The 72,089-nt window shown below is 43.6% G+C and overlaps 1 long non-coding RNA gene and 1 pseudogene across 1 annotated transcript; one reads left to right on the top strand and one right to left on the bottom strand.

Annotated features, from left to right (window-relative positions):
* The first annotated feature begins 42,607 nt into the window (after positions 1-42,607).
* LOC122115095 lies at positions 42,608-44,442 on the top strand (annotated as a pseudogene).
* A 7,381-nt stretch (positions 44,443-51,823) lies between these two features.
* LOC122115098 lies at positions 51,824-56,655 on the bottom strand. Its single transcript, XR_006148705.1, has 3 exons — positions 56,646-56,655; positions 53,052-53,054; positions 51,824-52,260 (listed from the first exon to the last, which is right to left on the bottom strand). It is a non-coding gene; the product is annotated as an uncharacterized LOC122115098 (long non-coding RNA).
* Between the last annotated feature and the right edge of the window lie 15,434 nt (positions 56,656-72,089).

Genomic DNA, 72,089 nt, shown 5'->3' with positions numbered 1-72,089 from the left:
CCAACCCAGATGCCCCTCAGTAGATGAATGGATCAAGAAAATGTGGTATATGTACACAATGGAATTCTATGCCTCCATCAGAAAGAATGACATTGCCCCATTTGTTAGGAAATGGAAAAACTTGGAAAAAATTATATTAAGTGAAGTAAGCCAGGCCCAAAGAAACGTAGGTCCCATGGTTTCCCTTATTTGTAATATCTAGTATATGTATGAGTCAAGCGGGAAAGGTCAGATAATGCGATGTCAGGAAAACTAACCCTTAGATGTGTATTTTAATGTTTTTTTCTCTCATGCATGTGTTTCTAACACATTTATAAGATTATCTCTTTGTTGCTTTGTATGTCCCTCCCCCACAGTATAACCCCTGCTTTCACTATATTTGATGTCAGTATAACTTGTGGAGGAGATGGGGAAAAACCAGTTGTTTAAGGATACAGGTGGACCTGTTGCAACAATGAGAAGTACAAGTTGTCATGTCCAAAACGAGCTTTACAACGTTGGTGCGGGGGGGGGGGAGAAGGATTGGGATTAGGGGGGGAGGGGGGAGGCTATGAAGGGATGTGAAGGGTAAACAAAGGAGGAGGCTGCAATGCTTGGTAAGAAATGTACGCATTATCCTGCCCATGTAACTGTAACTCCTCTGCACAGTATGTTCACAAATAAAATTAAGTTAAAAAAAAAGAGTTTCCTCCCTCAAAATAATTCATAACTTCCCCCCCTAATAAACCTCCAATACATTACCTTGTTCTCATCTCCAATAAATGCCCTTATAGCAGTTCCGTCTTTTACATACTGTTTTGTTGGTATGGGTTTAGGGTTATCTATGGCTAGTGTTTAGGAGAAAATAAAATGAGGTTAGCTTTTCCTGACTGCCCCTATTGTCTCTATAAGGAATAGATGGCCCTACTCTTGAATCCTCTTTCTCTACCAGTAAAGGTGGAGAAGATGGATCCTACCTTAGCATATTGCCAACTGCATGACAGGCTATGCTGCAATTCTTCCATCTATTAATTGTTCCTGTCCTATAAGTGGTAGAGAAATCTTTCTCTGTACTGAGGACCAAAGGTTGATAAGTTTTGTGAAACCACTGGTTTACTCCTTTCTTTTTTGTTCTGTTTCCCTTTCAATATATTTTAATGTGAAAATACCATACATAGGGGTTACACTTACATGATCAAGGTAATAAGTAAACTTCTTAACAAGCATTGTTGCCTCCTCCTTTGTTTCTCCTTACCATCCCATCCCTTATTCCCCCACACACACCACCCAGTGCCAAAGTTGTAAAGTTCGATTTTCGACATAACGTCTTGAACAATGGGTCCATCTGTATCTCTATTTAAACAATTTGTTTTTTTCCTTTCCCTACCCAAATTATACCAACATCAAATACAATGAAAACAGGGGTTATACCATGGGCAAGGGACATACAAAGCAACAAAGAAATCATCTTATAAATATGTTAGAAACAATAGCAAGAAAGAAAAACCATTTCTTAACACAACTGGGCAGTAACAGGTAATGACTCTGTCGGGGAGTGTTTGATGGCGTTGCTCCAGGTGGTAGGTAGAGTCAAAAAGAGGAGGTGGTACTCCTAAGGGATCATTTGTTTTAGGAGCATTCTTTGATCTTGCAGTGGATATCTCCCTACTGCTAGCAACCCAAGAGATGTGTCCCCCCGCCCTGGATATTTCTTCACTATGCTTAGACCAAATAACATTGTTTAGAATATGAAAAGAAAATTCAGGCTGTTCAGTGTCAGAATGCCACACAGGGTAAGATAAAGGTGACTGTGTGAAAGATGTCTCAGAGTGACAATCATGAAGTAAGGAAAACAACCCTGTAACAAAAATCTGAGTACCATGGGCACATTCTTCTCAGATCAGTATGATCCTCCAGCCTTTCTTCAAGGTTGATGAGAGTGCTAGAGGGCTTAATGATCTCATAGTGACTGAACTGTACTATATATGAGACTCTCTGAGCATTGAACAACTACAGGGAAGTCATCAGGCACAAAATTCCTGTCTTTAGGGAAAGTCTTCCATCCATACTTGAGGACGATGTATCTAGTGTGTACAAGTTCACCTGTCAGGATGAAGTTGTCATCCTTGATCTAAGCTTGGTAGAGCTAGAGTGGATCACTTTTAGGTCATCCGCATGATGCAAAAATGAGTCCTCATATACACATCCCACTAAAGTTACAGATTTTAGAGAACTTACTAGGGTCTTGCACAGAATATTTTCACTGTTCAAATCTGTGCATATACACATGATAAAAGAAGTTGGGTACATAGAATGTAACCTCTTATACTGGGATAGTCTGAAAACTAAGTGTTTCCTACAGTGCACTTATATATTTTCTAGAAAAAAAAAAAAAAACATTGTGCCTTCTTAGCATCAAAATGAATCTGAAAATGGGGCCGAGAAGGTGGTTTAGTGGTAGAGTGCTTTCCTAGCATGCATGAAGCCCTTGGGTTCCATTTCTCAGCATTAAATAAACAGAAAATACCAGAAGTGGCTCTGTGGCTCAAGTGGACAGGACTCAGGACTTGAGTTCATGCCCCAGGACTGGAAAAAACAAATGAATCTGGCCCTGCACTGGTGGCTCACACCTGTAATACTAGCTACTCAGGAGGCTGAGATCTGAGGATCCCAGTTCAAAGCCAGCCCGGGCAGGAAAGGCCATGAAACTTTTAACTCCAATAAACCACCAGAAAACCAGAAGTGGTGCTGTGGCTCAAGTGGTAGAGAGCTACCCTTGAGCTGAAGAGGTGAGGGACAGCACTCAGGCCTAGGTTCAAGCCATATGACCAACCAAAAAGTAAATAAAATAAATATATTCATAAGCAAATAAATCTGAACAGAAGACAGTTATGATGACCTTTACTACATGTTTCCATCTCTTTGTCCAAGGTTATGCCTTAGAGACTATGGTATTTCCATCTTAGAGATGCAGTAAGAATGCAGACTGTGGGGAGCTTCTGGGGATGAACAGTGGAAATTCAGTGTACAATTCTGATTATGCATGGATGTATGATGAACATTTTCATCTCTTCATACTATGTTAGGATCCTTTACCATTATTCCTGTTTACTTGCCATTCTCTAGTACTTATCAGCAGAAATGTTCATCCAAATGACATAAAGCAAAGTTACATTTACTCTATCGTTCCAGCACATGCCCAAATTGCCAATTTTTCATGTTGACATTGATCAAAGTCCCATTTTTTTACCTTTGTGTGATTTGGCATTTTTCCATTCCCTAGTCTAGCCACTAACCTATGTCCCTCACCTTCAAAATGCAGTACCCATCATTTTAAAACTTAAAAATAATTTGAACACTTAAAAGTCTCCAATCAGGCATGCTGATGCATATCTATAACCCCAGGTTATCAGGAGACAGAGATTGCAAATACAGAAGTTTGATGACAGCCATGAAAAAGTGACACTCCATCGTAAACAAGTTAAGCCTGCTGATCCATACTTGTAAACCCAGTGGCATGGAAGTTGTAGGTAAAAATACTATAAGACAAAGCTAAACCTAGGCAAAAATGAAAAACCCTATTTGAAAAATCAAAAAAGTGAAAAAAAGCTGGAGACATGTTAGAGAAAATGCCTAACATGTGTGAGGACTGGGTTTTATATCGAGAAATAAACATTAAAAACACTAATGTTCTACAACTAAACACTGACAATTGTAGGGGAGAGCAGTTTAAAGCCAAGGTTTTTGTTTTGTTTTGCCTTGTTTTTGTTTGTGTGTTTTGCTGTTGGTTTCAGGGCTTTTGTTGGATGTTGGAGCCAACATTTTCATAACCAGCTAAGAAAGCATACCTATTCATAAACAGATGAAAAATCATATCTAGATCTGCATTTTGGAAAAATGATTGATTGACCAAGAGAAGCTGATGACCATTCATACGGGTAGCATACAACTAAACCGCAGCACCACACACTTGATTCACCTCAATTCACAGCTCAATTCTGTGTTTATGGGCCTAGGTTTTTCCACAAAACACAGGAAATGAAGCTTCTTAGTCATGGTCTCTAGATTTTCTTTTCCTCATGTTATCTCATTTCCTCATAAGGTCTCTTCTAGTCTAAGACAGAAGCCGATAGGATTGGGGAGGCATTCCCCCCTAGAATTCCTAACAATCACATGCCTAAGACCAGATAAGCCACATGAACATCCCTGAAACATAATCCATAATCCAGAAATTGCCCCATATTCATCTAGAACAAAGTAAATTCCTTCAGAGTCTACAAGGGTGTAACATTCTTAATAATATCAAAATCAAATGATATTCACAGTCATTTACTTAAAACAGCCTATTTTCCTATAGCCTATATACATTCTCTTATGTGCTTTAAATGATCTGTAGGTTACTTGTACCTAATATAATGTAAGCATTATGTTAAATGCCTTATACAGTATTATTTAAAGGGATCATGCAAGCAAAAAGGTTTAAAAATGCCAGCAAAGTTGCAATTATCTTTTCTGAATAATTTTGAATTACATTTTTTGAACCCAGAGATATGGAAGCCACTAAGACAAAAGAAAAATTGCATGAAAATGAAAGTAATTTGAAGGGATAATTCGGTCTAATAATAAATTTAAGTTAGGGCTGGGAAAGTAGTTCAATGATAGGCCACTAGCTAGCATATATGAGGTCCTGGGTTTGAGATGGAACATAAGAAAGAAAAAGGCAAGACAAAGGCAAGGGAAGGGGAAAGGAAAAGGTGGGAGCAGTGCCAAGAATAAAAGCAAACTCAAAAAGAAATTCAAGGCATAGGCAAGGCAAAGGACAGAAAGTCTAGGACTAGGAAAGGGAGAAGGAAAAGGAAAAGAAAAGGAAAAGAAGGGAAGAGAAGGGAAAAGGGGGAGGTGGAAGGGGAAGGGGAAAAGAAAAAGGGGAAAGAGGAAAGGGAAAGGGGAAGTGGAAGGGAAAGGGAAAAGGAGGTGTCATAATATTGATAAGATGAAAGCTTCCGAGCTAATAAAAAGATCCACCATGCATCCATGTTCTGACAGATAATGATACGAGTAAATGCAATTGAACCATAGGGTGCCCTTTACTTGGTTGAGCATTATATCTGGCTGCATCTGGCCAGATGATAACAAATGAGATGATCATCAAAATGAGTGGACTCAATTAAGAAGATGGCCATTCCTAATGTGAATGAATATCAGCTAGTTCCTACACAACAGAATTTTTTAAAGAAGATTGAGGAAAGGAGAAATTCCTTTTATTCTTCCTGTGTACTGGAGCTCTGACATCAATCTACTTCTGCTCTCACATCAAAACTTGCACAACATGCATCTCACTTTTCAGATCAGCTTTCTTGAAACTTGATTTCTCAAGGCTTTTCTGCCATCAAGCTACATAATTTGTGGTTCTCAATCTTCTGCTTCTCTTTAACAATTCAGAATAGTATCTTTTTTGTAACCTGACTCTTCTGATTATCAGAGTCAACAGGATGGACTTTTCCAATCAGTCTTTAAGCTTTCTTTTAATTCCAACTGGATTTCTGTAAAAGCCCACATTGAGAACTTAGGTTGACGCCCATTTTCAGATTGTCTTAAATGCCTACACGTTACCATTAATTTTTCATGGGAACATGAAGATTAACCATTTACCTCTCCAAACACTGCAGTCTGTATTGATTGTGTGCCTGTGTATCCACTGTATAAAAAGCTTCTGGTTCCAAATACAAAATCTTTCTTATCACATCCTACCTAAGGTTTAACTGTAGTTGCTGTTTTAAAACATTTGTAGGTGTCAATCTCTTTCTCTATGAAATGAAGATAGCTGATATCCCTATCAGAGACTAATGGTAAAGATTACTTAAAGAAACAGTACCAATGATCTAAAACTAGATTGGGGTAATCTTGTCTTGTCAAAAAATAATCACTCCAATCCCTCCCAAGAAGACAGCACAAATCTAATTTAAAGCATTCAAAATTACAAGTGTCCAAAAACACCTATCACCTTACCTTACCAAGTCTTCTGGAGTGCTGACTGGTACTCCAGGTTTGTGGTTTTCCATAGCATGGTCTGCTCAAAGTTGGTAATGCAAGAGGACTGTTAGAAAAAAGATTTTATCAAAATAAATGAGAAAAATGCACATGATAACTTTAATCTAATACATACATTAATATGCTAGATTCTAAACAAGTCTCAATAGACAGGTGCATGAAACAAGTATTATGTGCACTTATTTGAAAGTGTGTCACCTTCTTGTGCAAAACTTTTATACTCTCAAGACACATACATTGGTAACTTCATTTGGTCCTAATCATCTCAGCCCACTCCCCTCTCTTTCATAATAGTCCATAATTTGGGAATTTGATTGAGAAGTGCATTCAAGGCTATCAAAGATTAGACTGACCTTGCTTATGATATGCCACACAGGCTAAACAGAGAAGTCAGCTCTATGAACAGGTTATCAGAATAAGGCTTGGTTAATGCACTAAATTATTGAAGATCATATATCCTGCCTTTCCAGTGAACACAGCTTCTCCTAATCTAAGGACCCTGGGAAAAAGGACAGGACCGGATTTCAGGGTCAGGGAGAAAGTCCATGAGTAGAGAAGGATACTACATAAACCTCGCATTGCCTCAAAATTGGGCAGGTAAGACTCATGATTGTGTGCCAGAGTACACACCTGTACACTGAAGGGTGAAGGTGGGAGAAGAGTCTGATCACTCCTGTTCTTTACAACTCTGCAGACTCATGGTGAAGGTAACAGGAAGATATTGTTTTAATTGGCTTTATCATTGTTTGAAAATCCCAAAAATAGCTAAGTGTAGTAGTGTAAGCTGTAATCTCAGCTACTTGGCAGGCAGAGATCAGGAGCATTACACTTCAAGGCCAGCCAGAGTAAAATGTTCGTGAGTCTTCATTTCTCACAGTAAAAGCTTAGAAGGGAGGCCCATGTCTGTCATGCAGATATGTGGGGATCATAAAGAAGACTGTAGGCCAGGCCAGCCTCCACAAAAACACAAGATCCTATCTCAAAACAAACTGAAGCAACATTAGACCCAAGACTAAAGTACCTGACTCAGAATATGCCTACCAACACAGTGCTCTGAATTCAAATCACAGAGCAACAAAGCAACCACACAACAAACCAAACCTAAAAATTGAAAAACAAAAACCAGAAATACTTTAAAGATCTTCATATATTCTGACTTGCTCCTAGATGGACGATAGCTTTGCCCCAGCCTTGATTCAGTCATTAAACCTCAGTGGACACAGGGGCAGTAGACCACACCTGGAATCCTTCCTATTCAGAAGGTGGAGATCAAAAGGACAGTAATTCAAGGCCAGTCAAAAATTCACAAGCCCTCACCTCAAGAAAAACTGGTGTGGTGGCACATGCCTGTTGTTCCAGTTATGGAGGATGTATAAACAAGAGTACAGAGGTCCAAGAATAACCCTACAACCCTATTCAGAAAATAAAGCAAAAGGGTTGGGAGGCCCTACCTCCATAAGTAGGGCACCTAATTACCTACCTAGTGCAAGACACTAGGTTCAACCCCCCAGGATTGCCCCTGCCCTGCAAAATAAGAAAAGAAAAGAAAACAGCTTAAAATGGACTTACTCTGCTTCATGGAAACCAATCTCAAAAAGTAGGGAGGATTGAACATTCTAAGGATGCCTATAGAACTTAGTGCACTTTGTGGGTCTGGTCTACAGTGGAGGAAATAAACTTAGCACCTTTTTACTAGTCACACCTAAAACTGCTACTACTGAAGCAAGCAGTTGGTATCATATGCATAACTTCCTAGGTTTGATTCCTAGCACAAAGGGAAGAAAAGGACACAGAGGGCAGAAATTGATACAAGAGGGCAGAGAAGTGTAGAAGAGGGGAAGGAAGAAGGGAGGCAAACATTTATGTAGTATTTGAAAATATGAAATCTACAATATAAAGTAGAAAAACAGACTGCAAATAAAGTGATTTTGATTTGTATAAAACAGGAGAGTGCTGGAATGTGGCTTAGTGGTATAGGCTTGCCAAGCATGAATGAAGCCTTAGGTTCTATTCCTCAGTACCATATAAAAGGCCAGAAGTGGCACTGTGGCTCAAGTGATAGAGCACCAGCTGTGAGAAAAAAGGCTCAGGGATAGTGCCCAGGCCCTGATATCAAGCCCCAGGACTGGCAAACAAAACAAAATAACACACACACACAACACACACACACACACACACACACACACACACACACACACACACACACACACACACTATAGAAAAGGGAAAAACAGAGACTTTAGCTCAAGACAGTGGCTCCAGGACCAAATATTCGTAGTAGCAATAAGGCAGGAGTAAAGGCTTTCCTGATCTCTGAGGTTTACCCCTGAAGACAAAATATAAAAAGGACCTCACATCAAAAGCCTTCAGAAGTTGCAAAATAGATGAGTGAACAGCAGTGACATGGCAAGTTAGATCCCTGAACAGGAATGAACAACTCAAGAAGCTGTTCTAACACAAAGTCTGGGAAATGAGGCAACCTCTATGATGTACAGGATGTGGTATCAGCCTGGATCAATTATTCAACAGCTGTCCAGTGGCATTGAACAGGCAGAACATTGAGGTCTGATGATACCTTTCTTGGGAGCAAACTCTGATTTTATTGTAAATAAATCTATTCAGGTAATCTAATTCATTTCAGTTTATTTTTGGTAGGGAAAGCATGAGTACTCCACAAAAGACATCCTCCTTCCCTCCCAGAGAACAACACCTGCAACAGAACCTTCCCTCTAACCAAGAAGAATGCATGGTTGAAAGCAGTTAAATCCAAAATGCAAGCAGATATGACCAAGTAAACAGGTCTCAAGAAACAAAGGATCTCCGCTCAATTCGTCGTATCATTTCTAAATGACTCCATGTTCTTGACCATATATATACATATATATATATATATATATATATATATATATATATATATATATATGCAAATCTGAGGGTAGCTAGGAGGAAGACACAAAATCAGAGTGAAACAGGAAAATATACAGCAGAGGGGCCCATCATCTGCAATGGACATTGATGAAAATAAACTAAGCAACTTAAGGGCAGCCATGGGAGGGAGCGAAGGAGAAAGAAAGAGGGAACAGCTTACACTAAGCAAAAAGAAAGAAATGTACATATTACCCAATGTGGAAGAAATAGTTGTATTGTCAAAACTCATAGAATTCAAACATTATAGACCATGATAACGACCATTTGCCTTGTGAAGTTTAAAATGTGTTTGTGACTTTAATTATCACTATTTCACAATACTGTGAAATTTGTGAAATATATGAAATCACTTAATCTCAATAAAGGCATTTCCAACATCTAATGAGTATCACTGCTGAATTAGTTCACCCTTTCTCTCATCGTTTCTGTAGTTCCCCTTCCCCTCCACCAATCAGATAAACTTTCATACAAGACAAAATGTACAGATATCAAAAACAGAGGCAAAAGGTGTGGGGGGAACCAGAAAAACACAAGAATTGCAAAAAGTAAAATAAAGAGCTTCTTGTTTCTACTTCTTGGAGTTCACTTCTATAAGCTGTTTATTTCATCTCAAGTAAAATGTCTGATATGACTTAAAAATAAGAATAAAAAAGCCAGGAGTGGTGGCACAAACCTATAACCTCAGCAAATAGGAGCACTATGAATTAAAAGCAAACCTGGGCAATACAGTGGATGGTAATGCCTTATCTCAAAAATTCAAGAACAAGCTTGAAAACTCCATGCCAAGTGAAAGAGCCATACTGTTATATGTTTATACCCATTTAAGATGGAGTAGCAAGTCACAGAGACAGAAAGCAGAGCAGTGGCTACAAGGGGCTGAGGGGAAAAGGAATGATGAATGCCTTTCCTGGTTAACCTGCCTAACCTGGTTAACAACAGTCCCTGTGTACAATCTTCTGGATACACTGAATGCTGCTAAAGCATACATATTGAAACTATTCATTTCATAGAAGATAAATTACATTTCAATAGTAACACTCAAGAAAATGAAAAGGCAAACCACAGACTGGCTGGCACTGTTGCCATTAGAAATTTCTTAATGAAAGACTTGTCTCTGAAAGGAAGATAGTGGAAAAATCAACACCAATAAAGATAACAACTCAATAAAAGTATGCAGAGCACCGAGAACCGACAATTCATTTAAGAAATGAGACAAATAAAATGCCTTTTGCAGGAGAAACTTACACACTGTCCAGGAAGCATGCCCTCCAATGACAATCCAGCTGTGCTAGTCCCCTAGTAAGTCTACCTACAGAAGGGCTCCTCTGGATGTCCCAGTGGGACAGACGCCTTAGAGGCAGAGTTGCATCTCTGACCACTTCAGGTGAACCTTAGCAAAATGGAGTGTGGAAACAGCGTAGATGATCCTAGTACCTAGACAAGTCCAGGCAAGGGACCAAGGGCCTGAAAGATCCTCAGAAAAGCACAAAGCCAGAAGCTGTGAGCCAGAACAGGTCTACTTATGATGTCCTGAGAGCAAGACAATCCATAGAGGCACAGTGAAAGTTGAACAAAAGAAGTTAGTTTACACTATTTACACCAGAAAGGGGTCCTGAGTCTACCTTGTCCTCGGCTAGATACCCAGAACCAAGAGCCACCTCAACCACCAAACCTCCAAGCCTCCAGTGGGCAGCCCCAACCCTCCGACCTTTATTAGTTGCTCTGCAAAACACCAATTAGTAAGTCTGCAAACCTCCAAACCTCAGACCTCCAAAGCTCCAAACCTCTGAACCTCCAAAGGGGAAGGCTTTTCCCTTCCTCCTCCACTGCAGGCCTCTCCATTCTCCACAGGCCTGCCCTGCTCTGCTCTAGAAGGTGCCTTTCCACAAGCCTCTCTAGAGTGAGGTCCCAAATGGCCTCCAGAAAAGGCCCTAAATGACCTCCAGAGGAGGCCCCAAATGGCCTCCACAGGCCCGCCTTGCTGTGTTGCAACAAGCTTTCCCCTACTCCCTCCTCTACTCCCTTCAAAACTCAGTGTTTTCCCTTACACTCCTCCCCTCAGGACTCCAGGTCTGCTCCAGACTCCTCCCGTTGGGACTCCCAATCTGCTCCGGACTGCTCTCCTCAGTACTCCTGGTATCGTCAAGTCTCTGTCTGCACTGGACTCCCCTCCCCCAGAACTCCTGGTCTCCTCCCTATGGACTGTTTACCCCCTAAGTTCCCATGACCTCAGAGCACTCAGCCTATATATACCCAAATAGGCTGCTGCCTTCCCCCACTAATGGTTTCAAGCCACCATTCATGCTGGTCCCCCAAGCTGCCCCCTGTCCAATCCCAATAGGCAGCTCGCCATGTGAGCTTCCACACCCTCTTTCGGTGGCCTGACATGCGCCTTTCAGATGCATGTCCCTCCTGCAGCACCAGGTGGGGCAGTGACGTCAGCGTCTCAATGTCCAGCTCTGTCCAGTGGCCAGGTGTGCCAAGCGCGGGTGTGCAAAGATCAGTCTGTGAGGCCCCAGTCTGTAGAGCAGTGATGCTTGCCTCTTGATGCCTGCCCCCTCCAGCAGGCTTGACCAGGGGTTGCGCTGACTATCAGGCCCCTGCTGACTATCAGGGCCCATGGGTTATAACACTCTCGGGGTCCACCAGGCAGAGGGGCAGGTCCAACTGGGGCTGGGTCCCTGGACAGTGCAGGACCAGGGTCTGTGGCCTGAATGGCCAGTGTAAAGACCTAGACAAGGCTCAGATGAGGCCTCGGGACAAGCAGGACACCCTGACCCCTTTCTGAATGGCCTTGGGGCCCAGGGTGAAGGCATCCAGGACAGACTAGCTCTGTGCTGAGGCCAGGCTACATCCAGGATTCAGGGGCACAGAGACCAGCGGGCTTCCAAGTTCTGAGGGTGTGGAGGCCAAAAGAGGCAGTAGCAACGGTGCCCATCCCTGCAGGGCAGTCCCAGTCCTTCCCAAAATACTCCAGGGGTCCCCAGGATGCTCCAGGGATCCCAAGATGGTCCAGGGCTCCTCCCCAATGGCCCGGCTGTTGGGGGGTGGGACCAGGCTCAGGCCGCTCCCCTCCAACCTCTGCTGCTGCCATGCAGTAGCCATGACACCTCCCGCCTCTCATGAAGCCCCAGAAAATCTCTAGTGGCATTGTGGATCAAAAGGTAGAGTGCTCACCTGGAGCAGAAAAGCTCAGGGACAGTTCCCAGGCCCTGGGTTTAAGCCCCACAGCTAGCAGGAAACAAGGCAGGTGGGGGGGGGGGGGAGTGGTAAAAACAGGCAGTGTGACTATTGTTAAACATAAAAAAGGACACTTGAAGGCACGTGCCAGGATGGAGTATGGTACACTCATCTGTGTCATCTCATTTGGCAGGCATTTTCCTGATCATTTGTAGTGTATGGCAACAACCAAACAGGAAAAGGGTCTGGATACAGTATAAAGAACTTCAAAGCATTTTTCGTCCATTCTCATGCATAATCAGAAAGTGCACCGAATGTCCACCGCTCTCCCCAGGACCTTCCCACAGTGTCCCTTCTGTCTCCAGCCCTAAGACTGAAGCACTACACAGCCAAAGGCACGGCTCTTGACAAAGAGCTGAAACACGGAATGAGAGAGCCCAAGAGTTGTCTGTTCAGGTTTTATTTTGATATTGAGAAGGTACAAATTTTTCTACAGAAAGGACCACAAGCTCCGAGTAGGAATCACTTCTTTCTAGTTGTGAGTCTCTGTGTAAGAGTTACATGCAGCCAAATTCTTTCAGGATGAGTATGTACACAGATTTGAACAATGACATCATTCTGTATAAGTCCATAGTGAGCTGCCCCCTCCCCCAATCTGTGATCCTAGGTCATCAGTTATAGATGACCTGAAAGAGATCTCCCCTAGTTCCAGCAAACCCATGCAGATCAAGGATGGCAACTTCATTCTGATAGATTGTCTTCAAGTGTGGGTGGAATCCATCAATGTCACCTTCCCTAAAGACAGAATTTTATGCCTGATGACTTCCCTGTTGATATTCAGTATTACAAGTGTGTCATATATTCGAGTTTAGCCACTATGAGATCAGTAAGCCCTCTTGTGCCCTCACCAACTTCGAAGAAGGATTGACAGGATCACACTGGTCTAGGAAACAATGGGGTGATAAGAACTTTTGTTACACTTTTTTCTCCTCTTCAGGTTTTTGTCACTCTAAGACACCTTTCATACACTCACCCTTTATTTTACCCTGTGTGGCATTCTGACACCTAACAGCTTGTATTTTCTTTTTCTCTAAGCAATGGTATGAGTCCAAGCATACTGAAGAAAACCACATCTCTTGCATGTTTGGAAATAGAACTTCATGCAAGATCAAATAATGCTCCTAAGAGTCAACACCACTCACAGACACAGTTGTCACCCCTGGAAAAGCAGCTCATTAATAGCATGGGTGCCTTGACGCCACTGCTTTGTCCTCTCATTGAGCAGGCAGAAAATGATATCCTGGAGAGGTAAGTCCAGCCACTTCTTTCCAAAATCCAGTATTGAAGGCTCATTCCAGAAACCAGTGAAAGGCACCAAGGCTATGAAAGCTGGGTAATGGGTTGGAGCAGGAGATGAGTCAGTCAGAAATCATGTTTTCAGCATGGCAAAGGACATAGCTAGCAAGATCAATAGAAAGCCCAAGGATTGGGAGAAGATCTTCACTAGCCATACAACAGACAAGGGTCTCATATCTAAAATATACGTGGAACTCAAAAAATTAAATCCGCCAACAACAAATCTTCAAAGAAACAACTGCCCAATAAATAAGTGGGCTAAAGACTTAAAGAGAAACTTCTCTGAAGAGGAAAGAAGGATGGCCAATAGACACACGAAGAAATGCTCAATCTCTCTAGCCATAAAAGTCACACAAATCAAAACAACATTGAGATACCACCTCAACCTAGTTAGAACGGCTATAATCAAGAACTCTAATAACAACGGATGCTGGAGGGGATGTGGACAGAAGTGGTTGGTGGGAGTGTGAACTTGTTCAACCACTTTGGAAAGCAGTATGGAGGTTCCTCAAAAGACTCCAGATGTAGCTCCCTTATGACCCAGCAATCCCACGTTTGTGCATTTACCCAAATTATCTCAAACATGACCACACTAAAGCTACCAGCACGACTTTGTTTATTGCAGCCTTATTTACCATAGCTAAGATATGAAACCAACCCAGATGCCCCTCAGTAGATGAATGGATCAAGAAAATATGGTATATATACACAATGGAATTCTATGCCTCCATCAGAAAGAGTGACATTGCCCCATTTGTTAGGAAATGGAAAGACTTGGAAAAATTATATTAAGTGAAGTAAGCCAGGACCAAAGAAACACAGGTCCCATGATTTCCCCTATTTGCAATAACTAGTATATGTCTGAGTCAAATAGAAAAGTTCAGATAAGTTGATGTTAGGGAAATGAACCCTAAGATATGCATTCAAATGTTTTTACTTTCATGCGATTGTTTCTAACACATTTATAAGATTATTTCTTTGTTGCTTTGTATGTTCCTCTCAAACGGTATAACCCATGCTTTCACTGTACTTGATGATGTTATAATTTGTGGAGGGGAATGGAAAAAACAAATCGTTTAAATGGGGATACAGGTGGACCCATTGCAACAATGAGACATACAAGTCGTTTTGTCGAAAACGAACTTTACAACTTTGCTGGGGCATGAGGGTTGGTTGTGGGGAGAGGATGGGATGGGAAGGGGAAACAAAGGAGGAGGCTACAATAAGAAATTTAGTCATTATCTTGCCCATGTAATTGTAACCCCTCTGTACAATATTTTCACAAAAAAAGAAAAAAAAGAAATCATCTTTTCAATAAATGAGCTGTTTGCATCTTGAAAGCTGTGATATATTGATAGTTCTATCATTTCTCTATCAAGAGTGTTTATTAACAAAATATTTTTAGAATTGCAGTTGGCAAAAGCAATGGTGTTATAGCTACAGTTTACAATGTGTAAACTACTAGTTCTGGGTAGCTATTTAAAATAAGTTGACATCCCTCAAGATTAAAATCCACTTGCTTAGTCACACTAGCCAGATTTTCTGTGCCCAGTAGGCCAAGTGTGGCTGAGGATGGCCATACTGGAATCTGAACCTGAAAACACTTCCATCATTGCAGGAAGTCCTAATGGAAGGCAATCGATTCAAAATATGTTCACACAAGCACATCAGTGTCTCTACATTGCTCACTCCTTTTTTGGCCTCCATGTTTACTCAGCCTCTTTGCTTTTTCAAAGGTATTTTCCTGTGATTTTATCACAAATACACAGTGTGCCCTTTAACTAAAACCCTCTTAATTTTCTAAGAGGGCTGTTTGTTTGCATTTGAGGTCGTACTATACAGCTCAGGCTAGCCTTAAACTTTCATTTCTCCTACCTTAATTGCTATAGTGCTGGGTAATACAGATATATGCCACTACATCAGGTATCATACCTTATTTTATTTTTTTTAACTTTAATTGTTATTTTTTGTGAACATACTGCACAGAGGGGTTACAATTACATGCGCAAGATAATGAGTACATTTCTTATCAAGCATTGCAGCCTCCTCCTTTGTTTACCCTTTACATCCCTTCCGAGCCTCCCCCCGCCCTCCCCCACCCAATCCCTTGCCCCCACACACACCAAAATTGTAAAGTTAGTTTTTGACATGACAACTTGTACTTCTGATAGTTACATCAGGTCCACCCCATATCCTTCACAAATTATACCGACATCAAATATAGTGAAAGCAGGGGTTATACTGTGGGGGAGGGACATACAAAGCTACAAAGAAATAATCTTATAAATGAGTTAGACACAAATGCATGAAAGAAAAAAAACATTTAAATACATATCTAAGGGTTCATTTTCCTAACATTAAATTATCTGACCTTTCCTGCTTGACTCATACATATACTAGATATTGCAAATAAGGGAAACCATGGGACCTTTGTTTCTTTGGGCTTGGCTTACTTCACTTAATATAATTTTTTCCAAGCCTTTCCATTTCCTAACAAATGGGGAAATGTCATTCTTTCTGATGGAGGCATAGAATTCCATTGTGTATATATACCACATTTTCTTGATCCATTCATCTACTGAGGGGCATCTGGGTTGGTTCAAGATCTTAGCTATGGTAAATAATGCTGCAATAAAAATAGTTGTGCTGGTAGCTTTAGTGTGGTTTTCTTTGTAAACATTTGGGTAAATGCCCAAAAGTGGGATTGCTGGGTCATAGGGGAGTTCTATGTGAAGTCTTTTGAGGAACCTCCATACTGCTTTCCAAAGTGGTTGAACAAGTTTACACTCCCACCAACAATGAAGTAAGGATCCCTTCTGTCCACATCCCCTCCAGCATCTGTTGCTGTTAGAATTCTTAATTATGACCATTCTAACAGGGGTGAGGTGGTATCTCAAAGTTGTTTTGATTTGCATTTCTTTTATGGCTAGGGAGGTTGAGCATTTCTTCATGTGTCTATTGGCCATCCTTATTTCTTCTTCAGAGAAGTTTCTCTTCAAGACTTTAGTCCACTTATTTATTGGGCAGTTCTTTCTTTGAGGATTTGCTGTTGGGGGATTTAATTTTTTGAGTTCCAAGTACATTTTAGATATGAGACCCTTGTCCAGTGTATGGCTAGTAAAGATCTTCTCCCAATCTGTGGGCTTTCTATTGATCTTGCTACCTATGTCCTTTGCCATGCAGAAGCTCTGCAACTTCATGCAATCCCATTTGTCCAACCTTTCTTTTATTTGTTGTGTTTCCTGGTCTCTATTAAGAAAATTTCAGCCTGAGCCAAGGAGGCCTAGGGTTTCTCCTATTCCATCCTGTAATGTGTTCAGAGTGTCTGCTTTGACTTTGAGGTCTTTGATCTATTTGGAGTTGATTCTGGTGCAGGGTGATATATAAGGATCTAGTTTTTGTTTTCTAAAAGTAGTTAACCAATTTTGCCAGCACCATTTACTGAAGAGGCTGTCTTTCTTCCATTCTATTTTTTTAGCTCCCTTATTGAAGATTAGTTGGCTATAGGTCTGTAGGTTCGTTTCTGGGTTTTCAATTCTATTCCATTGGTCCTGAGGTCTGTTCTTGTGCCAATACCAAGCTGTTTTGATTACTATGGCTTTATAGTAGAGTTTGAAATTTGGTATTGATATTCCTCCAGCAGTGTTCTTTCCGTTGAGGAGCGTTTTTGCTATTTGGGGTCTTTTATTGTTCCATATGAATTTTTGGATTGCCTCTTCTATTTCCTTGAAGAATGAGGTTGGAATGTTGATAAGTATAACATAGAATTTGTAGATAGCCTTGGGAAGTATTGCCATTTTCACGATGTTAATCTTTCCAATCCATGAGCATGGGAGGTTTTGCCATTTTCGAAGTTCTGTTTTGATTTCCTTTTTCAAGATTTTAAAGTTTTCATCATAGAGGTCCTTCACTTCTTTGGTTAAGTTAATTCCGAGGTATTTTATTTTTTGTGGGGCTATTACAAATGGAGTTACTTTCCAATTTCAGCCATACTTTTCTCATTGTTGGCATACATAAAAGCCATTGATTTTTGGGGGGTTAATTTTATACCCTGCTATTTTGCCAAAGTTTTGAATCAGCTTGAGTAATTTGGGAGTGGAGTCTATGGGATTGTTTAAATACAAAATCATGTCATCTGCAAAGAGGGACAATTTTATTTCTTCTTTCCCTATTTGGATCCCCTTTATGTTTGCATCTTGTCTTATTTCTGTAGCTATGCATTCTAATACTAGATTGAAGAGAAGTGGCGAGAGTGGACACCCTTGTCTTGTTCCTGAGTTAAGAGGAAATGGCTTTAGTTTTTCACAATTAAGTATAATGCTGGATGTAGGTTTGTCATATTCAGCCTTTATTGTATTGAGGACTGTTCCATGGATTCCTAATTTTTCCAAAACCTTCATCATGAAGGGGTGTTGGATCTTGTCGAATGCTTTTTCTGCATCTATTGAGATAACCATGTGGTTCTTATCCTTGCTCCTGTTGATGTGATGAATAATATTAATTGATTTACGTATATTGAACCAGCTTTGCATCCCTGAAATGAATCCTGTTTGATCGTGGTGTATGATTTTTTGGATGAATTGTTGAAGTCTATTGGCAAAAATTTTGTTGAAAGTTTTGCATCAATGTTCATCAAAGAAATGGGTCTATAGTTCTCTTTCTTTGATGAGTCCCTGCCTGGTTTTGGGATGAGGGTTATGATGGCTTCATAGAATGTGTTCGGTAATGAACTTTCTCTTGTGATTTCATTGAAGAGTTGGAGGAGTATTGGTGTGAGCTCTGCTTTGAAGGCCTTGTAGAATTCCTCTGTAAAACCATCTGGTCCTCGACTTTTCTTAGCTTAGAGGTCTCTTCTTGCTATTTCTATTTCAAAGCTTGATATGGGCCTGTTAAGCTGGTTTAACTCATCTTGGTTTAGTTTTGGCATGTCAATATTTGCTAGGAAAAGGTCCATTTCTGTCAAGTTCTCAAACTTATTCTCATAAAGTTTTGAGAAGTATTCCCTTATAATGTTCTGAATCCTGGTTGTTTCCGTGGGGATGTTTCCATTCTCATCTCTGAGTTTATTTATTTGGGTGTGTTCTCTTCTTTTTCTGATAAGATTTGCTAAGGGTCTGTCAATTTTGTTAATTTTTTTGAAGAATCAACTCTTTGTTTTGTTGATTCTTTCTATAGTGTTTTTTGGATTCTAATTAATTTAATTCTGATTTAATTTTAATTATATCTTTCCATCTACTGGATTGGAGTTTATGTTGCTGCTCTTTTTCAAGGACGTTTAGATGTGTCATTAAATTGTTGGTTTCAGATCTCTCCAATTTGTTGATGTAGGAGCTCAGAGCTATAAACTTGCCTCTGAGTACTGCCTAGGTATCACATTTTAAAGATAATGACATATATCCTTATGAAGTTTATCTTTCTTTTGGGATCTTACTTTTGTGTGGAAAAAGTCCTCACTATATTTACTTGGGCCTATGATGCATCATACCCTATACTCTTCAGAAAATGCATTTTCTTAGCTTTGACTCATCACTGATAATCTGGATACTAGGAAGATTAAAAAAGAAAGTTTTTCCTGTCCCTTAAAGATCATTTCCAATTCAGTTTCGAGTTTAGAAATGTCTCTCCAGAAGACAACTTTTGGTACAAGTTAGAACTCATCTTGGTGTACTGTCCTCAGAGGTAGCAGAAGCCAGTCACACTAAAGTGCAAAGAATTTTAGCAAATCTTTTCCTGAAGGGATGCTTTGTTGCTCAGCAGGGAAAAACACACTCAGGTGCCAGAAATTTCCTGGGTAAAGGAAAAGTGTACAAAACATGGAGCATGGAGGTCAGAAGATACTAAGAAATGTTTTATCTAGCTCTTCCTATCCATTATGCATACATCTCTTCTGAAATACATGATGGTCCATTTAGTTTCCACCTGAGGCCCAGATGACACACAGAGGACTGGGCAGTGGATCCCTATGAAGCTGAAAATGGAGGCAAGGCTGATGTGTACATTTTCCCACCATTCTTATCTCCATTCACTTCCCCTCCCATTAGCATCCACATCCTCTAGTCAAGACAAATTACAGTTTCCAGATACTAACTTTTATTCAGCTGTTATCTTTTTGATGGGGTTATGCCATGGAATCTCAATATACTCATACCTATCCCAACTGGGATAGGTGGAGGAAGGGAAATGATTGTACAAGATTTGCTGTGCACATAAATGGACTTGTTAAGTCAAAACTCTTCTCTAAAACTATTTGAAAGTAACAATAACAACCATGATAAAAATTGGGCAAAATGCATCTGACAGGTCACAAAAGGCCCTGTGGATATCATGAGAGCTACAGGGAGAAGATGCCCAATACCAGAAATTAGGGAACTGTGGATCAAAATCACTAGTTATTAAAGTGACAAAAACAAACAGGGCTGATTGTACTAGGTTCTAAGAAGTGATGTGCTTAGCATGTCCCTGAAGTTTGCAGAGTTGCAGTGTGGGGAGATGGTGTGCACTGCTAGATCCCAGTGTATGCCAACAGGTGAAGGCAGGGGTAGACACATCCATGTCGGTAGAACATTGTCCACCACAGTCAAAGAAACCGGAAGCTGCCTAATGGCTCCTTGGCGGGTGACTGTTCACATCCTTCAAACCCTCCAACCTGCTCTGGTCCCCAGGGCCCCAGGTGGCTCCAACCTCCTACCAGCCCCGGGCCCTGGCCACCCTCTGCCCATCCTTTCTCCTTGCCTCCCCAGAGCAGCTGGCGGGAGCACCCAAGGCAGGGCCTCATGGCCCAGGGTTTGTCTTTGGTTCGTGGGCCCACCCCGCCAGACCTCGTTCAGCTGGTGGCTGGAGAGGCTTTGCCATACTACTGTGGAACAGAGAATCCATCTTTTCTGGCCATTTGTTTGAGTCTCTGGCACAAGAGTGAATCCTGAGACCCGTGGATGTGGCCCCGTGTATCCACAAGTACTGAGGTGAGCCCGGCCAGAATCCTGGAGCCCAGAGTGGCTGCTGAGGTGAGCACTGCCCAGAGCCGGGAGCAGGGAGCCCGGCCAGGGAGTGGCCTCTGAGGTGAGGGCTGCAGGGAGCCATGAGCCTGAGAGCCCCCAGCTGGGAGCAGCCACGGAGGTGAGCTCTTTCCAGAGGTGCCAAGCCAGGAGTGGCCTCAGAGGTGAGCTTTGATGGGAGGGGCGTTGCCCAGAGAGGCCAGGGAGGGAGGCGCCAGCCCTGGAGCATCCATGGTGAGCCCTGCCAGGAGGTGCCAGGGGCCAGCCCAAGCACTGCCCCAGGCGGTCCCCGGCCTGATCCCGGTCTGGATCCCAGCCCTTGGTCCTAGGCTGCTCTGAGACCCCGGACAGACTCAGCCCCTAGTCCGACCTTGGCCCTGGTTCCGACTTGTTCCTGGACCCAGTCTGCTTCTAACACTCTAATGCTTCGAGTCCCATCTGGGGGCGCCCCAGGTTCTCTGGATCAAGCCAGGGTGGCCAGCACCGGGTGCTTCCTTCTGTTCAAGTCCTGCTCCCTCCAGACCTCAGCTGGCCAGCAAGCTGGCAGCAAGGCCAGAGATCCACGGCGACCTTTGATGGAGCAGGATGGATGGGACGGCCAAGGGAAGAAGGGTCAGGGGGTGCCAGGGAGGGGGATGAAGGAAGGGGAGGGGGGCAGGTGGGACGCTAGGGGGACTGTAGGGGGACAGGAGGGGGACAGGAGGGGAGACGAGGGGGAGTGTAGGGGGAAAGGTAGGGAGGCAGAGGGGAACGGGGGGACAGGAAGGGGACAAGTGGGGGATGGGGGGACAGGGCGTGAAGAGGACGAGGACATGAGGGGGTCGAGGAGGATGGCAGGGGGCTGGAGGGGGACAAGTAGGCCAGAGGGAGAGGGTAGGGGGTGGGGGGAATGGGAGAGGGCAGGCGGGGGAGAGGAGCACTCAATGATATCAAATTGCATTGGGCTGGCCTGAGGTCAGCCTAACTGAACCCTTGCCCTGGGCTGCCCAGAAACCCGATCTGCATCATAGCCACTTGGCCAGGGATTCTGTGAGAATTGGCCAGCTGGCCTTCAGCCACTCATTTTCCCTAGGGATTGGATTATGGGGTGCCCTGATCACTTATTTTAAATTTATTTTTTGGCAGTACTGGGGTTTGAACCCAGGGCATTACTCTTGGTATATAGGCACTCCAAACTCTGAGTCTTGTTCTTGTCCTTGCCCTTGTCCTTGTCCTTGTCCTTGCCCTTGTCTTTGTCCTTGTCCTTGTCCTTGTCTTTGCCCTTGTCCTTGTCCCTGTCCCTGTCCTTGTCACTGTCCATGTCCTTGCCCTTGTTTTCCCTTGTGCTTGCCCTAGTCCTCGCCCATGCTTGCCCTTATCCTTGTCCTTGCCCTTGTCCTTGTCCTTGCCCTTATCCTTGCCCTTATACTTGTCCTTGTCCCTGTCCTTGCCCTTGCCCTTGTCCTTCTCCTTGTCTCTCTCCTTGTCCTTGTTATTGTCTTTGTCCTTGCCCTTGTCCTTGTCCTTGCCCTTGCCCTTGTCTTTATCCTTGTCCCTGTCCTTGTCTTTGCCCTTGTCCTTGTTCCTGTCCCTGTCCTTGTCGCTGTCCATGTCCTTGCCCTTGTTTTCCCTTGTGCTTGCCTTAGTCCTCGCCCATGCTTGCCCTTATCCTTGTCCTTGTCCTTGCCCTTGTCCTTGCCCTTGTCCTTGCCCTTATACTTTTGCTTGTCCCTATCCTTGTCCTTGCCCTTGTCCTTCTCCTTTTCCCTGTCCTTGTCCTTGTTCTTGTCTTTGTCCTTGTCCTTGTCCTTGTCCTTGTTCTTGTCTTTGTCCTTGTCCTTGTCCTTGCCCTTGCCCTTGTCCTTGTCCTTGCATTCTCCTTGCCCTTGCCGTTGTCCTTGTCCTTGCCCTTGTCCTTGTCCTGGCCCTTGTCCTTGTCCCTGTCCCTGTTCTTGCCCTTTCCCTTGCCTTGCCCTTGCCCTTGTCCTTGCCCTTGCTCTTGTACTTGCTCTTTTCCTTGCCCTTCTCCTTACCTGGTCCTTGCCCTTGCACTTTCCCTTGCCCTTGCCCTTGGCCTTGGCCTTGTTCTTGCCCTCGTCCTTGCCCTTGTCCTTGCCCTTGTACTTTTCCTTGTCCTTGTCCCTGTCCTTGCCCTTGCCCTTGCCCTTGCCCTTGTCCTTATCCTTGCCCTTGCCCTTGTCCTTGCCCTTACCTTGTCCTTGTATTTGCCTTGGCATTGGCCTTGCCCTTGTCCTTGCCCATGCCCTTGCCCTTGTCTGGCCTTGCCTTCCTTTTTTCTTATGTTCCCTCTTGAATCCAGGGCTTCATATGCTAGCTAGGGCCTATTATTTAACTATAATCCCAGACCTGACTTATTGCTTATTACTGCGCTGAATTAACACCATCAAATTATAAATGGAACTTTTAATTTCATACGATTGTTCTTTTGTCTTATTAAGTTCTGTATCTCTGGGTTCAAAGAATGCAATTCAGAGTTATTCAAAAAAGTTGCTTGCAACTGTGCTGATATGTACAGACCTTTTTTTTGTTGTTGTTATGATCCCTTACAAAATTATGTTTGGTATATGTAAACTACAGATGTTTTAAAGCATATAGGAGAATATATGTGGTCTATATGAAAATAATAGTTCATTTTATGTCAATGATTGGTATATTGGAATTGGGTATAATTAAGAATGGTGGTCCCCTGTAGACTTAGAAGGAATTTACCCTGTTGGAGTCGGATGTGGAGAAGGTCTGGGTTATGGATCACAACTGTTGTAGGGATGTTCATGGGACCTAACTGGCCCCTGGCATATGATTTTTATGAATACTGGGGATAGGGCGGACTTTCTATTTTCCCGGTGGCTTTTATCTTGGACCAGAAGAGACATGATGTCAGAATGAGCACAAAACAAGCGTCTGTTTGGACAGGAAGGGTGTCACCAGTTGAAGAGTACCTGATTAGAAAGCGTGATTTCTAACCTTATTACGGCAAAAAGAGAAACAATTATTTTTGAGGTTGCAAGTGTATTTTCTTTCTGAAGCTTCGTAATTTTACTTCTTATGTACAGATTTATGATCCATCATACCTGTTTCATGAGGGTAGGATGAAGGACCATCTTGTCCCCCAAAATTTGTTGTGTTAGTATTCTTGCAAAGTTCAATCCTTTGAATAGCTTAAATATGTTTGTCGCTTTTGTCAAATAAATCTGCTGTATACATATTGGTCTGTTTCTTTTTCTGTTTTTAAATAACTAGCTTTGCGCTAGTCTTCCATATTCTTTTGGTGCTAACTGGTATAGATGCAATTTTGTGTGTGTGTGTGTGTAACTGGGGTTTTAACTTATCCCCGTCCTGCTAGGCAGGCACATTACCACTTGAGACACATCCCCTAACACTACATTGACTTTAAAAATGGTAGTAGTGGCAGTGTCCTAAATATTTTTTTAAGATTGTCCTGCTGTTAAAGATTCCTTTGCTTTTTAAAATATATTTTAGAAATAGGTCATTGATATCTACAAAATGCTTTGTGATGTTTACTGGAATTATATTCAATTTATAGGTCAGTTTGGGGATAATTGTCATTTTAACCATAAACCTTCCAGTTCCTGACAATGCACTCTCTACCATCATTTCAGTATTTTTCAGGAATCCTTCATAATTTTCAATGGGCTGGCTTTGCAGGTTGTGTTTCCTTGGTCACAGCTGCCAAGTGTTATTTTTTATTGTGAGAATACCATACAGTGGGGTTACAATTACATGGGCAAGATAATGAGTACATTTCTTATCAAGCATTGTTGCTTCCTCCTTTGTGTTCCCTTCCCATCCCTTTCTCTCTCCTCCCACCGGCCCCTCTCCACACCATCATCACCACCACCACCACCACCAACCCCAGTCAAAGTTGTAAAGTTTGTTTTTTGACATAACATCTTGCACATCTCATTGTTGTAATGGATCCCCCTGTATTCCTATTAAAAATTTTTGTTCTTTTCCTTCCCCTCCACAAATTATAACAACATCAAATATAGTGAAAGTAGGGGTTATACCATGGAGGAGGGACATAGAAAGCAACAACAAAGAAGGATGGCCAATAGACACATGAAGAAATGCTCAACCTCACTAGCCATAAAAGAAATGCAAATCATCACAACATTGAGATACCATCTCATCCCAGTTAGAATGGCTAGAAGCAAGATGCTGGAAGGACAAAAGGGAACCTTACTTCATTGTTGGTGAGAGTGTAAACTTGTTCAACCACTTTGGAAAGTAGTATGGAGGTTCCTCAAAAGACTCCACATAGAGCTCCCCTATGACCCAGCAATCCCACTCTTGGGCATTTACCAAAATGATCAAAAGCAAGACCATAGTAAAGCTACCAGCACAACTATGTTTATTGCAGCATTATTTACCATTGCTAAGATATACCAAGTCTTATTAATTGGTGAGAATTAATCATTGTGTCTCATAGCTGGCCCAGAGGAGGATTTAAAGTATAGTGTGTTCATAATAAGATAGGGGACCCTAACATAAATTTTCAGGTAGGTTCCACCCTGGGAAGCTGCAGTGCCCTGACGTCTGTGTGAAGCTGCATTCCGTAAGACAAATTTCTGAAGTAGGAGTCATTTCTCTTAGTCTCACTTTCCTTCAACTCCTCATATTGTGAATAGCTTGGTGATGATGAATTTTAGCAGTCCTCAGTATAACGTAGATGCGATACCAATCATTTGCCCTTCCCCATAATGATATGTGTTTGTGTTTGTTTTTTGTCATTTGTGTTTGTGCTCAAGGGTTTTGAAGCCCAACTACTTCTATTTTGTACTTGTGAAGTGCTGGTTTCAAGGTGAACACTGCTAATATTTGTAGTCTGTAATGGCACTTGGTATTACTCTGTCTAAACCCTGCAGTGTCCTGGATAAGCATCTCTGAGTAGCTTTACCCACACTCAGGTCAGTAGGCTTTGAGAAAGTAAACCCTCTTCTTCCCTTTTGGAGGAATGCTGGACCCAGGTCTTTGGTTTGCATTGTGGTTTGGGTTATGATTGTATATTCATCTTCCAGGATTATCAGCAACTAAGGAATCCCCTGTTCTCTAGCAGAGCTCAGTGTTTAGGATGGACCACTGAAATCTGAGTGTTGTGCTCTCTTTGGCAGAGCTGAACCTAATTTATGACTACCAGGGCTTCTTGAACTTTACCCCCTATTCCTTTTCTATATGCCCCGTTCCTTGTGTCCTGCTGTCCAGATTTGTGCTGGCCTGAGAAGTGTGTGGTGAGTGCATTAACTTTCCAAAGGGCACATTACCTTCCTGGCCTCACACCTACCCTACTCACCTCCAAAACCCTCCTACAGAGTTAGTGCTTCCGCATAGGAATTAGAAGAGGCCAGAGTGGCTCCACAGCAGCATGAATCTGACAGTGGGTTGAGGTGGCTCCTTTGTATCAGTACTGGCAAGGGCCCTGCCCATGGGAACCTAGAGCTCCTTAGAAAAATGAATGGTCTTTCAGTCGTATGCTAGTACTGCCTACCTAAGATCATCCTGGGGTGCTTGCTGTCATCCTGAAGACAGCAGCAGAGTCCACAGGCAGGTAGGAGGATTAGGAAAATGGCCCCAGTGCAGTCCTATAGTGTGATGTAGGACTCTCCTTGCAGAGTGACAAGTGCAAAGCTTACTTCTACCCAGTCAGTGAGGTCATAGGGGCCTTAACAGGGACAGGGCTGAGGCTATGGGCAGCTCACACTACATAGCTCTGCCTGCACATTCCTTTTGTGTGCCCTGTGCTCACTGCTATGACAGGTGATGATGAAAGCAGAATTCATCCTCAGCCTCAAACTTGTGTGCCACCCACCAGTACCATGCCACAAGCCCACAGGTGTGTGGGACACTCGCACCACTCTTCAATGTACGATGCTCTGGGTACATGTCTTCCTGCAGCAGTAGTCAGAAGGTGAGGTCGGCACTGAGTGTGCTTACATTCATGGATGGAGGGGATGTTACATCACCAAACATATCTTGAAACCCCAGTTTCCTCATAGCCGGATGGAAATAATGAGGAAGATGTGAGTGGTTTTCATGGAGCAGCTCATTCACAGGCTTCTTTGCACTATTCCTCCCTGTGCTATTGCACAGAATGTTTTGTTGAATCTAGGAAGGAGCTAAGTTCTGCCCAGTACTGCCTCATGACAGGCATGTTTTTGGGCAAGTGATACTATTTGCTGTGTGCTGTCTCTTGGTTTTCCAGGTGGATAAACTGACTTCATGATAGTAACCTTGTGTAGTTGAGGAACTGGGTTGGAACCAGTGTGTAGCTTGTGGAGGCTGTGTTTTGACCCTACTGGTGTAAAAGCTCGATGTGTGACTTGTCCTGGTCTCTTGAGTAGTCAGTGGCTGGTATGACTTCTACCCTGTATATTGGGTGCAGGATTAAGTCCATTTCCAGGGGCACATGGGACTGTGTTCAGTCTTCTTCTTCTCTCAGGACTCCAGAAGACCTTTGTGGATTTGTGGTGGAGCTTCAGCCATGGGAGCTGTCACTGAGGGAGCACACGGGCCCTGTGATATCACTACCAGGTAGATGTTCACTCAGGGCATCCATGGGGACTCATTGGGCCATGGGAGGAAACTGTGTGTAACCCTCAGGATCTCTTAGTATCTCATTAACAGGATAAGGTATTAGAGGCTGGGTACTTCTTAAAGAAGAGGTTGCTTTAGCTAACAGTTCTGGAGATAAAAAGAGCCTGTTGCTGAAATCACCTTAGCTATGTTGGGGACTTCCTGGCATTGGAAAGAGCCTCATGTGGGCAGAGATATCACCCCACCTCACAGGAAGCTAGAGGAGGAAAGAGGCCGGTCATCCATATTAGCTCTTGCAAGAACTAGTGAAAGGGTCTGAGATCCAACTCAGTCCTTTGGAAATATTACTCTTTTGGACCTTAGGGCCTGTCTAGTCTCACCTCCTTATGCGTGTGTACCGTGATAACACTTGCAAGACTTGGGGGATGGCTGTGCTTCACTGGCTCTCGTCTGAGCCAGTGGTTGGGGGCTGGAGTTTGGTGGAAATTACCCATGTTTCCATCATAAATGGTAAGTGGCACTTGAGGGCTCCGGAGAGTTTCATCTCTAGTACCTGCTTGTTGGCTTCCTGGTTCTTGTGTCCCTGCTTGCTCTGAGCATTCAGCCTCTTTTTTTTTTCTCTACAGCAAGTGCTTGGTGTCTTTGCCAATACTACGTTTTAACCTTTGATACTCATGGAGTGCCTCACATTTATTCCTGACTCCTTGGAGGACCTGGTGTGGAGGATCACTCTGTATGATCAGGCTCCTTCAGAGCCATAGGGTAAATGCTGCCTGACCATGGTGAGGAGGGGAGCCCTGCACAGACCGACCTGTGGACAGGCAGGTCTGTGAAGAGAGCTCAGACCCACCCTGCTTGCCATTGCTTGTCAGGCCACTGGCTCTTTCTCATGTGGAGATAGTGGTTTAATAATTTATTTTATTATTATTTGTTGTTGTTATGACAAAGGTGATACACAGAGAGGTTACTGTTTCGTAAGTCAAGTAATGAGTACATTTCTTGGTTTTAAGTATTAAAGACTTTTAAAAATTGAGCCGCATGACAGTGGCTATGCCTGTCATCCTAGCTGCTCAGCAGGCTGAGAGTGAATTATGTTTCAAAGCCATCTCAGGCAAGAAAGTCTGTGAGACTCTTATCTTCAACTAACCACCAGCAAACTCGAAGTGGCACAGTGGTTCAAAGTCGTAGAGCCACTTGCATTCAGGAACAAAGCTCCAGGACAGTGGTCAGGCCCTGATTTCAAGTCCCATGAATAACATTAAAAAAAAAGTATATAAAGGTGATGTTCAGAGGGCTTATACTTACAGAAATCAGGGAATCATTTCTTTTTTGACGGTGTTACCCTTTCTTTTGCTCTCTTATATCACTTGGCTCTTAGAATTAGCTGGTTATGAGGAAATATTCATCATCCCTGGCTGTAAAGGAAATGCAAATAAAAACAACACTGAGACACCTTACCCCAGTCAGAATGGCCCACATCCTAATGTCAGCCAATGACAAATGCTGGAGGGGATGTGGAAGAAAGAGGAACCCTACTGCATTGCTGGTTGGAATGTATACTAATACAACCACTTTGGAAAATAGTCTGGAGATACCTCAGAAAGCTAAATATAGATCTCCCCTATAACCCAGCCATACCACTCCTAGGCATCTACCCTGAGCAACAGAAACCAGTATACAAAGACACATGGACCTCCATGTTTATTGCAGCACTGTACACAATAGCCAAGATTTGGAAACAACTCAGATTCCCCATTACTGATAAGTGCATCCAAAAATTGTGGTACTTATATACAATGGAATATTATGCAGTCATTAGAAAGGACAAAATAATGACATTTGCAGGGAAATGGATGGAACTAGAGCAGATTATTTTGAGCAAAGTAAGCCAAGAACAAAGAGAGAAATGGTACATGGTCTCCCTGATATGTTGATGATAAAGCCAAATGCAAGAAGATATGGCAAAGTAACAGGACTCAAGAAACAATGGACAGCCACCCATTTTGTCATGTCATTGCTAAATGACTCCATTTTCTTGACTATATATATGATAGATATGCACACACACAGAGGGAAGCCAGGAAGAGGAACAGAATAAGTGGAAACATCCTACAATAAGCAAAAAGAAAGAAATGTAAACATCACCAGATGTGGAAAAAGTAATTTGTATTGACAAAGCTCATAGAATTCACAAATTATATAGACCATGATAATGACAATTTGCCTTGTGAAAGTTAAAATGTGTTCGTGACTCTAAGTATCACTATTTCACAATACTGTAAATATATGAAATTTATGTAATCACCTAATCTCAATTAAATAAAAAAAGTGAGAGAAGGGATGGGTTAAGAGAGTGACAATGTTGTCAGACACTTTGTACTCATATACTATTTTGTAGAATGGGAACTTCTTTGTACAACTACTTAAAGATAATTATAAAAAATAAACTAAAGGATTAGCTGGTTTGGGTCTGGGAAGGTGGCTCAGTGGTAGAGCGCTTGCCTTGCATACCTGAGGCCCTGGGTTCGATTTCTCAGCACCACTTAAGCAGAAAGAAAAAAGCTGGAAATGGCGCTGTGGCTCAAGTGGTAGAGTGCTAGCTTTGAGCTGAAGAGCTGAGGGACAGTGCCCAGGCCCAGAGTTCAGTCCCTATGACTGGACCCCTCCCAAAAAAAAGAATTAGCTGGTTATGTTGGACATAATTACATCAGTTTGCTTTAAAAAATGACAAACATTCCTTTTTTCACTTTCAACATACTGTTGGATGGAATGGCATGAGAAGTGATTTGGTAGTAGAACCTGGCGTTGCTCTTCATTTTACTGTATGAAACAGAATGCACTACCAAGAGAAAGGAAAAGTGTGTGCTTAAAGTGAGGTACTTTCTGTACTAACTGCTGTGACAAGTAAGAGATCGCTGTCTGCCCAGAGATCCCCGTGGACCAGAGCTCTGCATGATATGCATGGTTGTATAGCCTCTGCGGGGTCACAAGTGTGGATTCAATAGCTCATGCTTTTTCTTTAGGGAGAAGTTGGGGAATAAAGGCTCCAGCAGCAGGCTTGTCCCTGTCACTCATTTTCTCTGCCCTGTCTCAGGACTCCTGGGCTCCCAGACTTGATGCAACCACCCTGGGAGGAAACGTGAGCTCAGTGTGTCCTGTGGACATACCCAATGTTTTACTCTCTGTGGGGAAGCAGTCACCATGGGCTCTATTCACTGGCATCTCCGGTGTCTAAAGTGAGGTCCCCAGTACCTCCCCTGCCTGATTCTGTGTGTTTTTCCAAGGTGGGTTTTATTTTATACTCTGTGTGCTGGTCATTTATGTTCTAACTTCACATGGCTGGGGCTCATTGCTCTGTGTTGCTCCTGGTGCACATGGACTCTGTGACAGGTAGGGTGACCAATGAGCATGGGGTACCCAGCAGCTGTCAGACACTGAAGTGGAACTAGCCAGGCATCCAGGATGAGGAGCCTTGCTCTTAGTAGTTGGAGTCATTACATTGCTCTTGGCCCTAGTGTCCTGGGTTGGCTGTGCTGGTCTTGGGTGGCAGGTCAGTATCCCATTCATGGGGCTAGGAGACCTGGTAAGGCCAAAGAGCTATGTTCCTAGGTATCTTATTTATTTATTTATATACTTATTTATTTATTTACTTATTATTGTCGGTCATGGGGCTTGAACTTTGGTACTATGCCTGTCCCTGTAGTCTTCAGCTCAAGGCGAGTGATCTATCATTTGAGCCACTGTGCCACTTCTAGTTTTCTAGTAGCTAATTGGAGATAGGAGTCTCATGGACTTTCCTGCCCAGGCTGGCTTTGAACTGTGATCCTCAGATCTTACCCTCCTAAGTACCTAGGATTACAGGTGTGAGCCATCAGCACCCAGCCTAGGGATCTTATAAGGACATCTGAGCAGAAATTTGGGTGAAATGGATTAGAGGCCGAATGGTAGAATGCAGAGCATGGTGTCAGGCTGGCTGGCAGGCAGTGCTGGCAGCTGCAAAGGGTTTTCCTGTGGGAGCAGATTATGGTTCTATGGCAGTGTGGGCCAGCTGCCTGACTCCGGCCACTTGGGTGTCTTTTTCTCCTGCTCCTGATAAGCTGTTGATTTTGCCTTCTCATTTCATTGTTTGTTCATGTCATTGTAAATTGGCCTATGCTATTCTTTCTTGGCTACCCTGTAGTTCACATGCCACCTGCTGGCTGTTCCTCTTCTTACTCTTCAGTATTTTTCAGTTTTAATCAGGGCTACAAGAAGATTTGCAGCACAATCTTAGCACACTGATCCCTCAGCATAGAGAGGAGGGGTGAAGGCAGTATCCTGCAGATTTTAGGAAGTTGATGTTTGGAAGGCAAATGTTGCCCCCTGCCCATTGTACTCTGTTCCCATAGAATATCAGTGGTTTGGGGGCACACTCTTTTAGATGTTACCATTTTCCTTCTTTGAGACCCAGTTTGCTGAATGCCTGCTGCTTGCTGGGCTTGCTGACTCAGTGACTTGGTGTCTGTCCCAGATGCAGTGGGTGTGGGTCCTGAAAGGTCTCTTCCCTAGAATTTGATGGTGCCTCTGTAATCTGGGCTCCCACTTGTCTTTATGTAGTCACAGCACTACACACACTGAGCTGTGGGTGAACAAGGGAGGGGAAGTACACCATGCATCCTGTATCAAGCATTGATGGAGCCTCATCCAAAGGCCATTAAGTCTTTCGGAAGAGCAGTTCTTTTACCAGAGCATTACCAACAGCCAGAAGTGGATGTTGTTGAGTTTTCTGCCATTGTGATCTCTATGGCTTGACCTGTGTTACCGATGAAACACATCTTGAAGTAGTGTTGACTGAATTGACTGTCTTGCATAATGTTCTTGGTTCTGTGGAGCTAGAGGTTGGACCTGCTGATGAAGCTTGTGCTGCTTCTGCTTGGGCTGGTGTCCTAGAGACAGCAAACTTCCTGAGTCATTCTCAATGGCAGGAGAGGGGATGGGCCATATTAATATTCAACTAAATGTCCTTATCTCAGAACAAACAGAATGTTTTCTTTAGGGCTGTTTGTAGGATTGTGGATCTGGTTTTTGACAGCCCTTGATCAGGATCATGTGTCACAATATAGTGGTGGTGTTCCTGTGTGTGAAAAATGCTGGGGCTTGGACCCAGTGCCTTCTGCACTCTGAGCACTCTACCACTGAGCCTTAGTGGATGGATAAGAAGGTCTTTTGGCTGGCTAGGCAGCAGGGTAACTTTTTCCATGACAAGCAAAGAGCTTGCAGAGTGTCAGTAGGAAGTTATTCAGAAGGAGCATGTATTTGCATGCATTTCCATTATAGGATTATCAGGGAAGGCTGTTACGCCTTATCTTCCCCATCTTTTGATTCGTTTAAGGTTTTATAGTATTTGTAGATGAATGTGTCTCCATCCGGTTCACTTCTGAGTGGAATTTGATTATAGTGTTCAGAAACTTGGTTCTTTTGCAACTCTGAGCCTGTGTGTTTTGGCTGAGTCTGATAACAGTCCCCCTGGTTCTGTGGCTGAAGATAAGGCAGTTGTTCGGCTGCTGTCCTGCATGGGGCTCAGAAGGCCTGACCACAGGCTTTCTGCTCTTAGTTCTCACTAATGTTTGGAGGCCCAGGCACTAGGCACCCTGTGCATACCCCCGAAAGCTGCCTTTACCTCTGGCATTGGCTGAGCCTTCAGCCACAGTCAGTCAACATAGTGACCATGAGGGATGGGCACTAAGCTTATAGAGATTGTGAAGAATCAGGATTAAGAAGCTTGTGCTAGAATTCCAGAGACTCTGCAATTTGTGGTTCCTCTGCTTTGCTGGAAATACAGGTCTCACTTTGCCAAGTTGGTGAAGGGATTAGGGCCTCTTATGAACAGTATGGGTTCTGGGGTTCAGCATTGTCACCTGTGTCCAGATTGGCAATGAGTGAATGAGAGCTATCTGTGTCTGTGGACATGTGCTTCCTTTAGCACTGAGCTTGGAGTATAACAAGCAACATGTGACTTCTCCCTAACAGACATGGATATTATCACAGCTTTGTACCAGAACTTGAGCTCTGGCTTAATTTGCTCCAATGTGTTAGAAATAGGACTTGAACACAGGCCTGTATGTCTTCAGAGTTTTTGTGCTTCACCCAATGGGAGAGTCCAGGTTACTGAGGAGCTGAGCCTTTTCTGCTCATTTCTGTTCCTCAGCAATGACCTTTGGTCAGTGTATCCTGAGCACTTGGCTATGCAGCCTTCCTCTGTGCACTGTCAGGTAGTCTGTAGAACCACCTAGTGATAAGGTACTGAGTGATGTGGGCACAGGTACTGTGGCGTGTCAATCTGCTTGGCCACTTTATTTAACCCTGCTGGGTTCTTCAGAAGACCCATCAAGTCAGCCTCCAATTGCTACTACCCAAGCCACAAAGTAAACTCACTCTGACCTCCTAATGGTGGCAGTTGGTTGGCAAATCTATTGTTGTCACTGAGTCACTTGAAACTTGGTTTTCATTGGATGCTTACAGAACCTCCTTAGGTCCATACTGGGCCATTCTTCTGGGGATGCTTTTAGGGAGGAGATGCATTCTTGTCTAGCAAAGGGGCCTTAGGATGTGGATAGGAGGTGGTAGCTCATGACCTTTCACATTTCAGAGACTGTTCACTTGCTTCCCCTGCTGCCTCCCAAAAAGTGATACAGTCACATTTTAGTGCTCCTTGTCCAAAGTATTGAATCCAGAGTATAAAATACCTTGTAGTATAATGAAACCTTGTCACTTTTATTAGCCCATTAGTGTGTGAGTTAAAGCATTCCTTAGCTGTCCTCAGATCAGCTAGACTAGTCACAGGTACACATAATTAATAATGCTAGGAGGTACCTGTGCCTCTGAATGGTTGTCCATCTGTGCCCACAGTGATGATTGTGGTGAGCAACTGCTCACGATGGTGTCTAAGCACTCACTGCCCATGTTTGAATCTCAGCTTTGTCCTTGAAAAATTTAGACTCTGAGAAACCTTCAGCTTTTTCTGATTTTGCCACCTCGCACAGTCCAATAAAATGTTCTGGAACATGGCTCACAACTCCATGGTCAGAACACAGAAATACAACCTAACTGCAATGTGAGCAAAAGATTTGTACGGTCAGCTTTGACCACCATCAAATATAGATGACAAACACATGGCAGGGTTTTGGATGCCATTACCTATTTGAAGCACACTGGATATGTAACCTCAGACCTCACAAAAATTTGCACTAACAATGTTTGTTATAGTGATATTCGTTAAGATCAGAGAGATTCAGACATTCATCCAATGGCAGCAGAGTGCAAATGGTACACCCACTTTAGAAAAATAGCCTATAAGTGCAGCTTCTCTTTGGCCCAGTGGTTGTTTAACTACCCCTTGCTGGGGTAGTACTTGGAAAAATGAAGGAACAAGATACAGTGAAATCAGCAGTTCCTGCAGTGCTGTCCCTCACAGTCATGCACAGTGTGATTGCATGTGTATGGCAGTACTGAATGGGTGACATTATGAAAAGTAAGTGCACATTGGCATGAGTTAAAGCAGTAGGAGTGGGAGGTTTTCCTTTCAGCAGCATGGCTTCTCTGCGTCATGACTGTCTGGTTCAGCATGAGATGATGATTGTGCCAACACTTTGTCTGATGGTAACAAGCTGGTAAAGGCTTCGTGTGGTCTCCAATGCTTTCCACAGGGGCATGCAGGGCTGTAATTCTTTCAGACTGAAGTTGCCACCAGCAACCACAGAATGGAAACCAACGTAGTAATGCAACTGCTAAACTTAGAGCAAGGATCACCTGGCCACAAAGATAAGAAAAGTAGGACTCCACAAAAAAATATTTTCAGAGATATTAACTATCCCAATCACCTGATTTGAGTGGACATCTTATCCAATGCCACAAATCTGTCGTATCTCTGTAGAATTATTACTATTATTATTTCAGTGCCAGTTGTAGAGCTTAAACTCAAGGCCAGGAAACTGTCACGGAGGTTTTGTCCTGAAGGGTGACACTGACTAGCTCTTGAGCCATGTCATTTCTTCTGGGTTTTTTATGTTTAATTGGTGGTAATACTCTGAAGGACTTTCCTTCCTGGGACACCTCTGTCACATTGCACGTGATAGAATTAGGTGTTGTGATAAAACTCAGTATGGGAGTGGAGCATATATAGGTGTGGAACAGACATTTATGGCTCCTTACTAAAGTCGCTCTGAATATCCCCCTGCTCTTATTCCTGGGAAATTCTTTCTTTTTTTCTAATTAAAGACCTTGTCTTTGCTTCAGTGCCCTGAAGGAAGCCACCTATCTTTCACTGAGAATGCAGAGGGTAAACATGGCATGTGATGAACCTTCCTCTAGGAAAGCAGGCCCATGAGGAGCACATTGCAGGATGGCATCCATTGGTGAGCAAAACAATGGCTGGCAGAGTTCATGCCACAGGAGAACCAGTCAGGTTAGTCAGGTTCAGTCAGGGAGGTCAGGAGGTCTATGTCTGGTGGTGCCAGAGGTTCCTTTCTCTGTTTCTGCTCACAGGTGAATGTCTATGCCAGATGCAGTGTTTCCACAATGAGATATGCATACCTGTTTTGTTGAGGAAAAGGAAAGGTTTTGCTAGGGTTCTTGCAGTCTCTCTGACAGAGATTGGGATTGTCCAACCACTTCCCCCTCACCTCCCTTCCTAAATCTACTGTCCCCCTCCCTCACACACTATTTCCTGCTAGCCATGGACTGGAAATATCCATTGGTGCTGTCTGCAAGGACATTCTAGAGCCTTCTAACCCCTTGGTCTTCCCAGTGCTGTTAGGAGTAAGTAGTCTTGCCAAGATATCCTGATGAATTGTGCAAAAGTCCCTGTGGCAGGAAACCCCAGCATTCGCGCTGTTATTAATTCAAGTGACCTATTTCTTCAGAGCTTGGATGGGTTCTCCAAGCTAGCACAGATTCATCTAGAGAGAGTTCTCCCAGTCGTCCCCCTACGCCATTCTACATTCTCTTCATTGCTAGCCAGCAGCTCCTTCCAACCTATCTGCCTGGATGCTGGCCAGAAATGCTATCTGAAGACTGTGTGCATTGGTTTGCACACATGCTAGTTGTTTTGTAAGGGCTTGTGTGTGTTAGGTCCAACTGTTCATGTGAGGTCATCAGCAGAAGATAAGACATGGGTTGGCCACGTCTTTAGACAAACAGGCTCTCCCTTCCTCTTTCCCCCTTATGAATCCCTGTGTGACAGAACTGCTGATAGGACTTTATGTGAACTTTGGGCCCCAGGAATGTCTCCCCAACATGTACCCTCCAGAGTAGTTCTCCTTGCATTGGACTGGGCAACAACTGGAGTATGCCCTTCCCTCCGTGTTTTCCTTTGCACTCCTGTCCTCCAAAATTCCCTGCCACCTTAGGAAGATGCCCTGTGAGATCGGTTCTGAGTTCCATTTACTGTTGGGACACAGAAGCCTGTGACCTAAATCAGAGGTACTACTCCTACTAATATGGGCAGATAACAGGCTACCAGCAAAAAGGTAAGGAATCCAGAATAAGGAAGGTTGGATAGCTTCTTGACTGCCAAAAACAAGGAGGCAAAGAGTGGGGAGGTCCTCTGAAGGGTAACTGTTCAAGGATTGTGTTCCCTAGTAGACAGTGCCAGGGGCTGCACCAACTCGAAAATGATTTGGGGCCACGGATTGGAACTTTTTTTCCACCAGAGAGATGTCATTGTGTGCCAGTTTTTTTTTTTGAAATTAACAATAAGAACAGTAGAAACAAAGGAAACAGTAGGGAAAGAAGGCAGAGGATTAATGAGTAAGAGGGCAGGCAGGTGTGTGGCAGGGGCTGGTGCAACGTGGGGCTTAGTTCTGGAGCTGTCTGAAGAGCCCTTAGGCAAGATTCCCTGCATGCAGAAACTTGTGGTCAGTGCATTTGTGGTGATGGCTGTTGCTCTGGTGTCAGTGGAGCTGGAAGATGGCGCAAGCCAGTGCTAACAGCAGTGCCTGCAGAGCTCAGGAGATCAGTCCCCAAAGGATCCACATCAGGCCTTCCACGATGCTGCCTCCCTCCACACACACACACATTCTCCTTCTGGTGTCTCCGCCATACACAACACACAGTATTCTGCCCCTGAATGGCTTTCACCTGTATGTGTGTGTTTGTGTGTTTGTACCTAAGGCTGGCTATCCCTTCATTGGAAGGAACAGCACCAAGCCAGTCGCCTTCACCTGCAGCCTCACCTCCAGATGTTTCCACTGAAATGGGAGGACAGAGACTAGGAACTCCATGGGAGAGCCTCATACAGGCAGATGCAGCCAGCCCTTTCTAGCATGTGTTTATATAACTGCTAGGTCTGAAAAGACAGGGAGTGGCATAAGGCCAGAAAGAAGCATTGGTTGGGAGGGGATGGAGAATGCTGTGTGGTAACTGTTGAGGCTATTTGTGGTTATATGGTAGGGCCTGGCACCTTCCCAGGCAGCTTCAAGTCCCACAGACTTGCAGGGTTGATGGCTGGAAGTTGAGTGAGTGGGTGCACCTGGGGGCTTGTAAGAGGAGAGATGACAGAGAGGCCAGTGAAGGGATGAAGAGGAGTGAAAGCTGGTTCTGCAAAGACCTACATGTCCACTTGGGTGAGACCTGGGTGTGCTCCAGCTGGCCACATCAGTGAGAGCCTTGCAGGACAAGGATCACCTAGTCACTCACAGGGCCTGTTTGCTGGAGCACCGTGCCTCCATGGGGCCAAAAGGGTTGTGGATACCCCCTGGGCATCTGCAACAAGTACCCTTTGTTACTGTCCATATGGTGTACATGTCCTCCACAATCATGAGAACCATCATCCCATTTTCTCTCCAGGTATGGGCAGAATCTCTTGGCAAAGTAAGACCCATTCCCCTGGAGGCTTGCTGGCAGGAGCTCAGAAAAACTCTACCACTTTTAGAAAGGGGAACTGAGGAGGATCATGGGATTAACACACACACACACACACACACACGTGTGAAATCCTACAAAAGGTGAGGAAGGTGTTAGGCCCCTGGCAGCAGAGCTGAGAGGCAGTATTGGGACCGAGACTGGCTAGGAGGGGACATGTCAGAATTCAGCCAAAGCATGCCAAGTGAAATGCAGTTGGGTAGATGCAGCTCTTGTGATACCTCATTTCACATGTCTGTAGCGAGCTTCTTTCACCTGTGATGAGTGTTTAAATTGGGGGAGTGTTGGATAGTGGGCATGGAGACAGGGCCAGGATTACATTGGCACAGGGCCCTTTTCAGTGATCTCATTTTCAAGGATGTCTGGGGAAGAAAGGAGCTTAGGGCATTGTGGTAATTGCAGAGAAAGCTCTGTGTGACTGTGTCTAAGCCTGACCCAGTGTTAGTGTGTTGTGTGGGAACAAGTGTGCACAAACACTCACCCAAGTGAGTGACCAACGCAGGTGCCTAGTGGTCACACTGAGGCAGGTGGAGGGTCAGCTGATGTTTGCCAGCTGGGGTCATCTCCTGTGCACAAGTCTGAAAAGACCGGGGCGGCATGTGGGCAGTAAGAAGAATGAGGGTGGGAGGGAGGGGAATGAGGTGGCTGCTGTTGGGGCTGTTTGTGGCCCCGTGGATGCAAATGGGCCTGGCACCTTCCCTGACAGGAACAGAGCCCAAAGACTTGTATTGTTGATGGTAGGTTGGCATGGCATGCTTGTGGGCATGTGGGATGAGAGATGACAGTAAGGCCAGAATTGCCTCCCAGTGTCAAGTGACAAGCTAATCCAAGTGAAGGCTCTGGGACAGCAAGGACCCTGTCCTTTGCTGTCTGTCCCTGTGAGGCCTCCCACCTGTCCCAGAGGGGGAAGGATGATGGGCCTGTATGGGACTCACAGTACTGGGCTGGTCAGTACAAACTTCCATGGAGCTGAGCGATGGGAGCAGTAACTCACCAGCTAATGCCTCCTGTACTGTGTCTAAAATGAAAACTTGAGTCTGGTCGATAAGGATTACTGCCCAGCTTACCTCAATTTCACACCCTCAAAAGCAACCACTGAGGGATCATATCCCATGTACCTTGACAGCAGTGCCTTGTCCTGCTGGGTCTGATACCTCAGGCTTTGGAAAAGGAGGATAAGGATAGTGCAGATTTTGCATGGACCGAGCTTCCAGTTGTGCTTCTGCCACTCTGCTGGTCCTCAGAGCTGACCTATGGGCAAAGGATGTCTATATTCCTGTCCAGTGACCTGGGCCAATTCAACCTGACCACACACAATGGGACCACAGATCTCTACACAGATCAAATGCTTGAATGTATGTAGGTGCAACCTGGAAAAGGCTCATCTGTATGTCTGCTTCCCAAGGGTGGAGGCATCACTCAGAGACTACGAGCACATCTGGTTCAGTGGCCCAAAACAAGGGCCTAGCCCCAGACTCCAGTGAGACCTCAGACGTCCTTTCCCTGTACCTTCCCTCTTCACTTATGCCATGTGCACAGGCCAGAATGCCACCACTCCCTCACGTCCCAACCCTCAGGCTCCTGTATCCACAACCCCATACAGCCAAGCCCAATCCTACCTCTGCTACCTCAAACTCAGTTCCCTCACAATTCTCCAAAACCCTTTCAGTCCTAGCCTTGAACACTAATCTCTCTGCCTTTGGTCTCACCCACTGAGCTCACTTAAACCTCAACCTACTCAAGGCTCCTTGTAAACTGTTTACAGCCTCCTGTTCCTCATTCTGCAGTGCAGCTTTCACCACTCGCTACCAGCTATCTTGCTTGTACCCGGCTTACGCAATCTGTCCCCCAAACTCCCTCCCCACTAATGACAAAATGCTATTTCCTAGTGGAAAGAATGCCCTTCAGCCCTTGGTAGGGGTAGGTGAAGTTGCCCACCCCCACTCAAGAGTCTGACCCTGGAGAGCATCTCCATGGCAAACCCACCTGGCGTTTACTACACCATATCATCCCATGACATAAGTGTTCTGCCTGCAGGGCAGGTCTTGATGGCATTGGACTAGAATAATTGCATGTCTGAGGTCCAGAATGCCTGACAGCCTACACCTTGGGCTACCTTTTGCCACTATTGACAAGCAAGTTTGTCAGGACTTACTGTGTCATTTCTCTGCTTCTAGACTCCGAGCTCCTCCAGGACCAGAGATATTTAAGCTTATAAGACAAAAATGCAAAGCCCAGAGATAGGGACAAACCAAATCTCCTCCTTGGGCTGCCAGAAGGAAAGGACCTTCCTCACCTGCACCATGGCCTCCACACCCACTAAGCCAAAAGAGCCAGAGCTGGGTAGCAGCTACCAGGCCATCAGACAGGGCCAAGTCGTCCCTCCAGATAAGTCAGGGCTCTGTTTAGAGAAGGTCTCTGATCTGTCAGCTCACAACCTAACCACCTCAAGTCCAGCTGTAACCATGGGCAGGATCACAGGTAAGCAGGAGGTCCTCAAGAGGGATTTGGCAGCACTCCCTATGAACTGCCCTTGCCTGTGCCAACACACACCACATCATGAAAGCCCCCCCCCCCCAACTCCAGAGTACATTCTTCAGCAATCCTTACCAACTCCCGATGGCTATGCTTTGGCATAGATCAGAATCCACAGATGCACAGTGTGATCCCCTAGTGCTAGCGATCTCCAGTATCAGAGCAGCAGAGGACATGGCTGGGTGTAATCCAGAGATAAGTGCAAATGGGGAAGGAGCCTTGCGACCCTGGCCCCATCTCTGTCCTCAGCTGTGGCTTTGTCAGTCCCTACACATCCACATCTGAACAGCAGATTCCTTGAGGTCCACGGCCTGACTAACAGGTCCAAGGAACTGCCAAAAATACTCTGGTTCTACCTGAGAAGCATGGCTTGTGTTCCTTCTGAGAAGGAACAGACAGGGAAGGGTCCCCTGGCCTAGTGGTGGGGAAGCAGAAGTGATGACTTGGTCCATATCAGTGGACAGACAGATTGGGAAGGCTCAATGGCAGTGCAGGACTGAGGTACTATTGGCGTCTTTCTCATTGTAAAGCACCTTGATCAAGTGGCTAGGTCCTTTACCTCTGAAAGGAGGTCAGGAAACAGAGCTTGTGTCTATGCTGTCCTCAGAATGCTGGGAATTGAACTCAGACACTTTCACACAGTAGAAAACTGCTTTAACCACTGATCTACCTCCTCAGTCGTTGGCTTTCTTTTGAGACAATCTCACTATGAAGTTAAAGTCTGGCCTCCAGCTGCTCTCTACCTATCTCTTCCACCTAAGTGCTAGAATTACAGATGTGGCCCAGCCCATCTACTCTTGTTTTCCCCTTGAGATCTGCTTAGAGCCAGGTCATCTTCTAAGTAAGAATTCATCAAGGCAACTTGGATGCAGAAGCATTTCCCTGTCCATCCATGGCTGGCTCAGTCATCTAAGTCTCTACATGAAAGTCAGGCACACATCCATGCTGCGCATCTCCTGGATCTGCCTAAGATGCCACTCCTGTGAATAAAGCAAGGCCTGGTCATTCCCAGAGAGGAAGAAGCCCCAGAGAGTACACTATTGATCCCCTAGTGAGGATGTGGTTAGTAACACAAGCCCTGGACATGTAGACTTTGCACCAAGACCTCAGGTGAGCTTCTTTTGTCCTGAAGTGTGAAGTGGTGGCCTGATTATCTAGCACTTATACCAGTGGGTTGCGAGCCCAGGATGTGGCAGGTAGAAGTGCATGAGGGTACAGCAACAAAGTCCCATTAGGGACTGGCCTAGCCACCCACTTCTTGGTCTAGCACACATAGGTTTTTTGACAGTGTGACAAAAAGGAAGAGGGAACAGAGCCAGCATTCCAAGAGAGGTTTTCTAGGTCTCTGAGGCTCAGCTGTGCTCTCTGCTGGGCAGTGGCCCTCAGGATGTTGGCATAGATGCATTAGAGTCTCTGGTGTGCATGGTACATGAAACACTTTCAGCTTTTGCTGGCTGCAGAGCAGGCCAACCTGCAAGCCGGCATCAGGCAGCAGGCACAGCCTGGCACTCAACCAAAGACCCTGATGTAGGCTACCCAAGGTAGAAGGTGAAAGGTAAGAGTGGGTTTTACAGACACACACTGAGTAAGAGATCCTGAGGGAGGAACCCGTCCAGCTGTTGCTCCAACCAGCCCTGCAGTGGATGGTGCTCAAGTCTGAGACTCAATTTAAAGTCGCATGAGCAGAGTACAAATCCATACATTCCAGCCGAGTGACCTTCAACCAATGCCAGTCTTCGCACTTAAGAATAGTAATTCCTCTCTATAAAATGGGCTTATTCACCACTGGCAGCAAGTATGGCGGCCTTTCGGTCATCATGGTCAGCAAAGGCAGCCTGGAATGTGGCCACCCAATGGTGGTGGTGCCCTATGATGACAGGCCACAGTCTCCTTGCCACCATTGGCCAGCACCTGGAAGCCCACTTGGGTACAGTACCCCAGCTCAGCAACAGCCACTGGCCCAGCACACAGAATTCTCCTTGGGGGATGGGGATGGCAGCGGCGGCTGGCGATGAGCGGCGGGAGCGGGTGAGGAGCAGGCGGACAAGGCTGGGGGGCCCATGAGCGCCAGCCGCAGGGCAGAGGGTGGGGGCCCGAGCACAGCGGGCGGCGGCGAGGCAGGAGCAGAGAAGATGGTGGACAGCGACAGCGGCAGTGAGCGCGGCGGCAGTGGCGGCGGCAGCGGCAGCTGGCAGGGAGGCTTCCAGCCCGCACCCCACCCCGTGGTGGCGGCGAGCAGGAGATGCAGGAGCTGGCCTCGAAGCGGCTGGACATCCAGAACAAGCGCTTCTACCTGGACGTGAAGCAGAACGCCAAGGGCCGCTTCCTGAAGATCGCCGATGTGGGCGCAGGAGGCTCCAAGAGCCGCCTCACGCTGTCCATTTTGGTGGCGGCCAAGTTCCGCGACTGGCTGCGCGACTTCATCGAGCACTATGGGCAGCTGGGCCCCAGCAGTCCCGAGCAGCTGGCAGTGGGCACAGAGGAGGGCGGCGGGCCCGGCACTCCTCAGTTCAACCACTTTGGAAAGCAGTATGGAGGTTCCTCAAAAGACTTCACATAGAACTCCCCTATGACCCAACAATCCCACTTTTGGGCATTTACCCAAATGTTTATAAACAAGATCACACTAAAGCTACCAGCACAACTATGTTTATTGCAGCATTATTTACCATAGCTAAGATCTTGAACCAACCCAGATGCCCCTCAGTAGATGAATGGATCAAGAAAATGTGGTATATATACACAATGGAATTCTATGCCTCCATCAGAAAGAATGACATTTCCCCATTTGTTAGGAAATGGAAAGGCTTGGAAAAAATTATATTAAGTGAAGTAAGCCAGGTCCCATGGTTTCCCTTATTTGCAATATATAGTACATCTATGAGTCAAGCAGAAAAGGACAGATAATGTGATGTTAAGAAAACGAACCCTTAAATATGTATTTTAATGTTTTTTTTCTTTCATGCATGTGTTTCTAACGCATTTATAAGATTATTTCTTTGTTGCTTTGTATGTCCCTCCCCCACAGTGTAACCCCTGCTTTCACTATATTTGATGTCAGTACAAGTTGTGGAGGAGATGGGGACAAACAAGTCGTTTAAGGATTCAGGTGGACCTGTTGCAACCATGAGAAGTACAAAATGTCATGTCAAAAACGAGCTTTACAATGTCGGTGTGGGGGGGCGGTGGTGGGGGAAGGATTGGGTGGGGGGGAGGGGGGAGGTTGGGAAGGGAGGTGAAGGGTGAACAAAGGAGGAGGCTGCAATGCTTGGTAAGAAATGTATGCATTATCCTGCCCATGTAATTGTAACCCTTCTGTACAGTATGTTCTCAAATAAAATAAAATAAAATTAAAAAAAAAGAGCGAGTTCCTGGTGCGCGAGAACTGCAAATACTACCTGGATCTCAAGGAGAACCAGCGAGGCCACTTCCTGCGCATCCGCCAGACCCTCAACCGCGGCGGCGGCTTTGGCGCAAGCCCCGGGCCTGGTGGCCTCCAGAGCGGCCAGACCATCGTGCTGCCTGCGCAAGGTCTCATCGAATTCTGACATGCTCACCAATCTCATTGACGACTAGGGAGGCGAGGAAGACCAGCTGGCCGGAGGCCCAAGAGGCGGTGCCGGCAGCGGGGGGGGGGGGGGGGGGGGGGGGGGGGGGGTAGGGGGTGGGGGGGTGGGCTGTGTGGGGAACTCCCGGAGGGCACCTCTATTACTGTGGACTCCAAACGTTTCTTCTTCGATGAGGGCTGCAATAAGTACAGAGTTTTTCTACGTGTGAGTGAGGTGAAGCCGTCCTACCCAATGCCATCACCGTGCCCTTCAAGGCCTGGAGCAAGTTTGGTGGCGTCTTCTGCCGGTATGCGGATGAGATGAAAGATATCCAGGAGCAGCAGAGGGATAAGCTTTATGAGCATCGTGCTGGGGGGGAGGGTGAGGAGTCCTAAGGCGAGGAGGTGGATGAGGATTGAAATGGCAGCTTTCCCCCCTGGCCTCCCCCACCCTGTTACCCGCGCCCCCCATCCCCCATCCCCCTGGCTAGTTCCCATTCTTGCTCATTCCCCTGTGAGCTAGTGGAGAGGGAGCCCGGGAGGCCACCAAGGGAGAAAAAAAAACCAACAAAATTAAAAAAAAATAATATAGTTAAGAGAAATAACCATAAGACAACAGTCTTGAACAGTGAGTAAAGCAGTAAAGTTCCAGAAATTGACAGCAACCTGCAAAGAGAGGACAACAGCATCTCCTCATCTGCAAGAGTCTCAGCTTCTATTTCCCACCCGAGGTTCCTAAGCTCATCTAGATAATCCTGAAGGGGATAGATTTCGAGTCTGGGCCCCTAAACACATCTGACTTACCCAGATCCATCTGTGTATAACAGTTGAATTTGTGTTGTACCTGGGTAAATCTAAAGTATCTCTCCAGGCCTAGCCGCCGTTGCAGTGTCTATCCTTCACCTTCATTGTAATCAGCCTTTTGGATCGAGATCTGCACAGAAATTCTTGAGACAGAGAGACCTTTGCAGTTACCCAGTCCTGAGAGTCCAGGTTTATGAAAAGGAATGCAACTTTACACAATCATGGACAAGGCAAAAAAGAATTCAAGAAGCCATCAGCGAATCAAAACAAATTGGATTGTTTTTTAATGGTTTTGCATGGAATCTGGCCCCATGTCTTTTCTTTGCAGAATTGTTTTCCGGGATGCGAAAATTCAAAAGCCAATGTTTGAACTAGAGAATTCATTACTAAAATAGTTTAAAAGTTGGGCAAAAGGAATTTTTTTTTCAAAAAATAAAAGCAGTTTTACATTGGGGGTTGCTGAGGTAGGCACAATAAGTCAGGCATAAAGCACAAGGCAAACTCGTTGAGTGGATGGGTTGCTGCTCACTAAAGTTCTTCCCTTGATCTCTAAAGGTGGAGGTCATTACCAAGAAGTGGCATTGGTGTGAATGAGAGCCAGATCCCATGGCTCTACTATATGAGCCAGTGAATTGTGGCTAATTTGGCTGTTACAGCCACTGGTTGGCTGCATTTTTAACTGTAAAACTTAATGATTTTCTGCAAAAGGAACAGTATGGCTACAAGCCTGATCTTTAATGGAATATGCATCCTCACAGAGAAGTTGGAAATAACTAAAACTGAAGTCTTAATTCACCTTCAGTTTAATCTGTGGATTTGTTCAAATACTAAAGATCCTCAGGTTCAGAATTCCAGCATCATTTCTTCTTTAAAACAAATTTTTAAGAACTTGATCCATCTTATTAGTACCTCACAATCAAAGTTGGCAAATGATGGATGAATGATTCAAGCAGTGCACCCGGTGGAAGCTGAAATCCATCTGTGAATGGAACTGATGTGAACGTGAATATGCTGACTATATCCTGGAAGCATTTTTATACCATCTTGAAATTGCAACATACTGGCATTGGCCAGTTTATCCAGCTGTCTTTCAAGAATAAAAGTTGGGGTTTTCATGGATCACCTCTTCTATATTTTAAATGGATTTTCAGTAGAAATGATTTTTGTTAATCAAGTTAATCCCACCTCATCAAAAGGTATTTCTAGAAATGTCACAGGCCTAGGAAACTTTGAATTGAATGGGAGCTAATGTTCTTTCCAAAGTTTTCAGGTATTCTTTGTGTGACACCTTCTCAACCAGGAGGCAAGTAATCCCATCTCCACAATCTTAGTATTTTTTTTAACTGCATGCCTGTCCTTTATTTGAGCTGCCTTTTTAATTTATTGCGTATCCTTTTTATTATCTTATTTTGGTATTCAATCTATACAATCTTTTTGTATTTATTGGGAAATAAGTAATATACAAAAAGGTCATTTTCATGTATTTGTGGCTGAGAGGGAGATACTTGTGTATATAAAATTAGGCTTTTTAAAAAAAAACTAGACTATGACTCAAAATAATGTTGATCTTAGGTTCAAAGAAATAGAAGAGCCACAAACATTGGTGCCCTTTTCAGACTATTTCTCTACTCACATCATTCATAGTAGAATTTTTAAACGTTTTTTAAAGCTTTTCTTTTCAATTTTTCTCCGTTGCCAAGAATGTTTCCTAAATTGTATGGGAGCAATAGTATTTTTGATGTTTTAATGACATCCGTATACTTGTACTGTATTTTGTACCACAAGGCAGCTGTTTTCAATAATGTCCTGCTGTATTTACCTATGTGTTTTGAGTGTTTTGTTTCTTTGCTGCGGAGAACAAATTCCTAGTTTTAGTAAAGGAGATGAGAAGCTAGCATTAGGCTTGCAAAAACTGTTTAAGTTTCAACTCTGAGGCAGCAATGGAAATTAAGGTTGCAGCTATTAGTTGATCGCTGTAACTTTTGCATTTTCAAATCATGTACAATTCCTGTATAGACCAACTTATTTTCTTGCTTCAGTGGTGATTCTGTTGCTCAGCTGCAGTGAGCCAGTTCAATTTTGCAAAGGTGCAGTACCTCTCCTTTTCAAGGGAGTGGTTTATTAATCTTTTTTCTTTTCTTTTTATTTGGCTGAATTGCAGTAACTAGCCTTGCCTTTCTATTCTGTAGAAATGACAGGGTCTTCACAATCCTTTACCAGTGGCTACTCAGCTATAATTAGCTGAATAGAAAGAATGTGGAAGTGGTCTGAGGCATATAGAGTATATGCCAAGAACACTACCATATATGGCATCAGCTTTGGTTACCAAAGAAATTTTCTTAGTCATTAGACCATATAACAGTTATATATCATATGTAAGTCTTTAGATATCAATTTGAGAATCCTCCAAAAAAAGGAGCAAAGAATGCGTAAGCTAGGTGTTGGCAAAAGTAATTTATATTAAAATTTTGACCTGCCTGTGTAAGATTAAGTGTGAATGTCCTAGTGGTGGGTTTTTAAGTCTTAAACCAATCTCTGAGGTTTATTTTTCCTGCAGGGGTGTTTCATCACCTCTTTTCCACTGTAGGAAGATTGCAGAAGGATGTAGATTAATTGTAACATTTCACTGATCCTCATTCCTGTGACTAGGCACAATAGAAATCTGCAGAGCATGGAGATTCATTCATTAATACTAGCTTATTAAAGGAAATAGTCTTTGTTCCAGTTAGATAATGGCATTACACAAACTCTGGGAAGCAACTAACTTTTTTGTTTTGTTTTTAGCTGCTTACTACAAACGCTTTAGAAGTTGTTTTCAAAATTTGGCAAACATCCCAGCTAATGAAAATAGTTACATTCCTTAGAAATAGGGAACTAAGACTCCTTTTCAAAAAATTGAGTTTTATTTCAAACTAGCTACAGAGATAAGCCTTTCTTTTCAAACAGTCAAAAGAGTCGGTCTCTGTGAAGTGATGTAACTCTTTAGGTTTCTATTGTCCCTTCTCATCATTTCAGCAAGTGAAATGGTAAATCTGGTGAGCAGATCTTTCAGTGCATATGCTGCACCAAACAAAATGTCAGTCTGTATAGCACCAAAAATCAAACTGAAAAGTAAACCAAAAACCCCCAAATACCCTATGGAACTGTTGGAGGCATATAGGTGGTACAACTGGCTGTAGCTGTGGTACACACATGGCTACTTGTCATGTCACTTTCCATAATTATTTACTGCAGAATGATTGAGAGACTTTTGGTGCAGGCAGCCATTAACCTCCTGCTTCCTTTGTTACCTCTGGGTCACTTTGCAGTAAATTGCAGGTCTTTTAAGAGATTCAAGCTTCGGTTTTCTCAAAACAAAACAATTATCTTGTCTTATCTGAAAATGCAGGGTTGTGGGCAAAAGAGGCTGGTTATAATAATGCCCTCATATTGAGTGGTCTGTAAATGGCTGCACACTTCAGGCACTGTTGTTGCTGAAGATGCTTAAATATGACCTTGACTGGCTTTACAGGGGAGTAGAATGTAATCTACACAAGGTGACTGTGCATCTACCTTGCTCTTGAGGTGGATAAAATTAAGAAGCTGGAGTGTGTAAGCCATGCACATAAGTATTCTTCACTGAAAATTTTGTTTTCATTTTTAACCCAATTATGTACTTTGTCCAATGCACAACTGATCTCTCAGTAGATATTCATTTGAAAATCGTGTGGCCTTGATCAGTGAGAAGGGAGAGGCAAGAAGTGACTTTTTGCTTTTATGAAAATGACTTGTTTGCTGAGAGTTGTTCTATAACACTCTAGGTATGTTTTTGATTGTATCCTTTTTGATTGGGGAAAGTTAATGTTTTGATCCTGGAGCTAATTCAATTGAGTTTTCTAAGTATCAGAATTGCTCTGATGAATAACAAAGTTGACAGCTTTGATGTCCAATCTCTGTTTATTTTTTAAATATAGTGGAGTGAAATCCCCACTATTATGAATTCTTTAAATCAATATTAATTTAGGACACCTTAAAAGTCTTGTGCATAAGTAAGGCCTGTTCAGAGAGCAGACCTTTTTGCTCCTTTTCCACAATTGTGAAAAAGCGTCAAGTGTTTTTTGCATTGTATATTTCCATTTCATCCCTGACATATTTCTCAAAGATAAAGCACTTTTTGATCATGAAATGCATGGGATCTTTGTGTGATGTGGATCATGGTTTCTCAGGCTCCCCTAGATATTCTGTTTATGAATATTATTCTAACTTTATGTCAGGAGAGTAGAAATCTTTGCTAATGTTAGAGAGTTTGTATTGTTGATTCAGAATACATTTTGCTAGTTTCCAATGGATGGGAGAGTAAAAAATGCTGCATTCACAATTTAATAAGTTACTTTCCCTTAAGCCTTAAGGTAACTTTTTCTTTTCTGTCAATAACAGCACTGAAGTTACAGTAAATGAATGAGATTATCAGTTTTCAGGGTTGTTTTTAGAGTACTGTAAATCAATTAGCTGTCTTCTGAAAGAGTTACAATTCCCATTCAGTATACTGGATAATGGGTGTAAAGGTGGGGGTAGGGCAGGGTGGGGGGAGATAGTTTGTAGAAAAGAAAAAAGAAAATAAGAACCATGTTTACCTTAAAATACAGACAAGAAAAAAGTCCATATGTCCCATTTGAAATTCCATATGCAAGGTGGAAATGACAAATTACAGCCTCATTTCTTCTGCTTTAATTTAGAAAAAAAAATATTCATTTTTAATATTAGCTTCAGAAGTTTCTTGAGATAACTGGACTCTTGAGTAGCAATTTCCATTGCCATATCTGACTTGACTGTGTAAGTCATCCTCAGACCTTATTCTTAAAACCTAGTTTCATTACTGGAACATGTGCAATCCACTTTTCAGTACTGAAAGTTAAATTCAGAAAATGGAAAAATAAAATTGCATCAGCATTGTAAAGATTTCTTGTCTTGGGGATTTCCAATTGCGATGTGTCCCCCTGAATCAAGCAAGGCCTTTGTGAATGCCTTTTGTATTTCCTAATGCAGTATGGAATATGCTGTCCACTTCTGTTCACAGTCTTACTCTCGTTTGAGAATCTAACTCATGCCTTCTTGGAATTAGACATTCCAATTGGGACAGATAGAACCATGTTAAAACGAGAAGATGCCATATTGTTAGCTTTACCACAGTAAACTAGTAAAAGGGAGAGCACAACTTTATTAGAAGCTAAGCTAGCATGATAGTGAAAGTTTTAACTCAACTTTTCTAATAGATTTTTGAATCCGGGAGCAATTTTTATTTTCCCCATGCTATTTCTGCTATCCACTGACAGATAAGAGAGGGCACACAGTCGGGCTGGGAAGGTGGCTCAGCGGTAGAGCCCTTGCCTTGCATGCTCGAGGCCCTGGGTTCGATTCCTCAGCACCACATAAGCAAAAAGAAAAAAGCTGGAAGTGGCACTGTAGCTCAAGTGGTAGAGCTCTAGCCTTGAGCTGAAGAGCAGAGGGACAGCGGCCAGATCCAGAGTTCAGGCCCCACGACCGGACCCCCCAAAAAAAAAGAGAGGGCACACAGGGAAATGAAGGTCCAGAGTTGTGAAGAGAAAGTGATAGATACATTAAGTGGCCACTAGCATTTTGCAGAAGGCATGAGTTTGTTCATTGTTCCTACCTCCAGCATCTCTTCAATGGCTAACTTTTTCAAGACTCACTGAGACCATCTCTTAAAGGCAAAATGTTTTGTCTTGTGTTGCTGGATCAGGCTGGTCAGAAAAATATGTGCTTGGAAATAGAAGGGCAAGTGGATTGTTTCTTCCCTTTTAACATTTCTTCTTGGGAGAAAAAAGTACAAGAGACTCAAAGAAAATGAAAGAACAGGATTTTATCACTACACACATTTGGAGGTTTTGTTTTAAATTGATAATAAGCATAAATCCTTTTCTTCTACCATGTCACTCTTCTGTGTAAAAAAGCTCTCTGGAGCTGGGCATTTTGGAACATGCCTGTAATCCCAGGTATTTTGGAGACAGAGATAGGAGATCGTGGCCCAAGGCCAGCCCTGGGCTATAAACAAAAGACCCTATCTGAAAAATAAAGCAAAAAATAATACCAATAATAGGACTGGGCGTGTGGCTTAAGTGGTAGAGCATTTGCCAAGCAAACACAAGGCCTTGAGTTCAAAACCCAAAGTTCTACCTAGGGGGAAAAAAAACTTGGATTCTTAAAACCCTATAGATTGGACAAAAAGTCTAGAAACTGACTTTCAGTTAGTGTAGACACATTTTTTACAGTCTATCATTTCACACATTCCAATAGGAGGCAAGTCGTATTTGAATTATTTTTCAGTGGCATCAGTATCAAGACTATATCAGTGTATCTGAACTTTTTTCTGAAGTCCTAGAACATCTATATTATTAAGCATTTTGTTTTCCTTTTGGACTTTCATACAGATGTCTTTCTAAAATCATTTGTTAAGATCACCTGTTCTGATACAGTGCTACATAGCATGTTTTTGTTCTGTGGGAATCTTCAGAGACAGTTCTATCTATTGGTAGCTTTGTTAGACTTGGCTCTTCACTCCAAAGCGGGGGACTCATGTCCTTCCAGTAGAGAATCTACAAAGTTATTTCAATTAAAACCAAAACTTGATAGCAGGAGACAGCTTCCTGATCTAAATGTACAATTAGAGTTTAGGTTGGCAATTACTTTAAAAGGTTGTTTTTTGTTCTTTTTTTTTTTTTGGAGAGGGTTGTCTTTGATCTCTGTAAATACCAACAAGCTTATACATTGTAAGCCAAGTGCATATGCCTATGTATGAATTTGTAGAGCTGATTACTGCTTCAAGTGAAGCTGCACATTTCATTTTATAAAGTTCCCTCCACCCAGAATCCTATAAATGTTGTAAATAGAACATGGAAATTGAAGTAGTAGGATCAATTTGAGAATATCTGCTGAGAGACCAAAAAGTTCATTTTTTTAAATACCTTGGTTAATTAAAAAGTAAAAAGTTTATTTCTTTTGCTTATTTTTGAAAAGAAGAATGCACTTTAACATAGAGCTGCATGGGCAATTCAAACAAATCTGTGAAGTGCAGTACCCGTCCAGAAATCACACTTCCTGAAAACTGTTCAAAAAGCAGAGTCCAGACGGGCTGTTGATCTCACTGCCTGTAGGTTGAAGCTCAGATTCTGAACAATTTTGATACATGCAGGGCTGCTTCAAAAGAGCAATGTGAATACAGCCACAAGCTTCGGACAGGCCTGTAAAACAGCGGGTCCCGTATTTACCACTAACTAGCAAAACTGACAGAAAACGCATAGAAAAAGTTAAGAATCCTTCCTGCTAGTGTGCACTCCTTACAATAGCAGACTTTTGCAAATGGAGTTTTACAGTCTATATTTAAAGAATTGTATGTTTGTAACAAAGTTTGCGGAAAAGTGAAAAAAAAAAAGAATTCTCTTTGGGGCAACAGCTCCCCATTAGGGGAGGAATTGCTGGTCAATAGGGACTGTCACCCAAGTCTACTGCTAGCCCCTATATCCCATGCCCATCGAGGGCCCAACTACCCACCCTGCCTGCCTGAGCAGGTGACCTGGTTCCTACCTGCCAGAGGAGCCAAAGCCGAAGGAAGTAAGAAGGTCATGGCCACACAAAGGCCACCCATGCGTGTGAGCACATGGGCTGCAGCCAAACCTATCCAAGGAGCTCTCATCTCAAGGTGCATTTCTGAACCCATACAGGTGAGACACCTTACCTTACCACTGTGACTGGGATGGCTTTGGGTAGAAGTTTGCCCATTCTGATGAACTGACCAGGCAACACTAGTCGTGCTGCCATTCCTGTGCCACAAGTTCAACAGCCTTGTCCAGGTTGGTCTCCTGGCTTGATCCATAGAGAGGGTCTTATCCAGATAGGTCCCCTGGCCTGAAACATAGAGACTGCCTTGTCCAGGTGAGTCTCCTGGCTTGACTCACAGAGACGGCCTTGTCCAGGTGGGCTCACCTGGACAGACACATAGAGACTGCCTTGTCCAGGTGCGTCTCCTGGCCTGACACACAGAGACGGCCTTGTCCAGGTGGGTCCCCTCGCTTGATGCATACAGATTGCCTTGTCTAGATGAGTCTCCTCTCCTGATGCACAGAAACAGCCTTGTCCAGGTGGGTCCCCTGGCCTGATGCATAGAGACACTGTTAAATCCCTGACTGTGGATACACAGTCACATACTGCCAGTAGAAAATCCTTCATACTGTCTTCCCATGTGAGAGAGCTCATGTTGGCAAAGCACTACAACCATGGGAAAGTTTCCAATATCTCTTGTGAATGGATAATCAAGAGAAAGGAAGAATCCAAAGGCAAAATTAAAAAAACAAAATTGAACCGATGGGTCTGAGATTGTATCGGCTATCATTGCAATTCTAAATCAGCTTGAGTATTCCTGGATTTACAAGACACCACCATGGGGATTACTGGAAGCTGTGGATAATGGGGTGCAAATTAGATCCATCAGTTGGGGTGGGGTGAGGGAGAGAGAAGACCAGAATTCCCTTGAATTTGTAATGATCTCAGAGGAGGGAAAATCCATGGCCAAAGGTGACAAAGGAGTTTTACTAGCTGGTCTATAACTGCCTTGTCCTGGGGTACCTCAGAACTAAGAGCAGCTGCAGCCTCCAGGTGGCAGGTTTCTCTCTCTTTCCAGCACGCCTCTCTATACCACAGGGCTTTCCTCTCCACAGGCCTGGCCTCTGCTCTGCTCCAGGAGGCCTGCCTCTTGTGGCCTTGTGGTGGTGTTAGTCTCACTCTACACCCCTCCCCCACTCTACTTCTCACAGATTGTCTCAGATGCAATATAAATATAAAGAACACCTTGTATTCCCTTTGCCTTCTAAAAGCCATTATTTAGTTAGAAGAAGAGGAAGAGATTTCAGTACAGAATATGTGTTCTAATAGCCTAAATGATGGTGCTTGATGAGTCTTGGTTCTAAAGGTACAAAAGAGGAAGCCAAAGTTCTCAAACTGCTGTATGCTTTGACAAGGACTATATATATATATATATATATATATATATATATATATATATATATATATATGTTTGGAGGGGGGGTCTGGTCATGGGGCCTGAACTCTGGTTCGGGTCACTGACCCTCAGCTCTTCAGCTCAAGGCTTGCATTCTACCACTTGAGCCACAGTGCCACTTCCAGCTTTTTTCTTTTTGCTTATGTGGTGCTGAGGAATCGAACCCAGGGCCTCAGGAATGCAAGGCAAGTGCTCTACCACTGAGCCACCTTCCCAGCCCTGACAAGGACTATATATTTGTCTTCTGATCTATATGTATGACTAAGTTATACTTGGTTTACTTCTTTAACAATTTTTACGGAGACAGTCTGTTATGCAATGTGGTTTCAAAGGCACAATAATTTGTACAATCGTTTATTCCTAAGTATGCCTTAAGCAGAGCTAACTTGTTACATAGTTCTTCACCTTAATAAATATGTAATATAATTTTAACCAAACTTCTATTTTGTATATTTGCAAAGTACAAAGTAAAAAAATGAACATTTTTTTGGAATTTGTATTTTGCATACTCAGGATGAGAATTAAGTTTTAAACAAGCCTATAATATTTTATGTGAATAAAATAAAATGGGCTCATTTTACAATCGATCTCCCATGACTGTGGTGCCAATTGCCCATTCCCACGGGGGATATGCAGAATCCCCCTTCCCCCTGTAGGGCAGGATTAACAAATCACTCCAGGATCCTCCTGCTGACCTGACCACAAGGGTCTCTCGGTCCAATGGAGGCAAAGAAGTCTTCCATTTCACACTGGGGCTGCAGTCCAACTAAAAGCTCACATGTAGAAGCCACCTTGACTCCAGCGTTCATTCCAGTTCTCTTCTCTTCCAATTAACTCTGAACCCACTTCAATGTTTCTGGGTCTTCCAAGGTACTGTACCCTGCTTTATTAACTGCAATCTTCTCAAGTTCTTTACACAGGACACATCGGTAAGCACCCATATTCATGAGCAAAAACTCCACTAGGAAGAGACAGTGCTATCTGAGCTGCATGAATTAGGAAGGTGTAGGTAGAAAGGTCTAGGTTTTGTGCCATGCCACCTCCTTCAGAGTCTGCATGAGATATCATGCCAGATAAAGCATAAGCTTCAAGGAAGCATGCCTGCAGGAAGGGGGTGTTGGTTCAAGGTTTCCCATACACTTGACTGCACCTTTATAGCCTCTACCTTTATTCTTACTATATTCTTCTTGGCTATACATTCATTGCCTTTATTCTCGTTTTGGCTATTTTTCTATTGATCCACGAATAGAGCATGTTGTTTCTTTCCAATCCAATGGAGACGGCTTCTCTGAATAATAAAGACAAAAGATTAAATGTGGGCAATGCCACAATCAATCTATCATTTGATGTGACACTGGCTCCAGGAACTCCTACAATTTCACAAGCAGTTTTGTGGCTCATTCATAGTAAATATAGAAATTTAAAATCTCTAGATATGTTACAACAGGCAGAATTAATGAATTAAACTAAGCCAGAAGGAGTTATCCCAAAAGCACAGAGAGTTCTAGAAAAAGGGGCCCCTGATAATTAAAGGAAAAGAAAAATTCCCCAACAGTTATGACTACTTTTAGTCCAGCTTACATTATAGGGAATAGATGGTGATTTCCCACAAAATATAAAGTTAGTGACATCACATTTCCTGAGCTGACCCATGAACCATTGCCTTATACAGGAGTTTACAAAGATGAAAATAGATGGATTAATGTAAAAGGACAAAGGCTGTTTTGGAACTCATTAGATTTTATGCAAAGATTAACTAGATCTGGACCATTATGGTGTTTATTATCAAAACAACAAGATAGTTTAAAATAATAATTAGAAATTTATGTGAACAAATATTGGGATTAAAATTATAGAAAACGGAGAATGCCTGATTCAACCTGAAAGTGGTTTTTAGGATGGTTTCAAAGGGGCTTGAAAATATATGAAAAAAATAAAAAGAGTGCAATATATGTACAGCCCTGTCTTAGGTTTGTTCATTATTAAACATAAAAAGGCTGACTAGATGACGCATTGTTTCACACCATTTAGCTTAAACAGTTGGTGGGATAGTAATCAATTTTTATGTAATCCATCAATGTTTTTCTTTTCCTAAAAATTGATTACTTGCTTAAATAAAAAAAGAATCTATGTCACAATCACACACTGTATGAAAATGTTAATTCTCCTCAATAAAGATACACTCAGATGCAACTCTTTTGAGTCTGTGTCTGTCACTTCGCCTACTCCTTGCCCACCTATCCCCAGATCCCTGTCCCATTGGTCCCAGTGCTCAGGCAGAGCTGGTCCGTCGCAGTTTTGTAAGCTGAAGTCAGAAGTTTCCTATACCTACTGCAGTGTAGCTAGCAGCATTGTCAAGTTTTAATTAAATAAACTGAAATCAAATTGGGCCCATGTATAAGATCAAGGTGCCACAAGCTCATATTTATAGTTCCTTCAATAGGATTCAAGACATCTGCTACCAACTTCCACAGCCACTATATTAAATGGACTAAATAAAATCTGTGCATGATGGCTCAAACCTCACCAGGAACAGACCAGCAGAATTTCTCCCAGCCATGTCTCTAGTTTTTACTCCCCTTGCTCTGCTTTCCCACATTAGAGCTGATAGAGAAAGTTAAACAGGGAGAAAAGATGACACTGGGAGACAGCAGGAATTCCAATCAGCTGCAGCCTATACCTACCCAGCCATGAGGATGCTCTTCCTCCTCCTGCACACAAACTCTCAGGAGAATTCTGCCTACCTGAGAAGGGAAAGGAAAAGAACTTGAGGTTAAGGGATAGTGGAGAGAGGACAGAGGAAAGCAATCCAGAGACAAGAAGGGAAAAGAGAGAAAGAAGACTAGAAATAACAAATAGCTTAATACAGGAAGTGGGAGAGAGAGCACTGGGGGGAGCAATCTACAATTCCGCAAACACCCCAAGTCCCACTGGCAAGCAGTGTTCATCCTTCCACTATTGCTCCAGAATCCTCCTTTGAGACCAGAATTGAAGGACACTCAGTCAGTCATGTAAGGGCCACAAAAATCACTCGACATGTGACATGTCAGCACACATGTTTTTCATTGGATGCTCACAGCTGTCTGTTCAGCCCCAGAACAATGTCATAAAAATCCAGATGGCCCTTGGCTGAGAAAAAGGTTCTTGGCCCTTGTGTAGACCATAATAAAAGTGGAGAGGAGTATATGCTATTGATGACAGAGTCTGCTGCACTTTCACACCCTGCATGGTGGACCGTCTACCCAACTCCACTCACCTCACCACACTGGGCACCTCTGTTGCACAGCAGGAGCTGCTGGAACCTGGATGACGCTTGCATCATGGTCACAAGAAATGCTTCCCATGGATGGGAAGCACAAAAGGACCTTGAAGAATGCTGTGTCTTTCTGTCTTAATAAAAGAGAATCTGGCAAGCATCATAAAGTAGCTTTTACAGATTTCCAAATGTTCATAGTTAAGGGAACATCTGATCGGTGAAATATTACTGTTAAATAAGCATTAGAAAACCCATTGTGAAACCCTGTGGAGGCACACACTTCTGCACCCCATGGTCCACCATGGCTGGATGCTGGCCTGCAAGGAAGGCACTAGATCAGAGCCCTTGGAATGTTTCTCCCTGGAGAAGATCTCAACACCTAGCATCGAGACCCCAGCCAGAGCAGGGGTTCCTCACAAACTGCAGCAGACACACTGCTGGCTTTCTTCTCAGTCAGAAGTACATCCCACTAGGATAAAGGGGGATCACAGCTGCAAAAAAAGAAAACAAGGCTTTGCTCTGGCTTAAACCACATGGGCAGCCCTGTACTCTACTGATATGTTCTGGCCCTCGAGCCAAACAGATTCATCTGTTTTGGAAAAACCCAAGGTGGTTTATTTCCAATAGTGGGGATGAAGTCCAGATCCTCCCACATTCCAGATAGTATGCATCCCCAACCCACAGACACAACCCTTTCCACTCACTCCCACACGGTTATCCCACTGGCATAACCATGGTCCTGTTTTGCACCCAGCTGCCCTGGTTTTAGGGTAGACATTCTCCTCATCTCCACTCTGCACTACTGTGACAGAAACTTGAAAGCCCACACAGACTTGAAATGTTACTTCCTGGCCAGCCACAACCCTAAATGCACTCATGACAACATTGATATTCCAATGCTTGCTTACAAAAATTCAAAAAGAAACTGAACTGACTAAATGGATGAAACAAGCAAGACAAAGTATATTTCAAGTCTCAGCATCCAAAACACCAAGCTTCCATTACTTGTAGATGACTTAGTAGCAACTCCTACTGGAATATCTACAGAAATGCAGCTAGACTGCAGAAAATACCACAGCACAGTGAGTGACTCCCTTAACTTCAATTTTTAATAAGTCAAAAAATACATAAAATCTGATTTAAATGAAACTACTACTAAAATTAACATTACAAAACTTGTCTAGTCTAAAAGATGACTGGGGTGTGATACTCCAAAATTGAACAGCTAGCAAGATGGAAAAAAAAAAAAAAAACTAAAAGCCAGAGGGAGCAAATGGGAATACAGAGAACTTTACATCTGAATGTCTTCCACAAAGACTCTTAAACAATTCCTGTCAGTTAAAAAGCAGATGAACAGCAGTGCACTGACAACCAAGGTGGTAGCCTGATCCTCCTCCCTCACTCTGGGAGGGCTATTTGGTACCCAGAACTGAAAAGGAGTTTGCACATGTCAAAAATTTATTGCTAATCTTCCTCAGCCATCTCTACAGTGAGACAGTATTGTGTTGCCACCTCAGAAGTTAAATGCTTCCTCTCCAAGCGATGACTGCCTCTTGCTCTACCTTGATGCCTCTGGTGCCAAGGAGCAAACCCAGATGCAGGTCAGCTGACAGTGTTGGGCACATCTCAAACGCCTAAGAGGTTCAGGCTCCTCAAGGCCTTTGACAACTCAAGGGATGGGCTCCTCCCCCAAGTATTCTGGCTTAACCCTATCTCTCCCTAAATCAAACCAAGTCACTGCAGTGGTCTTTCTGTTCTTTCTGGGTAACGTCTCTTTTGGAGGTATACTTCACCCTTGATAAAACACTTTTCAATGAAGCCCGTTTTAAAGCTGTACCTCATGCCTCTACTGACAACAGTACCAACAACCCAGAAGATTCCCAGCATGGACTCAAGGAACTTTGATTTCCTGTCACTCTAGGTTGGTGTGACCTTTTATAACACTTCAGGTTTATGGAATCACAACCCTTTTGAATTCAAGCTAGACCACTCAGCACAAGTTGCTTTTCACTGCTCTGTATGTTACCCCATAGTGTAGATGTACCATGCACTCATTTCCTGTCACCTGCAGGCACACATCTGAGTATTCCACGCTTTGGCTGATACTACAAATAAAGCTCCTATAAACATCTTCAAACAAGACCTCATGAGGCCACACTGTAGTGTGGACAATACTTAGGAGCAAAATAGCCATGTTACATTCTACGTGCACAAAAAGCTGTCTATTTCCAGAGTGACTGTCTGTACCATTTTCTATTGCTCAACAGCAATCTGCATGTTCTGTATTATTCTCTGCCAACAGAGAGATGATCACTCACTCATGGTGTCAGTCTGTGTCAGTTGGCACCTCTCCTCTGGGGCCTGTGACTACACATTACAACCTGGCAGAAGTGAGATGGCTCAATTCCCAGAAGGTGCATGGTAAAGACACAGAGGTGACCCTCAGTATCCCCTACATGGGCACACCCCAATAATGTAACATCCTTTCACCAAGCCCTACATCTCAATGATCTCACCCCTTCCACTACCACCATGAGTCTTTGAGGGACACTCATCCCAGTTGAGCACCCTGTGATCTTAACACGTGACTTCTCTAATGAATACTGCTGTTATAGCTTTTTGTGTCCTCGTTTAACATTCATATACCACATCTCAAATAGAAACTGTTTAAAAAAAAGCTTTTGTCCTTTATTGGCAGTGCTAGGGCTCAAAATCCAGACCATGTACACTCTAGGCAAGTGCTCCACCACTGAGCCCCATTTTCTGCCTTTTCTAATCTGACTTCAGAAAGTGCTGAGGACTTGAGTTCAATCCTCAATACTAGGAAAAAGAAATTATTATATGGTTTTTGTATATTTCTTCAGGCAGATAAATATGTAGATATAGACACATTGACAACAGGTTCTCTATAGTCTGTCCTTTTGCTAGCTCTCTGAAAGCAAACTAAAGTCCAATGCATCTTATTTTTTCCGAAGTATAATTAATTCATGTTCTGTATGTTCTTCTTGTCAAACATTAGTTTTCAGAGTTCTGGCTTCCCTCCATAGTCCCACTTGTCACGTGGAGTTATATTTGTTGTAGAGGCCACAGTTCAGGCTCATCTCCTTCCACACCAGTTGTGATTTGGATTAACCATCTCTCTCATCAAGACATTTTGATTTTTTAAAAAATCAATGAACATTATATTCTTCAATTACTTCTCAATTTTCCATTCTGTTCTATTCATTTACCTGTCTGTCAATGTCCCAAACTTTCATTGTCCTAAGCACTTTGTAACATTTTTTTTAACTTGATCCTTTTCAAAATTATCCTGCCCATTCCAGATCCTATGCACATCTATAGAAACTTTAGAAATTGGTTTGTTCATTTCTATTCAAAAAAGCCAGCTAGGACATAGTTTAATAAACTGCCACGCTGGCAGCTCTGAACATCCACTACATAAACATAGACTCTTATGATATGAGAGCCATTCTGTGATCAGCTGCTACAACCCTTGAGATCTTAGTGATGACACTTGCTGTGTTTTGCTAAGCTGGCTGACGGTTGGTAGTTCATGGAAGCCTGAGATTGGGGCTGGACCCCAGACAGCAAAAGGCTGCATCAAAAGGCTGGGGCTTTTCACCAGGAGAAACAGAGGCCAAGGCAGAGTTGATCATCAGTGGCTCACATCACTGCTCATGCCTACATGATGAAGCCACCATGAAAACAAAAAATCCGGGGTTCCGCCCGACTCTGAACTTAGCTAGAAATTCCTTGTGGGAAAGAGATGAGACTGAGGAAGGCTTGTATGAGGCAACCACAGTCTTCCTAAGAAAGCTGCATTGGCCAGGAACTGGTGGCTGAAACCTGTAATCCTAACTAGCTACTCAGGAGACTGAGATCTGAGGATCAGGATTCAATGCCAGCCTGGGCCAGTAGTCTGTGAGACTCGTGTCTCCAAATAACCACTCAAAACCTGAAGTGGTGTTTTAGTTCAAATGGTAGCTCTTGAGCAAAAGAGCTCAGGGACAGAGTTCAGGCCCCACAACCAACAGTAACAAAGCTAGATCACAAAGGCAGCAGGGCCACCTATTGGTAGTAATACCTCAGAACCCACAATGCTGGGCAGACTACTCCAAATGAGGGAAAGACCTAAAAAGACCTAATAAGAGGTGCTGTACTCAAAATGAATGGTGACCCTTGACAACTAAAAATAAATAAAAAAAAAAAAACATAAGTAGAATGAAAGAGAGCCAGGTGCCAGCAAGCCCACCCCTGTAATCCTAACTACTCAGGAGACTAGATGTAAGAATCATGGCTCAAAGCCAGCCCAGGAAAGAAAGTCCTTGAGACTCCTATACACAATTTCCTACCACAAAAGCTAAAAGGGGAGCTGTGGCTCAAGTGATAGAGTGCTAACCTTGAGCAACAAATCTAAGAGAGATTGCCCAGGCCCAGAGTTCAAGACATAGTACTGGCACACATAAGTATGCACACACACAAACACACACACACACACACACACACTCACAAAGACACACAAACACATCACAAGGCCACATTCCCAGGCCCCTCATGAAGCTTCTCTGAGGTGGCTTTAGGAGTGGGTACCTGAACTAGCAGTCACTCATACCTGTGCGTGACTTGCAAACCTGCTAATGTGTAAGTTTTCTTGCAGGGACACAAGCCAGAGCAGAGGGACCAACTTTTCCCTGCTTCTACTCCTTCCACCCAGTCCCAGAACCATGCTCAATCTCATTAGCACAGGCTTCTCCTTGCAAGAAGATTCTATTAGGTGTCCCCAAACTGCCAACCTTCCACCTCCAAGGAAAGGAAGAAGAAAAATCTGCTCTTTCTCCAAACTCCACGGGATTTGTTTGTTTGGGGAGTACCTAGGACTCAATGCTGTATCACCCCATCTGGCAGGGAAGAGATGGGCTCAAGCAGTCATCCTGACTCAGCGTCCCAAGTAGCTGGTAAATTCAGGTACACTACCTAAAAGTGGAAATCTTTTTCATTTCTCTTCTTGGTGCTGTGAAAGAAGCACATGATTTGAACTCAGGGCCTCACACATGCTATGCACATGTCCTGGCTTCCCTCAAGTTCAAAGTGATTCTGGTGAGACTAAAATTAGTATATCTGCCCCCACCATGAGAAGAGTATAACATGGGAGTGGAGCCCAATTCTACTGAGTTCAAAGCTGACCTATAACAAGTATGACATTGTGGGGTTACACAAGTAGATGAGCACACAGCACAGAAGCTTCCAAGATACTAGCTCCCCACAGTGAGCCGGAATGCTTCAGTACAACAGGTGAAGCACAGGAGAATCTTCCCTACCTAGAATCCTCTCCCCAAGGAGCTTCCGGACACAAGGACCACCTCAGATTTACTCCTTCTGCCTCCTTGAAAGACCAGTCAACCAGGAGAAACTTCCTTAGTACAGGGTGTAATCCTGCCAGGTCATCACAGCAGAATCAATACTGTGCTCTTGTGTTCACCCTGCCACTGAAGCAGGGAAGCCATCCAAGGAGGGGTGTCTCATCTCATCTGAGGGAACCTGATCAAGTGGGAGAGGTCTCATCGCCTGGGGAGGGTCTTGACACCTGGGAGTCTCCATTTGAGGATGATACCTTTGTCTTGTTTTTGATGCCAGTACCAAAAGATTTGATAGTTTATTGGAGACAGGGCTTCCAAGACTTTTCTGTCCTGATTGGCTTGAAAACACAATCATAAAAACATAAAAACATATCTCAGTCTCCTGGGATTACAGGGAGGTGTTACCAGAACATAAAAGACACCCCTTTCTTAATGAAGACAAGAGTGCAGTAAAAAATCCAGCTCCTCTCTCCTGCTCAGTCCTGGAGGACACACAGGCAATTCTACTCAGAGCCTAGAACAGGACTGAGGGGAGAACATAAGACTTGATGCTACACATGGCCACCTAAGGACCAGCTATGCTTATAACAGGGCCCTTGGGCATAGAAATAGTTGCAAAGGGCTCAAGAAGAAAGTGGAAATTCCAGCTAGTTTTGGAAGCCTCTGTTACTTTGGCCAGAGCGGCAGCTCGAACTGCCTGCTGCACATTGCCATGTGGCAGACACTGGGCACACTAGCATGCCATTTATTCAACATGGCTGGTCCAGATGGGCACAAAGGGTCTGTGCTGTTCCTAACAGGAAACAAGACTCAGAGGTTTCTCACCAGACCAGAGTGGCCCCAGGAGCAGAAGGAACACCTGTGAGTAGTTAACTTTCACAGAGAAGAAGAGGAAGCCTCCAGCAACAGCCTGCTGGGACAGCCTCCACGAGCCTGTTCTGCAGGTGGAGTTCAAAGGGAATGCTGGCCCAGACTGTATCCTCTGAGCTCTCAAGGCAAAAAGAAAATCAAGAGGTATAGCTATGAGACAGAGAACTGAAGGAAGCTCTGCCATGGGGCAGAGGCAGATATCTGAGCCAGTGGTGAACACCATAAATAAAGACTGCACATCTCTATAAGAATCTCAATTTCCCAGAACAGCAGGAAAGAGAACCAGGAATCTCGGGGTTCTATAACCCTGAACACAGACAAACTCATTGGGCCTGGGCCCTGCTCAAGGGCTCATCTGGAATGCTGAGTCCTCCACCTCGCTGAGACCAGGGTAGTCAAGATTGGAGGTGACCTGTCTGCAGAGCACAGCAGAAGGGAAAGCAGAACTTAAGCTGGAGAACATAAACTGTGTCCCCCAAAAGGATGTGAATGCAGGCAGAAAGGATGGGTAATGAGAACAGCCCTGTGCTGTATCACAACACCAGCACTTAGAGGCAAGCCACCCAACAGTTCCAGCCTACATCCCAATGTACATCCCTCTACCTACCTGCTGTCAATCAGCAACATTCTGCTACAGGGGCCAACGTAGGTCAAGAATCTCCACTGTGATAAGATTCTTTCATCCTAAATCATAGTTCTATCCACAGTGATTTTCATTGCTAAAAGGAACGACTGTCTCCCAGAGTGGTAGCTTCCTCAGCAAACACAGTCTTGAGTAGCACAGGCCAGACACTGCTCACCACTCTGGGAGTTTTCAACAAAGGTGGTAAGACTTGAACAAATTGCATACCTCAGCTCTACTTCCCTCTCGCTGTCAGAAGAAACCTGGGCAGTGTGGAACAAAAACCCCTGCCTCATTCAGAGAGAGAAAAAACCTCTAGATGAGGTGCTGAGGCTCTCTGCCAGGGCAGAACCACGGTGGATGCTGGTTGCCAAAAGGCAGAGGTGAGGGCAGCAGCCCACCCACCTGAGGGGAGGGGAGACAAGGGCTGAGGCCCACCCACCTGAGGCCCAACCTCAGGGTCTATTCCAGTCTCTCCCCTATCCACAGCTTCACCAGCAGCTTCTGAAAAGACAACAACTATAGACCCCTCACCACAGACCAAACAAATACCATGTAAAACTGATGGTGACAATGACCAAGCCAAATATCTTGACTTTTGAAGTGGTTCTGCCCCTGCCAAAGCAGCACAGCCACACCAAGCTCCTCGACACAGGCAAACATTCTCCTACTGGAGTGGGTTCAGCTTCCAATACACCTTGTGCTGCCACAGTATCTCAGGCTTCATGTTTCTCATGACAACTGCATCCTGCTCCTTCTTCTAACAGGCATGGCTTCTGCTTCAGGTCCCGTGCAAGGCATGGAAAAAAGGACAGGGACAGTGAGCTCTAGGAGACAGGAAAACCACCTCTACAAATGGAGAAGTCAGCAGGCTGAGATCTGAGCATTGCAACTTGCATAAAGTCAAGGGAAGATATGGCTCAAGTAATAGAGCACTAGCCTTGAGCAACAAAGCTAAGCAAGAGCAAGAGGCCTTTAGTTGAAGAACCAGTATTAGTCTGTGCACATGCACACACAACACACACATACACACAAACACACACACACACATATACACACACTCACTGACTTGCAGACACAATCACTTTATATTGGGCCTGCAATGGCCACATCATACAGACCTAAGAGCCACAATCCACCATTGAGCTTGGAGAAGCTGGGGAGGAGGGGACAGAACTGTAATCTCTGCTCTCACTCCATGATCCACAGGGACCGGACAGAGTCTCTGTCAGCCACAGAGAAGGAAGGGAGCAAAGGGCAGGTCCTGGATTCCAGGAGAACAAGAGTGGTTGCTGGTCAGCCAAACCCAGTATTGCTGCTCTCTCCCTGAAAGTCTTCATGAAAATTGCCCATTGAAGCTATCCTAGAGTCAGTAGTGTTAGAAATGGCTCTGGATATTGGGCTGTCCTCTAGGAATAAGAACATCAACTCCAAAGGAACTCAGCAAGACAAAATTTACTCCTGCAGAAGGGTGTGCCATCAACCAAAAATTTGGCCAGTAAGCACACATAGCAGGCGCTGCTCACTCTTATTCCCTAAGCCAAGAGGCCTTGCCCATGTGCTCACACTGGCTGAGTTCAGATACAGAATATGCAAATGGATGTGAATTAACAGGGTTTCACAAACATTCAAGGAGCTTTGAATAGGATTCTTCAAGTGCAGCAGGCAAAAATATAACCAAAATGTAATCAGTAAAGGCCAAGCCACCAGGACAACAAGGAAATTTTCCAGAAAACTATTCTCACAAGATAGACAGAAAGTAATAAATGTACATTTCATAGAAAAGAAGCTTTTCTCACACTAGGAAACATGTTCAAGTCTGACTCAGAGTAAGACCTTATGTCATATCCAAGATGCTCCAGACCCAGACCAATGAAGGTTAATAAGAGCACCCATTGGACTGCAGCCCCATGGAGGATGAATCAGACTTGAAGAGAGTCAAGGTAACATAGCTGCAAAAGAAGTTACATCCAGTCATTCTCCATTCCCCTCCCACCAAACCACATCTTGCTTTTTTTTTTTAAAAAAAAAAAAAAAAAGATAAGCTCTGGGCTTGGAAGTTGGCTCAGTGGTAAAGTGCTTGCCTTGCATGCATGAGGCCCTGGGTTTGATTCTTCAGCAACACATAAGCAGAAAAAAGCCAGAAGTGGTGCTATGACTCAAGTGGTAGAGTGCTAGCCTTGAGTTGAAGAGCTGAGCGACAGTGCCCAGGCCCAGAGTTCAGGCCCATGACTGACAAAAAAGAAAAAAAGACAAGCTCTTATTACAAAGTCCAGACTGCATCTTACAGACCCTGCTCGGTCCCAAATGTGAAGATTACAGGTATGCATCACCATACTTAGCTGGACCACAGTTTTTTGGTAATACTAAGATTTTTAAAAACTCAGCCTATTAAGCTTGCTAGGCTTGCACTGCATCAATTGAACAATACACCTAACCCAGGGCCACAATTTTTTAAAGGACTCTGGGGTTCGTTCAGTGCCACCCAGGTACATACACTCCTGGGAAGGTAAACACAGAATTTGGACTCTATCACACTTGCTCACTTAACTCAGGAACTCCTAGAGACATTACCAGAAGACTTAGGAGAGCCACTGGGCTACAGTAGCAATTCCCCATAAGAAAGGACACTGGGCACTCTTTAGAGGCACTTCTGTTTGCCACAGAGGAGCAGTAGCCTTTGCCTGTCGCTGACACATGGTGGGTAGAAGCTAGGGGTGTTGCTGAACACCCCAGAGTTCACAAGCCAATTCACAGAAGCCCCAGACCAATATAATGGTGGGAGTTGAGGCCTCTGAGGGCCAGCAGCCAACATCTCCTCTATCCCACCACCTATGCATGATCTTTGTTTCTTTAGTCCTCCTACATCCAACACATCTCAGCCTCCCTCACTGTTATCCAGGGGATCTTAAGTTTACCCTTAACCTTCATCAACCTTCAGCTGCCACTCCATGGCAAGTTCAAGCCTCTGAGAGAGTAAGGTACACCCTACCCCACAGTGATGACAGATGTGTCAGGAGCCCAGGCACACCTGCTCCATCTTTCTAGAGCACCAACTATATCCCAAAGAAATTGCACTTTCTTTCTCTTTACACACACCAAAGAATGATAGAGTATATGCGTCCATTTCCAACTCAAAGGGTCTAAAATGAGAAAGAAGGACAAGGAAGAAGGAAGTACAAGGCAAAAGGAAGAAGGCAAGACACCCATTCACACTTGGAGCTCAGCTTCCCCAGACCAGCTCAGTCCTCTGGTTCTTGCTGCCACTCAGGGAGCTCCATGGGAAAAGAAAGAATAACATCCGGGAATGGCGCAGCCAAAGCCAGGCATCCAACAGGACACAGCCAAAGCCAGGCACCGACCTGTGGACATGACAGCCCCTCTCTGGTACTGCACTAGGTCTCTGGTGCCAACCTGCAGTATGCTTGGCAATGAGCAGCGAGGAACACCACAGTCCAATTCAGGTAACAGAATCCTCTGGCTCTACCAGCTAGGCCACTAATCCCCAGATATTTGCATCAACTAAAGACGTTTTTAAGATAAAGGCTACCAATTTGTTCAGTGACAAGTCATCACACAACTATCAACTATCACTCATAGAAATGTTTTAACACCAAAAAAATATAGAGGATCTCTCATCAGAAGACAGTGCTTGTTGAGAAGGGTAGTATAAAATACAGAGCTCTAAGGAACATTAACTCCATCACTAAGCAGGCAGTGCAAAGAAACCTCCTCTGTTCCTCATCTGCTTTAGGACACCACTGCAGAATGGCTCCAGACATGAAAGGGAAGGTGATAAGAAGAGGAGCTGAAGGCAAAGCCAGGGAGAGGTCTGGTACAGCAGTCAGTGCAGTGGTACCCAGGACAGCACAGTACCCCACCCCTCCTTCAGTCCCAATGACCTAATCTCAACTGGGATTGAGCCCACCCACCCCACCCCCATCCCTAGAATCTGGACTCCTCCAGGAGACCTGTCCACTTTGTAAGCATTCCCAAGAACTTGAAGTTAAACAGAACTCAAATCAGGGCCAACCTGTAGTTGGAATCACTGCACAGTACACAAATGGCCCCCGCAGGCTCATGTGGTGAAATGCCCAGTCCCGCTTCTTGGCCCAGTTTTCTCACTGTGCTTACAACATAGCTTCCTCGTGAAAGAGGAAGAATATGCTAGTGGGGTGTTTATAAATAATGTAATTGCAAAGAGAGGGAGTGATTGGCCAGCTTCCTAGAGGTCAATTCTTCTGCTGAAGCTTTTGGGCATAGAAATCCTTGCACAGGTCGCAGCATCGCTGATACCACCTCATGTCTTGACACAGGTTCTTTTCTCAGATCACTCGGCAGTAAACAGGCCATTGATCTCCTGGGCACTTGAAAGTCAGAGCAGCAAGTCTAGGTGAAGTTATGATATTTACATTGATCTTCTCGTTGCAGGGCTGAAGGTGGCATGGCCTATATGCTGCAGGTTTTTCTGAAGAGAAACATTCATTTCCATGTCTTCCTGTGATCTTATGCATGCACTGGATAACACAAGACTGCATTCCTTTGCCACAGGTAATTGAGCACTTAGACCAGTCACCCATCTGCCACACATAGCATTTTGAATAATCCTCACAATCTTCAGCCTCCCTCGGTCTGGTGGAGAGGACACATTTCTTTCTTGGGTTTGTACATCTCACTGTCCGATGACGAACACCTTTGCCACACTTGACTGAGCACTCAGACCAGACTCCTGCCTCCCACACAGTCATGCAGTCCTGGCCCTCACAGCGTTGGGTGGAGACTGGCTTTGGTCCCACACAGTCCCTCTCCTGGGCTCTAATGAGAGTTCCATTGCTTAGTTGTTGTGTACAGGCCACTTGCCTGTTCTGCATCCCTTTACCACAAGTTCGTGAACATGTGGTCCATTCTGTCAACATCCATCTATACACATATCAGCTGTTCAGTAAATCTTCCTTCCTTCCTTCCTTCCTTCCTTCCTTCCTTCCTTCCTTCCTTCCTTCCTTCCTTCCTTTCTTTCTTTCTTCCTTTCTTTCTTTCTTTCTTTCTTTCTTTCTTTCTTTCTTTCTTTCTTTCTTTCTTTCTTTCTTTCTTTCATTCTGTACTTGAGTTTGAATTCAGAGCTTTAGTGCAATCCATTAGTTTTTCACTCAAGGCTCTACCACTTGAGCCACAGCTTTACTTCCAGCTTTTTGCTGGTTATTTAGAGGTACATGTCTCAAAGATGTTCCTGCCCAGGCTGGCTTTGAACCATGATCCTTAGATCTCAGCCTCCAGAGTAGGGTTATAAACATTAGCCATTGGCACCTGGCACTAAATGTTTTTTGTGTGTGTGTGTGTGTGTGTGTGTGTGTGACATAATTAGTGGAAGCTTTAATCAATTTAAAAATAACCCCGAACAATGCAATCACTGGATATTGCTCTATTTCTGAAGACAAAATCGGGTTATAGTAGAAATAATTCTCAATATTTCAGCAAAGACTGTTCCACACATTTCACTCCACAGAAAAGACAAACCACATTTATTGTTCAGAATAAAGTGAATGTGCTTAGATACCCAGGATAATGGAGTTAGTTTTGAAGGAGGAAATCATGTTGAGAAGAGCTTCATGATTCTTATGTCTCTCCTTGCTTGGTTGAAGTTTAATGTTGGTGAATATCCACAATGTGAATCTCCAGACTGCTTTTTTGTTTTCTTTTGTTTTTATATTATTAAAGTTTTTGGGCATCAGCAAATACAGAGTAATACAGTTAACATATGTATACTTAACACTCCACTCAACTTAAATAAAGAAATGTTGTTCTCTGAATATAATCTTTGTTCATTTTTCTTTTTTTATTAATTTTAATTTTAATTTTTTGTGAACATATTGTACAGAGGGGTTACAATTACATGGGCAAAATAATGAGTACATTTCTTATCAAGCATTGCATCCTCCTCCTTTGTTTACCCTTCACATCCCTTCCCAGCCTCCCCCGCCCCCCCAATCCTAACCCTTCCCCCCTTCCCCCCGCCCCCCCCCCCGCACCAAAGCTGTAAAGTTCCTTTTTGACATGACAACTTGTACTTCTCATAGTTGCATCGGGTCTACCTGTATTCTTAACCGACTTGTTTTTCCCCATCTCCTCCACAAATTATACCGACATCAAATATAGTGAAAGCAGGGGTTGTACTGTGGGGGAGGGACATACAAAGCTACAAAGAAATAATCTTATAAATGAGTTAGAAACAAATGCATGAAAGAAAGAAAAACATATAAATACTTATCTAAGGGTTCATTTTCCTAACATCACATTATCTGACATGTCCTGCTTGACTCATACATATACTAGATATTGCAAATAAGGGAAACCATGGGACCTTTGTTTCTTTGGGCTTGGCTTACTTCACTTAATATAATTTTTTCCAAGCCTTTCCATTTCCTAACAAATGGGGAAATATCATTCTTTCTGATGGAGGCATAGAATTCCATTGTATATATATAAACCACATTTTCTTGATCCATTCATCTACTGAGGGGCATCTGGGTTGTTTCCATATCTTAGCTAGGGTAATTTAATCAAATTAATTTATTTTTGCTTGCCAAACATCTAATGTGGTTTTTGTTTATACAAACATTTGATTTATAATATAGGGCTCCATAAATAATTTTATGTAAGTGAATGAGCTAGGTCCAGGAAACAAATAAGAAAAGAGATGTAAAGAGATGATTAGACTTAATTTTTTTTGTTATACTATTTATGTTAGGGTTGTTTCTAAGGTGCTATTCTCTCTTCAATACTTTTGAATTATCTGCACATATACAGCACAATAGCACATATATTAGCACAATAGTTTAGTTACATATGGAAAAAAATGATGGTTTCTTTCTTTCTTTTTTTTTGTGGTGTCCTGCTACAGAATTAACCTATTTTCTCTCATACGCAGGAGATATACAAACATAATAAACTTCAAGTTGTTGAATAGGATTTTAGAGAATGTATTATGAATTTGGTTCACATTTAGTCAAATTCTACTGGTGCTATAATAATATTTTCAACAAAGACTTTGGTCATGTTCATTAACATGTACTTGTGTTATAAGGTATCTCAGATGCAAATCCAGAGAAGCCACATTTTGAAAGCTTAAATCAGGAATCTTTATTTAAAGGCCGGTGTCTACATGGTGGACTCCTGTCTCATAGACCAGCAGCCTAGACTAGAGCTTACACCAAATTTTAAAGACCAAAACCTCATGCTTGAGTCATGACAAAGCCCCAACATAAAACAAAAGGCACCAAGAGAGGCAGGATTTCCCAGGGGCTTAATCACAGTATATCTGCATATCCTATCTTTGTCTAACAACAAGGTGAATCTGCAATTCAAAGGGTGGCTTGACTTGCCTCTAGGCCTCCTAAGCTGGGCTGACAGCACCATCACCTGGTCAGGCTCCAGTATGGCTGTGAAAACAGGTGAGGACTGACTTAGACCTAGTCTTTCCCTTATTTGACTTGAACTCAAGTTCTGTAACAATGAAACACTGTAAGGATTTACACAGAATCATGTATGCACTGTTCATAGAGTGTAGAGAAACTGTTATAGAAATAGGAACATCATACAAATATATGTATTGTAACATGTCATTAGACTTTAATGTTAAAATATTTTGAACAAAGAAAAGATAGATTCATCCACTTTTGTATATCCTTTTAGCAGAAAAATCATGAGAAAATATATTAAATGTTTTTAGCCTTTTTCCTAAGTAGAAAAATGAAGAAAACACATATAACACTGTGGTAGTTTCACTGCTTTGTCATCTTTTTAAAAATACAAACTTTTGCCGGGCACCGGTGTCTCACACCTGTAATACTAGCTACTCAGGAAGCTGAGATCAGAGGATCAGGGTTCAAAGCCAGCCCAATCAGGGCAGAAGAGTTTGTGAGACTCTTACCTCCAATTAATTATAGAAAAAGCCAGAAGGTAGTGCTGTGGCTCAAGTGCTAGCTGTGAGCAAAAGGAGCTCAGGGACAGTGCCCAGGCCCAATGTTCAAGCCCCAAAACTGGCAAAAGAAAAAAAAAGTGAAAATAAAAATGTTTACAGTTCTGTGAAATTTTCAAAAATCAAGTTAA

This window comes from Dipodomys spectabilis, unplaced genomic scaffold (assembly GCF_019054845.1).
Source record: "Dipodomys spectabilis isolate Male_0828 unplaced genomic scaffold, ASM1905484v1 ptg000116l, whole genome shotgun sequence".
Classification (NCBI taxonomy): domain Eukaryota; kingdom Metazoa; phylum Chordata; class Mammalia; order Rodentia; family Heteromyidae; genus Dipodomys; species Dipodomys spectabilis.
Note: the sequence above shows the minus strand (reverse complement) of the source record. Positions and strands in the feature narration are given on the sequence as shown.